This window comes from Schistocerca americana, chromosome 1 (genome assembly GCF_021461395.2).
Source record: "Schistocerca americana isolate TAMUIC-IGC-003095 chromosome 1, iqSchAmer2.1, whole genome shotgun sequence".
Lineage (NCBI taxonomy): Eukaryota > Metazoa > Arthropoda > Insecta > Orthoptera > Acrididae > Schistocerca > Schistocerca americana.
In genome coordinates, this window is record NC_060119.1 from 463862957 (window position 1) to 463935045 (window position 72089).

The 72089-nt window shown below is 42.6% G+C and overlaps 2 protein-coding genes across 2 annotated transcripts in view; both read left to right on the plus strand.

Annotated features, from left to right (window-relative positions):
• The first annotated feature begins 3514 nt into the window (after positions 1–3514).
• LOC124623826 lies at positions 3515–29543 on the plus strand. The gene is made up of 2 exons (XM_047149066.1): positions 3515–3809; positions 29227–29543. The coding sequence occupies exons 1-2, from the start codon at positions 3557–3559 to the stop codon at positions 29427–29429; spliced, it is 456 nt and encodes a 151-aa protein (XP_047005022.1). The 5' UTR covers positions 3515–3556; the 3' UTR covers positions 29430–29543.
• Positions 29544–65341: 35798 nt separating this feature from the next.
• The window catches only part of LOC124562209, a 12562-nt gene continuing 5814 nt past the window's right edge, over positions 65342–72089 (plus strand). Inside the window, exon 1 of the mRNA XM_047130942.1 lies at positions 65342–65712. Coding sequence (XP_046986898.1) covers positions 65464–65712 — 249 coding nt within the window. The 5' untranslated portion in view covers positions 65342–65463. The remainder of the gene's footprint in view (positions 65713–72089) is intronic.

Here is a 72089-nt window from a genome sequence, read left to right on the forward strand (position 1 = left end):
GATGGTTTACGCACAGTTTGTGGTGTGCAGTAGATACGTAACTAGTTTAGTGTTAGGATACGACAACTGGCAACGTGTAAGATGTAGATATGATAGCCTCCGCTGCTGCTATGTCTCTAAACAATGCGAGCAATATAACACTGTCAATGGGGAAGACGCAGCAGACAAATTTCAACTACATACGAGGCCAAATGAATCACGAAAGCAGAAATAGGGAGGATATAAGAAGCAACCTAGTGCAGACAAAGAGAAAATCTGTCGCTAAAATATTTCTACAACAGTAAACACAGGGCATAATTTGAGGAAGAAAGTTCTGAAATCTGACTGTGGAAAAACCAGTAAAGAACTGAAAATAAACGTAAAACATTGAACATAGCTGCTAAGGTTCAGTGACCGTGTCAGTATTATACTGTAACAAATAAGCCCTCGGTCACAAATATTAAGTCAAAATTGACCTGGTTTCGACGCTACTATGAGCGTCGTCTTCAGAATTAGACTAACTGTACTAAAACATTAGGTATATAGTACATTAATAAAATTAAAGTTTGTACTGACTCGAAACGATATGTGACTTGTAAGTACTGCATCGTTTCGAGTCAGTACAAACTTTAATTTTATTAATGTACTATATACCTAATGTTTTAGTACAGTTAGTCTAATTCTGAAGACGACGCTCGTAGTAGCGTCGAAACCAGGTCAATTTGACTTAATATTTGTGCCCGAGGGCTTATTTGTTACAATATGAAAATAAACGTTTGAGATGGATGTTAGAGAATGAATCTGAAAATTAAGGGCACTGGTGAGACAAGGAACGTGGTTCTGCGCAGAATCGACGAAGAGGAGGAGGAGGAGATGAGCGAGGAGTAGGGGATGAGTGTTTAATGTGCCAACAGCAGAGAGTTCATTCGAGACAGAGCAGAAGGTCGGGTTATGGGAGGATAGGGCAGGAAATCGGCCCTGTTCTTTCAAAGTAGATTTTCCCGAAGTGGTTTAGGGAAATCATGGAAATCCTAAATCAGGATGGCTGGAAGTGGGTTTGAACAGTTGCGTCCTAAATTCGAGTCCTGTGTTCTAATCACTGCGCCACTTCGTTCAGAGAATAGAGCACGATAGGAATATATGGAAAACAGAGACTAGACGGGGCAGAATGGTAGGACGTGTCACAGAATAGTATCGGCGATACTAGAGAGAGCCACAAAGGGCCAGACCTGTAGAAGAAAACAGATACAGGAATATATCCACTAAATAAACTGCCAGACAAAGAAGTGAAGCATCCAGAACACTGTCGGATGTCAATGTAAGTTAGTTCATGTACACACGTCATTAGTGGATATGTAAATGATCAGAGTTGCATTTCTCTGTGACAAGTAGAACGACCATAAGAGAGCGTTAATGTTGTTCGTGTTTTTTTTTGTGACCAAGCCTGGTAGGGTATACAAGGATCGTGAACAGCGTACGTTTTGAGTGACCCCTATGAAGAATGCGGAGATGCTACACACTCGTGTGAGACAGCCTTATGAGCACCTGACAGTGTGTGAAAGGAGCATCTCCACAGATATTCATTTGGTCCATTGGCCGACCTCTGCAATATCCAGGTCTGTAGTCCATTCAGATGTGACAGTTTTCCAATGTTGAACAGCATAGGAAAGTATGACAGGCATACCCGTCTTGAAGGTTCTGATCGACCAGGTCTCACCAGCACAAGTAAGGGTCGCCGTATTGTGCACCAGGAACATCGCAACTCCGTCACATCTGCGGCTGCCAACCGAGAACAAGTGATGGACTCTCTGCAGCATTCTGAGTCATCGCGCACAAACAGTTGGAGATGCAGTAGTGGTCTAGGATATCACGATCTAACACGTAGGCTGCTATTGACACCACATGACAGGCGGCTGCGTTTAGATTGGTGCCGTGACCAGGAAGTATGGACTGCTGATGAATGGTGTCGTACTGTTTTCAGCGATGTTCACTGTTCTGCACTAGCCTAGTCGACTATCGTCGAGGACTATGGTGGTGACCTGGAGAGAGCCCCCATGTTTTGGAGGGGCACAACCGTGTTAGTCCTGGCGCCGTGGAGGCAAAAGCGATGGGGTATGACTTCAGGTCACTGTTATTAGTGACTGAGGGAACTCTGACAGCACTACAGTACCTCACGAACACTATGCGGCGTATTGTTTCACCTCTCATGCGATGGTACTGTGGTGAGGATTATCAACACAACAATGCTAGTCCACACATCGTGCATATATGTATCAACCGACAACGTGATGCTGAGGTATCCCCCTCCCCTTTTTTGTACATCACTTTATTTGTCAGGCACGGTAACTGAGGGCGCGGGGTGCAACTCTGAGGTGAACAGGTTGGCACGGGAAAAGACATCGAAGTGGACCAAATCAAACCAAACTCTGATGAAAAAACTAATTCTGAAGTGGAGGAAGCTCTACAGACGTAATTTTCTCATTTGAGAACCTTTTCTTCATTGTTCTCGTAAAGAAAATCATCACTTTCTATCCGTAGTATGAGAACCGTTCGACCGACCGTGGGGGGGGGGGGGGGGGGGGAGGGAGCTGGGGGGCGGGGGGGTCTGCTTTATATGGTCTTCATGCAGCTAATTGGGGACAAATTCTACTGACAACTGCGAGGCAATCACTGCGCCGTACACAGGCTAATATCACGTGGACCAATAAGAAAAGCGTTTTATACAGAGATGAACCGCAACAAATACGCGGTATATAAGTTGCACGTGTTGCTGGGGGCGACCTGATATTTGGTGATAAATAAGAATTCTTTAGCCAAGAGCGCCTACTGAAATATTTTTATTTCCTCAGTGACCGGTTTCTACACAGTCTGGCTGTCGCCTTCATATCTTCAGGAAATAATATTACTGTGCATGAATCGCATAACGATAAGAAGAGTGCACTCCATTCACGTATTTGGCATACCAATGTGGCACCCTTGTCTTAAAAATGGGATGTGGTCTCGTTATGGTTGTACGATTCAGGCACAGTAATATTATTTGCAGAAGATCTGAAGATGTCAGCTACGCTGTCGAAACCGGTCATTGTGTAAATAAACATATTTCAACGCTCGATCTTGACTGCAAAAATTTTTATTTATCACCAGATATGCGAAACTGTGACGGAAGAAGAAAACGGGATATCTGGGTGGCTGAACGGAAACCTCAAACCGTCCTCCCCAAACCATGTCCATTGTGTTATCACTTTTTCCTCTCCCTCAATGTAGCGTACAGGCATGCGTCGATTAAAAATTATTTCTACCTGGAAGTCACGTGGATGTCCTGTTTCAAGAAAGGGGAAAACTACAGCAATTTTAAAACTTTGACAACAAGAAGCTGGTAAGAGCTAATTACTGTCTATTGTATTCCACTTGTGCAGCCTTGAAGCGAACTCGCGAACAGCATGTACTTCCCGGTAGCGATAACGCGTCCGGTTAGCACTGCAGTGCTGCTATAAGAGCCCGCGTATAGCTTTAGCTTTACTACACAGTCGCTCAGCCTTCGAGAGTAGACAGTGTGCATTATCAGCAACGCAGAGAGATGCCGCGCCCGCTGCTGCTCCTCGCAGGCGCCTGCCTGCTGGTGCTGTGCGCGCATCGCGTCGCCGCTCAGGAGGGGCCCGACTCGCCCCTACCAGGGGAACGCGAGTATGGCTGGGATGACGACTTGCCGGGGGCGGCTTCCGGCGGAGGCCTGGAGGTGTACAACGCCACCGAGACCTCCGGCCCCGTAAACGTGGACAGCGCAGATGGCTCGACAACCGACGAATCGAACTGCACGCAAACTGAAGAGGGTACGATGCCTTATTCCTCATAAAATATTATGATTAAAATGCATCTACAGCCTCTTATACACGTCATATGTTTGTGTAAATAATTTAAAAGTCACTGTAAGAACTGAGCTTCTTTAGTTCACAAACGTCTTGACCGCATTTGGTAGTTTCATGACAGTCGGACAGTTAACCGGTTTCGCCTCTAACGAATCTTTTTTTTTTTAAATATTTGTTAATTACATCACACCTTACGCAGAATCACAACTGGAAATAAGGGAACTAATGTTCCGGCAAACGCCGAGCACCCTATTAGTTCCTCCCACACACGTCTCTCGAAGTGACCACGACGAGAAAATCATAGATGTTATATGTCATAGAGACCATTCATTTCAAGCATTGCGAATGTAGTGGCATAGATAATGATACCAGAAATACTCTCTGAAGCATATAGTAAGGTGGCGTGCGAACGTATCGTATAAGTACATAGCGTGGATACACCTGCGTATTCTTGTTTCCAAACACTCTGAATCACCTGAAGTGTTCTTTGTTTCTCTCCACCTCTTGATGGACAAATATTGGTGCCCAGTGCGAGAGAAATGTCTATAAATCGTTCCACGTCCATGCGAACCCACTGAACACAAAGATTAGCATACTCTGATTTTCGGTCCAGTGTCCTCGTAACCACAAGCGCAGAGGTATTTAAACCATTACATAGTAATTTCACAAGCAGTACCAAATTTTCTTCACGCATCAATAGGCACACTCGGTAGGGATGCATCCTTCCTAGGGTACATTAAGCATTGTGACCACAGCGGCGTTTTTAAAGGAAGTGGACTTCGTACATGTTCTGGGCTCGACCAAAGAGACTACGGTTCTACACTGCCATGGCAGTGACACAAATCGAACAATCCTATACCACGTTTCATTTAATCGGAACACATGAGTTTGCTATAGGATAGTAGTCGATAATGAGACCAACTGAAATGGTTCCAACATATAATTTGTCACAAGCAGAAATCCATGATTATAATGGATGAGCCACAGTTACAATATCTTGTACAGTGCCGGAAAAAATGCAATAGCCTCAAGGAGGTTGATCATTGTAGGAAACGATGATAACAAATTCAGACCAAATGAAACGCGTGTCACCGTAAAGGTGCCCAAACAATAGCGTCACCCGGCCAGGGTGGCCGAGGGGTTCTAGGCGCTACAGTCTGGTTGATTCAAATGGTTCAAATGGCTCTGAGCGCTATGGGACAACTTCTGAGGTCATCAGTCCCCTAGAACTTAGAACTACTTAAACCTAACTAACCTAAGGACATCACACACATCCATACTCGAGGCAGGATTCGAACCTGCGACCGTAGCTACAGTCTGGAACGGCGCGACCGTTACGGTCGAGGTTCGAACCCTGCCTCGGGTATGGATGTGTGTGATGTCCTTAGGTTAGTTAGGTTTAAGTAGTTCTAAGTTCTAGGGGACTGATGACCTCAGCAGTTAAGTCCCATAGCCCTCACAGCCCAAACAATCGCGTCAATACACAGTCTCTTCCCCCAACCGTCCACCCCTTTCAGACGGTGACGCAGGCGAGTATTTTCACATGAAAACAATCGTAAATGTGCCATGTGGCATATTGTGATATATTGTCCCAGGTACCCTGTATCTTTTGTTGTAATTTGGAAGGATTCTTGCAGGCTTCACCATGTCCCATACACGTCCAATTTGCGAAAGATGTGATCTTGCCGACCAGGGCAGTTATTGTACTTGGTGAAGAGTACTTTACGTCCCAGCAGCCGTATGTGGAGTTGCACTGTCCTGCTGAAAAAGCACATCACCTTCCTCCCGAAGAGATGACAGTGCACGGGGATAACAGCCAACAAAAATTAGCGGGCACTGGTTGCTTCACTCTATGCATGCACCAAATGCGATCGTGAGTAGTAACTGATGGAATCCCATACGCTGAAGCCTGGGAAGGGACCTGAGTACAACGGGCGAATGAACTTCGTAACAGGTTTTCACAGTACACGCACGCGTCAATCACTCACAAACAGACAGAACCTACTCTCATCACTGAAACAACTGAGCGCCATTACACTCTCCACTCGATTCTTTCACGACGTCAGAGTAGCCATGCTTGGCCATGTCGTGATGGCAGTGGTAGCCTTGCAGAGTCATAAGCATTCTTAGTCTTGCTGCAAGCGGATAGTTCCAAATGGTCCTAAGTGACACGTCACTTTCAACATGTGCCCTCATTTCTTCCCTGGATTATATCTGCTCGGCCATTGTTGCTCTCACAACGTGTCGACTTTGATATGCGTCCATACTATGAAGACGTCCGGAACCCGATCTACAGGTCTGGAAATATTTGACAGAAAGCAGTGGCTCACTAACGAAACACTGCGCCCAGCATGTATAGCAACCCGTCGATACGTCCATCCAGCTTCCCGCAGGCCAACAATGCAATCGTGATCAAATGTCTGAAGTTGTGCGACATAGTGCATACCCATCGGCGGGGCATGGTTGTACCATAGAATGATTGTTGTGCACACTGTTCACCTCTAAACTCAGAACTGTTACCGCTTGCAGAATCGAAACAAAGGGTGCAACGACCGGCCTCCAGAGCGCCATCTGAACGCCGATGACCATGACGAATGGGTCGCTAACAGTACAGCCCCTCAGTATGCACATTCTATACCCTGGTTACACTGAGCACAGTCTTTGCGGGTGTGGAATGCTTTTCCCGGCAGTGTATGTTGGGCTATTCTTGGAAAGCACTACAGCAGGTGTCCTGCGTGCTATGGATTCGGCAGGTCCTCGGTAGATTTTCAGAGTTATGGCCATCAGATATCTACCCCCATTTACGCAATACCTGTGGATTACGGAAGGTATTTTATAGGCGTATAGCTGGCACCCCGTAGTGTTCCAGATGTGTTCTACCGGTTTCATATCAGCTAAATTTGGTGGCTAACACGTCGAACGGACTTCACTGTCATGTTCCACAAACCACCGTAAGCCTTCTCGCTTACAGCTGGAAGATGTCATCGCATTTATGGAAAACTTCGAGCGCGAAGGGATGCAGGTGGTTCGCAGTAATGTTCACTAGTCCACAGCTGCCACTATGACGTCAGGTACTACCACAGGTCTCATGGAAGCCAATACGATAGTCTTTCATAGCACAAAATGCCCCAAACAGCCTGTCAGAGCCTGCTTCGAGTAGTTGTTCGCCTGAATGACGGCGTATCTGGACAAGAACATCGAACTGGTGTAACAAAAAACGTAATCATCCGACCAGGCTACACGTTTCCGTTGATTAACGGCCTAACGTCGATGATCCCGTACCCACTGTTATCGAGATCGAAGATGTTATTAAGTCAACATGGAAACACCTAAGGGTGGTCTGTTGCGGAGCCTCTTATCCAAAAACGTGAACTGTATGCCATGTTCCAAAACATTCGTTCCTGGCCTAGCATTGTCTGTAGTCAGAACTTCCGAGCGGGTAAGCCTCCCACCTCCACGTTCTGTGATGCGGTGCGGACGTACAACACCTCGTCAGCGACTCGTAGTTTCACCGTCCTTTAACCACTTTCCATATATGTTCACGACAGTAGCACAAAGACAGCCGACCAGCTTCTCGATTTCCGAGATTCTCGTTCCTGGCACCTGGCGGGCTGGCGCGTGCTCTAAAGTTGCTTCTGTCAGTGCATATCGCAATCTGCGTCTCGCTTCGTCGCTACAATACTTCCCTGTTCACCTCTGCTCAGATTACATACTTCTCTTACGGAAAATGTACACATTTTTTTACAGCGTCATCAGACAGTAATCAATCTCTCAGTGGGCAGTTTTGCCTAATCAAGGTACACTGGAGCGCCAAATAAACTGGTGTAGGCATTCATATTCAAATACAGATGCATGTAACAGGCAGAATACGGCGCTACGGTCGGCAACGCCTATATAACATATTGTGAATTGGCAGGAGCCAATTCACGGGGTTTGGAGGAAGCCGAAAGGCACGCGTTTAACTCACGCAGGCTGGCGTGAGGTCTGGAACAGGTAAAGTAATTATACTATCAAGAAAAGTACGTAGCTGCTGGAATACTTAACTTTAATCCATAATTCTGACTGTACATGCATCACAATATAAATAGCAATTGATAATGGCGCCTTGCTAGGTCGTAGCAAATGACGTAGCTGATGGCTATGCTAACTATCGTCTCGGCAAATGAGAGCGTAATTTATCAGTCTAGACCTGCCGTGTGGCGGCGCTCGGTCTGCAATCACTGACAGTGGCGACACGCGGGTCCGACGTATACCAACGGACCGCGGCCGATTTAAAGGCTACCACCTAGCAAGTGTGGTGTCTGGCGGTGACACCACATTCCTCCCCCGCAAATCGGCGGACGGTTGTGGCATAAGGCTTCCGCCCGCCGTGGAGAGGACCCCATGTTGACGTATGCGACGAGGTGGGGAGCCTAACAACAGGCGAGGCTGTGCCACCCGCACCCTGCCATTCGGTCTGAGGGGAGCTAGGAAACGCCTGAAAACCTAGTCCAGGGTGCACGCCAACATGCGGTGTATGCGCCCATAAAGAGACAGGAGGGGCCGAAGGGTCGACCTCCATCTGGTCGGGGCACCCGACGGGCGAAGACGCCATGTGGTCCGGAACGGGCAAGGAGGACAGCTGGTCACGGGAAGCGATCGGCGGCGCGTGACCCAGGGAGGCGCCCGGCGGTTGCAGCGACGCGTCCACTGCGGGCGTCGCCGGCGGGAGAACAGGCGGCGGCGGCGGCGGCGCGTTGCCATGGGGCAAAATGGAAGGCAGCGTCGGTAACACCTGGGGATGAGGCGAGCCAGTAGATGGGTCCCCAGGGCGCTGACCGGACGGCACCGTCGCTGAAAGCAGACGGGGAGCGGCAGAACCCGTGTGACGACAGAGGCGCAGCTGATTGAGATGCCGACGCACCTCACCAGAGGCCCCCAAAACCAGATACATAGCGCGGCCGAGGCAGCGAAGAATGCGCCCTGCGAGCCAACACCGTGAACCTCGATAGTTACGATAGTATGCAACGTCGCCTGGGGCAAAAGCAGGTGTCTGCCGCTGCACAGGAACCTGATGCGGCGGATGTAGCAAAGACATCAAGGTTCGATGAGGGCGACCGTGGAGCAACTCAGCCGGCGAGCGACCATCTCAGGGCTCAGAGCGATACGAGGACAAAAAGAGCAATAACGCGTCCTCCCGAGAATGCGACTCTTTCAGCTTCAACATCTGTGACTTGAAAGTCCTGACCAATCGTTCAGTGCCACCGTTTGACTGTGGCGCGGACGTCAGATGTTGAATACCATTGGCCTTGCAGAATGACTGAAATTCTGCGGACATGAATTGTGGGCCATTGTCGGAAACAATAGTCTGTGGAAGACCTTCAATGCAAATGATAGCGGATAACGCTTGGATGGCGGCAGATGACGTCGTGGAAGACATCCGGACAACAAAAGGAAAATTACTGAATGAATCTACCACAACCAACCATCGAGCATTCCAGAATGGACCAGCAAAATCGATGTGTAAGCGTTGCCAAGGGGAAGTGGCTTTCGGCCATGCAAAGAATTTCCGCGGTGGTGTGGATTGTTGTTCGGCACACGCCATGCCAGAAGAGCACATATTCGTAATCGCAGCATCGATTCCGAACCAACGAGCAAGTTGTTTCGTTCTCACTATACCCCAACGTCCTTGGTGGAGAAGCCGTAAGACAGAGGACTGTAACGAATGTGGGACCACGACCCTTGACTGATCATTATCATAGGGCAACAGCAAAACACCACGTTGAACAAAAAGTCTCTCCTTGTGAGTAAAAAATCGGCGAACCAACGGATCCTCGATACGTGACTTTGACAAGGGCCATTACGTAGCAACAAAACGCAAAACGGGAGCAAGGACAGGGTCAGCAGCTGTGGCTGTAGCTACACGACGAAAATCAATCGGAAACGATTCGACCACGTCATCGGTTTCCACATCAATGAACATGCAAGCAAGTTCGGAAGAATCGAATGCTCTATCCTCAGCAACCGGCAAACGGAACAACGCATCGGCGTTTCCGTGCTTAGCAGTGGACCGATACAAGATATCGTAGCGGTACTGCGAGAAGAAAATTGACCAGTGAATGAATTTCTGCGCTGTACGTGGAGGTACAGGCTTGTTCGGATGAAAAAGCGATGGCAAAGGTTTGTGGTCTGTGATGATGGTAAAGTGACGACCATACAAGAAATTAGGAAACTTAGTAACACCAAATACGAGAGCCAAAGTTTCTTTCTCGATCTGTGAATGATTTCTTTGCGCAGACGAGAGCAATTTGGACGCAAAGGCAATAGGGCGATCGTGCGATCCATCTTTGTGCGCAAGCACAGCACCGATACCGAAATCCGATGCATCCACCATCAACAAAAGGGGCTTCCGGGGATCGAATGGCGTAAGGCAAGTATTGGAAATCAACGCCGATTTCAAATGGCGAAAGGCGCGTTCGCATTCCGTCGTCCAGACGAAAGGAACACCTTTACGGCGTAAGCGATGAAGCGGAGCTGAAATGGAAGAGGCGTGGCGCACATATTTATGATAATAATTTATTTTTCCCAGCACACTCTGTAGCTGCTTCAAATTCTGCGGCGAAGGCAAGTATCGTATGGCACGGAGGTGCTCGGGACTGGGATGTATGCCTTGGGCATTGAGTACATGGCCCAGATAGGGTAAGTCGCGAGCAAAAACCACACATTTGTCCTTTCGCAAGCGAAGACCATTTTGTCGCAAGACCTGAAATAATGTTCTGAGATTGGCTAAATGTTCTTCTTCTGTCTTCCGGTGATCACAGTATCGTCCAGATAGTTTGCTGCAGTAGGGACCGACGCACAAACAGTTTGTAAATATTGCTGAAACAATGCAGGGGCGGATGCACACCTGAATGGCAGTTTTTTGAATCGGTACAAACCAAGATGCGTGTTAACCACCAAAACGCGCTGGGATTCTTCGTCCACCGGTATTTGCAAGTACGCATCGGCTAGGTCCAACTTCGAAAAATATTTACCTGGGCACAGTTTGTCAAAAAGATCTTCCGGGTGGGGTAAAGGAAAAGTTGCAATCACTAGTTGTGGATTCACTGTTGCCTTGAAGTCCACACAAAGTCTCAATTTTCCGGAAGGCTTTTGCAAAATTACTAAGGGTGATGCCCAGAGAGAAGCCTGCACCCGTTCAATTACACCTTGTGATTCCAAGTCGTGTAATGTTCTTGCGACCTCATCACACAATGCGTGGGGAACATTGCGCGCCCTGAAAAATTTCGGTTGCGCGTTTACTTTCAGTTCCAAATGTGCTTTATAGTTCTTTAGTGCAACCAAGGCCCGGTGCAAAAATGTCTGCAAACTCTTCACATAGACGAGAAACACTGTCTGAAGGCACAGTCTGGTTCACTGATAGGACCTGATTGACTATAGACAAGTTAAACAACTGAAATAAATCCAAACCAAACAAGTCCATTGCAGAAGAAGAACGAAGGACATACAATGACACAAGTTTTGTTTGTCCCTTGTGTGTGGCAAGAAGGCTGCCCTGTCCTAACACAGGGATAGCTTGTCCTGAATAACTACTTAACTTAACATTTGCGGCACGCAACGGAGGTGTGCCCAACTGTTTGTACATGTCATGATTGATCAGTGAAACTGCAGCTCCGGTATCTAGCTGGAACGGTATCACTTTGCCATGAATATCCAAGTCTATAAAAAGTTTATTGTCCTGTTGACGACAAGAGCGACTGTCTCTTGCAACGTGAACTAACACTGGTACAGAATCACTTGCGACTTGACGTGATTTCCGGCGACATCGACGCACACTATTTGTGGGATGAACACAGTCACTGTTAGAGAGAGTGGCACTGGGCGGAGTGGAATGAACTACATGAATGTCCATGGGCGAAGTTTCACGAGCCTGAGTATTCTTGGTTCGATTCCGATTCCGGCGCGAAGCAAAGGGCCTGGAATGGTTGTGAGTGTTCGATCTGAGCTTTTTCTGGCAAACACTTTGAACATGTCCTTTTTTATTACAGAAAAAGTAAATAGCTTGGCGTGATGGGCAACTCTCACGTGAATGTCTAGTAGCACACCGTGGGCATGATTTCACTGCATTTGCTGGCTTGCGCGGCACTCGTGGCGGAGAGCTTGGCGGCAGCTGTGCGGACAGGCGCGAGGGCAGTTTACTGTTCCGTGCAGCTCGCCCGGTGGGCCGGTTAATGTGACACACTGCTGGTGAAGTTTCAAATGATTCCTGAGCAAAGTCAAGTGTGTCCAGCCGATCCAATATGTCTATCACTTGTTGAAGGGAGGGACTGACTAGTTTCAAAATCTGTTCTCTTATACGAACATCAGAAACGCTCTGTGCAATTGCATCACGCACCATAGGATCTGAATAAGGGAGTCCACATTCACACTCAAAAGCACAATCCCTAGTAAGGCCTTGCAAAGTTGCAACCCACTTCCTATTAGTCTGACCGGCCGTACGTATTGTACGAAAGAACGTATACCGTTTGGCAACTACATTGACAGATTCTTTGAAATATGCATCTAATGCCGACAAAATTTCTTCGTAGGACAGAGTTGCTATGTCGCATCGGGGAAATAATTTCACTATCACACGGTGCGTCTTGACGCCTACGGCGGAAAGGAGAAAAGGCTGCCGCTCATTACCTTGAATTCTGTAGGCGGCGAGATGGAATCCAAATTGGCGTGACCACTCCGTCCAGCTTTCCAGTGCCGCATCAAAAGGACGAAAAGGTGGTGCAACAGCGTGTTGTGGCTGTGGTAGCGGTGGAGCGGCTGCCGCATCGTTTTGCATTGCACATTGACCCTGGACGAGCTGTCCAGGGGCATCCAATAAGGCCTGCGTCTGCTGATTCTGCAAGCGATAAAATTCGGACAGTACATCTGGAGATTGTGGCGAAGCCATGACACAAATAAATCAATATAGGTACGAACGCAGAATTCTCGTCGCCATATGTTGTGAATTGGTAGGAGCCAATTCACGGGGTGTGGAGGAAGCCGAGAGGCATGCGTTTAACTCACGCAGGCTGGCGTGAGGTCTGGAACAGGTAAAGTAATTATACTATCAAGAAAAGTACGTAGCTGCTGGAATACTTAACTTTAATCCATAATTGGTGAACATCAGTCTGACTGTACATGCATCACAATATAAATAGCAATTGATAATGGCGCCTTGCTAGGTCGTAGCAAATGACGTAGCTGAAGGCTATGCTAACTATCGCCTCGGCAAATGAGAGCGTAATTTATCAGTGAACCATCTCTAGCAAAGTCGGCTGTACAACTGGGGCGAGTGCTAGGAAGTCTCTCTAGACCTGCCGTGTGGCGGCGCTCGGTCTGCAATCACTGACAGTGACGACACGCGGGTCCGACGTATACCAACGGACCGCGGCCGATTTAAAGGCTACCACCTAGCAAGTGTGGTGTCTGGCGGTGACACCACATAACACTACAAGTGTCTGGAGCAGTTGTTAGATCAGTTACCGGTGCTACAATGACAGGTTATCAAGATTTAAGTGAGTTTGAACGTGGTGTTATAGTCGGCGCAGGAGCGATGGGACACAGCATATTTGAGGCAGCGATGAAGTGGAGATCTTCCCTTACGACCATTTCAGGAGTGTACCGTGAATACCAGGAATCTGGTAAAATGTCAAATCTCCGACATCACTGTGGCCGGAAAAAAATTCTGCTAGAACGGGACCAACGACGACTGAAGAGAATCGCTCAATGTAACAGCAGTGCGACCCTTCCGCATGTTGGTGCAAATTTCAATGCTGGGCCATCAACAAGTGTCAGTGGGAGAACCATTCAACGAAACATCATGATGTGGGCTTTCGGAGCCCAAGACCAACTCGTGTACCATTGATGACTGCACGACACAAAGTTTTTCGCCTCGCCTGGACCCGTCAACACCGGCATTAGACTGTCGATGACTGGAGACATATTGCCTGGCCGGACGAATCACATTTCAAATTGTTTCGAGCGGATGGAGTGTGAGCGGGTGGAGACAAGCTCATGAATCCATGGACCCTCCATGTCAACAGAGGACTGTTCAAGCTGGTGGAGGCTCTGTAATGGTGTGGGGAGTGTGTAGTTTGAGCATATGAGACCCCTGATACGTCTAGATACGACTCTGATACGTACGTAAACATCCTGTCTGGTCACCTGCATCCACTCATGTCGGTAGTGCATTCCGACGGACTTGAGCAATTCCGGCAAAGCAATTAGACTCCCCACTCGTCCAGAATTGCTAGAGTGGCTCCAGGAACACTCTTCTGAGTTTAAACACTTCCAATGGACACAAAAATCCCCAGACATGAACATTATTCAGCATATCTGGGATGCCTTGCAACGTGCTGTTCAGAAAAGATCTGCACCCCCTCCCTACAGTTTCGTATTTATGGACAGCCCTGCAAGATTCATGGTGTCTGTTCCCTCCAGCACTACTTCAAACAAGTCGAGTCCATGCCACGTCGTGTTGCGGCACTTCTGCCTACTCGCGGGAGCCCTACATGATATACTAAGCACGTGTACCAGTTTCTTTGGCTCTTCAGTGTATATAAATACCGTAGTTCAAGGCCATCATTTATGTGACTTTCATAGGCACAGTATATCGAATGGAGTGTCCTGTTTAGGATTAGTCTCCTTATAACTTAGTATCCTACTTCTATGGGAGTTGTGTATCCAATACAATATAGAAAAGTGTGTTGTTTTAGTGACATGCATGAACTAGATCTTTCGGCAATGAATATAGAGTTCAGATACAATTGTTTTCGTTAATTTTCTCATAAGATCCTAAGTATTATGTTCATAGCACCCAGTCAATTTTAAAATGATGAAATATGCCTGCATGATACTTTATCTCAGGACCTAAGACTTTGGGTTCAGTATAGTGTGAACGAAACCACTCGACGAGACATATGTGCAGTGATGTATTTGGTTGATCGTAATTTTATGAAATGAGTATTGAAGAACTACCTTGAGCATCTAGTTAAAGCGCCTTTTTCCTTGATTAGTTATTCATCTGCAGAGTGTATATGTTCTAATTTCGACAGATAACTTCCTGTGGACATTTAGATTTGAATTTCTGTTAATGTTTCAGCTAATGTTTAAATCTTTTAACCGGCAGAAAGCGGCAACCGTCGACTGACAATTACTAGAGTGAAACAGTGTAGCATAAATGGTAGAGAATCCTACTGACAGTTCACAGATCCAGTAGGGAGTAAGATGTAGTAAACACAACCTAGTATATGAATAAGAAATAGGAAACTTGTAAGAGAAAATGAAAAATGGGTAAGTAGAAAATTTCCTCACAACAACAAAGAACTGAAGTGCTAGCAAACAAGTGTCACTAAAGAAAGCCAGGATATTGCCGTAGGGAAGATAGCTCTACTCCAATTACAGTACTTATGTCTTGTGATTATAGTAAAAACTCATAGCTTCTAAATAACAATGGTGAAAAACGTGTTCTAGTATTAAAGTCATATTATTAGTCAAAAGCAAATAATATTTAATGAATGTGTGATTGTAGATCTAACTTCTATTGGTCTTTTTCCCAAATGGTGTCAATATTCGTAAACTAAGGAACACAGCACAAAGCAGCAGCAAGACACACAATGAAACTAACAGGGTTCGGTGGCTGTAAGCAGCCAGTTCTTTCAGCAATAGAGTAAAAGTAGTGTCAAGCCGCAGCATGGTATTCTGGGTGAATGCGAAAATTTTTAATTTCCCCCAGCAAGTGGTGAAGCCAGAGCAGAAGTCAAGGCAGGTTAGTATGCAATATCTAGACTGGAATGACAACACGGATAAACAGCCAGTACTGTATGCAGCGTGGGCACACGACGAACTAATTGCCACATCCAACTGAGTTGTAGGACCAAGGTGTCAATGCAGCAGAGAAGGGAGCATAATCTCATTCCTGTTGATTACCTGCAGTGATGCAACAATGCGAAAATACCTTGCGAGAATGGCCTTCAGCACACAGGCGCTTCAGAAGTAAACTACATGCCATTAAAATTGCTACACCACGAAGATGACGTGCTACAGACGCGAAATTTAACCGATAGGAAGAAGACGTTGTGACATGCAAATGATTAGCTTTCCAGAGCATTCACACAAGGTTGGCGCCGGTGGCGGCACCTACAACGTGCTGACATGAGGAAAGTTTCCAACCGATTTCTCATACACAAACAGCAGTTGACCGGCATTGCCTAGTGAAACGCTGTTGTGATGCCTCGTGTAAGGAGGACTCTGATAAAGGTCGGATTGTAGCCTATCGCGATGGAATCGGTGGGTTCAGGAGGGTAATACGGAACGCCGTGCCGGATCCCAACGGCCTCGTATCACTACCAGTCAAGACGACAGGCATCTTATCCGCATGGCTGCAACGGATCGTGCAGCCACGTCTCGATCCCTGAGTCAACAGATGGGGACGTTTGCAAGACAACAACTATCTGCGCGAACAGTTCGACGACGTTTGCAGCAGCATGGACTATCAGCTCGGAGACCATGGCTGCGGTTACCCTTGACGCTGCATCACAGACAGGAGCGCCTGCGATGGTGTACTTAACGACGAACCTGGGTGCACGAATGGCAAAATGTCATTTTTACGGATGAATCCAGGTTCTGTTTACAGTATCATGATGGTCGCATCCGTGTTTGGCGACATCGCGGTGAACGCACATTGGAAGCGTGTATTCGTCATCGCCACACTGGCGTATCACCCGGCGTGATGGTATAGTGTTCCATTGGTTACACGTTTCGGTCACCTCTTGTTCGCATTGACGGCACTTTGAACAGTGGACGCTACATTTCAGATGTGTTACGACTGGTGGCTCTACCCTTCATTCGATCCCTGCGAAACCCTACATTTCAGCAGGATAATACTCGACCGCAAGTTGCAGGTCCTGGATAGAGAACATTTTTCTGGATACAGAAAATGTTCGACTGCTGCCCTGGCCAGCACATTCTCCATATCTCTCACCAATTGAAAACGTCTTGTTAATGGTGGCCGAGCAACTGGCTCGTCACAATACGCCAGTCACTACTCTTGATGAACTGTGGTATCGTATTTAAGCTGCATGGGCAGCTGTACCTGTACACGCCATCCAAGCTTTGTTTGACTCAATGCGCAGACGTATCAAGGCCGTTATTACGGCCAGAGGTGGTTGCTCTGGGTACTGATTTCTCAGGATCTATGCACTCGAACTGCGTGAAAATGTAATCACATGTCAGTTCTAGTATAATATATCTGTCCAATGAATACCCGTTTATCATCTGCATTTCTTCTTGGTGAGGCTGAGTGAACTGGGGCATATTCCGTCGTTCTTGCCACACGATTATGACATCGGTTTAGACCGACTGGTACAAACACCATGTCTTCCACAGTTAGCTCTCAGCTAACCAATCCCAAGGTGGGACCTGTGAAGCTCATTCGTGGCCTGCCTAGATGACTACGTTCTATGATGCAACGGCTCCCCTGACCTGATGGACATCACTGCCGTGGGCTGTTTCCTCCTCGCTTCCACCTCCGTTGATGAGATCATTCGGCTGCGTCCCTCACCAGGCTCCTTAGGCGCCTAGCTGATAGTAATTGGTGAGTGGTTTAGCTACCATCAACCATCAAACCGGGGGGGGGGGGGGGGGGGGAACGCTGTAGTTGCCGCTCCGGGAATATATGTGGTGTAGATATTGGCAGGACTGGCCATTCTCACGCTGAGGGTCCACGATATAACACTTCACAACTGTGGTCACCTCGTGCAGAGGAGTTGGCTGCCTTTCTGGTGCACGGTCTACGTCATCAACGAGAATACCCTGATAACGTGCTGGACGCCAGAGCCAGTGCGGGGAACACTGACCAAGCTGCTGCAGCTGAGCATGCATCGCCCTCGCCATGGCAGCCAAGACTGTGAGATGGACTGAAATCAGCGCCCCTCAGCTCACTCAGCTGCTGGCATCTATGAAGGAAGACAACTGTGTATCACGAACATAATAAATACCTATTTTCATAACACCGTCTCATCAGCACGTTTCTGCATTCTATAGATCGTCACCACTGCACTTTCTTTCACACTGTCCTGGTAACATGGAGGCTAGAGCTCCGGCTCTCTACAATACTACAAAGAACCACATGAGCCGACTATCAATTAGAAAAACGTCTAAGAATACAGTCCTTACTTCTGGAATTCACACTCTTAAAAACAAAATAAACGGATTCAGTTTACCTGCAATAGCAAGAGTAAAATTTGAATCAATCTCTACAGTTTCCATTTATCTGGTGCAAAAAAAGTTATACTGCGTTTTTAACGAAAATGTATGCATTACTGCAACTGCAGACAACTAGAATAATTACATTAGAACATTCGTACATGAAACGATTCATTTTAGCAAAAAAACCTCAGTTCTAAAAAAGTACAGAAACCTATGATTTAGAGATACTGGAATGGTTACCAGAAACTTTTCAACATAACCACCTTTTTTTACCATCTGAATTTTGAATTCCTTCGTAACAAAATTCTGGAATTCTCATGAGGCACAAGATGTATAACATGGAGAATTTGGATAAAATAAGGTTTGTTAGAGAAGTCAATGGGAACAGCCACGTACACAAAATATAGTACCGTTCAGCACCTGTTTGTGAGAACATTCACCCAAATCCGTTAAGAAGTAATTTCAGTGACTAATACTGTTTGACGTCCTCAATCAAATTTATAGAACAAATAAAATATCTAGTTTTCTTATATAATTTAAATGACTGACGACACATCGATAATTATTTAAAACTCATAGCAGATTTAAATTGTGTTTTGGACCAAGAGGCGAACCTGGAACCTTACCTTAAAAAAGCTATCCATGCACGACTCCCATCTCAAACTCGCAGCTTCACTTCCATACTTCACAGAAACCCTCTTGCGTATCTCGCTGGTCTAGCACTCCTCAAAGAAAGGATAGTACGATGAAATGGCCTTGCTACAGCCTAGGGCATTATTTCCAGGTTAAATTTTTCTGTCTGCAGCAGTGTGTACACTGTTTTGAAACTTCCAGCGGATTAAAACTGAGTTCCGAATCGGAAGGTAGGATACAGATCAGCGGAATTTAAGTAGTAAGGCCGAATCACGAGTCGTGCCTGAATAGTTCAGCCATTATGAGCATTGTCCACAAAAGGCAAGGCTCCACGTTCGAGACCCCGCCTGGCACACAGTTTTAATCTGTCAGAATGATTCAAAACAGAGTGCAATTCGCCCACCGTAAAAGATTCATCCTAGAGCAACAATTATTGTTCATACAATTTTAACTCTTTGAAAAGAACAAGCTTTGAAAACAAATGCCTCATTTGCTTTGTTCTCTCAGTTGCAGCTTACATGGTGTATAAGTAATTAAACCAAACAGTAAAATGTTGCTTCAAAATATTTCATCTGCGACACATAATGTGATTCTACATCTAGTTCTACAACTGTAAAAATATGAAACTGAACAGGATGTCTATTAACAATGAAAACTTTTCTACTTGCAATTTAAGCATAAATTTTTACCTGAGCTTCTCGAGTAAACTCCAGTTATTTCGGAAAGTCTACTCCCCTAGTCTACAGCACTTAACAGCATACACTCACAATTTGAGTGAACAGCTTTGTCATTCACATTGTGAGTCCACTTTCCTCTGAAACTGCAGATATGCTCAAAGCCTTTTGTACATTTGTAGATTATTTTCTTAGATATCAATTTCTCTACAATAGTTTTGGTGGGCAGCGACAGTATGCTAAAATCGTTATGTCACTACAACCATAATTACTCACTTTTGTTATTTGGATGTTGCGTCATTGATAACCGAAATGCGAATGAAAATTCATTGTAATGATTTCGCTGGCGGCAGTGGAAAACCTATGGTCAACCACGTACATCTCAATTGCGTTCACCTCATTTCTTTTAGTAAAGGCAGACTTCGTTCCCTTTTCTAGTACTATTTTTTCTGTGTCATCAGCCTTCTAACTGGTTTGGTGGGAGCTGTCACGAGTTCCTCTCCTGCGCCAACCTTTTCATCCCAAAGTAGCACTTCCACCCTACGGCCCCTCAATTATTTGCAGGGTGTATCCCAATCTCTGTCTTCCTCTGCAGTTTTTACCCGCTAATCCTCCTTTTAATACCATGGAGGTTGTTTCCTTTTATCATAACAGATGTCCCATCATTCTGTCACTTATTAAAGTCTTTCCCTGAATTCCTTTCCTCCTGTGGCGAACCTCTTCATTCGTTACCTTATCAGTCAACCTATTTTCAGCACTCTTCTGTAGCACTGCATCTCAAATGCTTCATTTCTCTTCTCTTCCAGTTTACACTACCATAAAATTATGTGCTACATACCTACGTTCTCAGTACGTTCTTCCTCAAATTAACGCCAGTATTTGATACCAGCAGACTTCTGTTGCCCGGCAATACCCTTTTTACCAGTGCTCGTCTGCTTTGTCTGTCATGAGTTACTTTGTTGCCAGTGTAGTAGAATTCCTCAACTTCTATTACTTCGTGTTCCCCAGTTCAAATGGTCCTTACTTCTGGTCTTCTCATTTCTGCTACTTCTCATTATTTTCGTCTTTCTTCGATTTACTCATAGTCCATGTTCTGTTCTTCCATTCAACAGGTTCTGTAATTCGTCTTCACTTTCACAGAGGACAGCAAGTGTCATCAGTGAATTTTATCATTGACAGCCTTTCATCTTGAATTTTAATCCTACTCTTTAACCTTTCTTTTACTTCGTTCATTGTCTTGTAGCTTATAAGTATTTATCTCAGAATTTCGAACTTAGTTACTCTATTCCAACAATTTTTCCGGGTCGACAAATCCTGTGAACGAGTCTTGACTTTTCCTCAGTCCTGCTTCTGTTATCAACCGCAACGTCAGAACTGTCTCTCTGGTGCCTTCATCTTTCTTAAAGCTAAACTGGTCGTCATCTAACAGAGCATCAGCTCTCTTTGCCATTCTTCTTTATGTTATTCTTATCAGCAACTTGGGTGCATGCAGATGATTGTGCTAATAATCTCGCACTATTCGGCTCTTGCTACCCTCTTAACTGTGTGGGTGATGCTTTTCCGTAAGCCTAATAGTATTCTGCCAGTCTCATACATTCTACACACCAACTAAAATCCTGGTGGAACGTTATCTATATGTTATCTGGCCCCTCAGCCTTATTTTATCTTAAGTCTCCTAAGTCTCTTTTAAGTTATAACTCTAACACTAGATCCCCTACCTCCTCTATATCAATCACGTCATTATACAATTCCTACCACAGGGACTGTCATTGTACTCTTAATGTTACTGCCCTTTCTTTTAATTTCGCCGAAGGTCTATTTGACTTTTCTGAGTCAGTCCATCAGTCCTTTCTTTTGCTATTTCTTCACATTTTTCATGCAATCGTTTCTCCTTAGCTTCTCCTTAGCTTCCCTGCACTTCCTGTTTATTTCATTCCTAAGTGACTTCTATTTCTGCGTTACTGAATTTCCCTGCACATTATTGTACTTTCTTTCTTCTTCGATCAACTGAAATATTTCTTTGTTAGCCATGGTTTCTTGGCAAATACCTTCTTTTTACCTATGTTCTTCTTGAGAACTTCTGTGGTTGCCATTTTTAGAGGTGTTCAGTCCTCTTGAACTGAACTGCCTACTTAGCTATTCATTATCGCAGTATCTATATGCCAGAGAACTTGAAGCGTATATCTTCATTTGTTAATAATTCCGTATCCCCCTTCTTTTCGCATTGATACGTTCTGGCCAGTCTCTTAAACTGCAGTCGATTTGCTCCCGGGTATGCCTTTCAACGCAATATCTGATTTCTGAATCTCTGCCTGAGCTTCCCGTATCTCGTATCTCCTGGCCTTTTCCAATTATACTTCCTCCTCTTGTGATTCTTGAACAGAGAATTCGCTGTTGCTAGCTGAAGAACTCAGCCTCTTTCTCCTCTCTTATTCCTACTACCAAGCCCATATTCTTCCATAGCCCTTTCATTACTCCCTCCCCCACAACCACACTGCAATCGCCCATGACTATTAGATTTTCATCTTCCTTCACCCGTTCAATATCGTCATACACTCTCTCAATCTCTTCATCTTCTGCTTGCGACGACGGCATGTGTACCTGAACTAATGATGTCGAATGTTGGTTTTCTCTAAATTCTGACGAATGTTCATACTAACTCAGTCTCTTTACTACCTTCTTATTCATAGCGAATCCTACTCCCTTTATACCTCTTTCTGATGCTGTTGATTTTACCCTATACTCAACTGAGTAGAAATCTTTGTATTCTCCGCATTTCACTTCACTGAACTTTATTTGTATCTATAGTGAGCCTTTGTGTTTCCGTTTTCAGATTTTTTTAGATTCCCCGCCACGTTCAGACTTCTGACATTCCACGCCCCGATTTGTAGACTGTTACCCTTTTGTTGCGTATTCAATATTTTCCCATTGTCACCTCCCTTGGCAGTCCTCTCCTGGAGATCCTAATGGTGGACATGTCCGGAAACTTTTGGTAATGAAGAGAGCGTCATGACATTTTTCAGTTACAGGCCACATAAGTTGTGGATACACATTATGTGCCTTTAATGCATTGGCTTCTACATCGTCATGCCATTGATCGCTGCTAATTATTCCGCCTTTTTGGGGAAATTTCTCATCCCAAGGAGAAGAGAATGCCTCGAACCTCTGTGTGCTCCTCCGCCCTCTTTGACAAGATTATTGGCAGAACGAGGGTGAATTTTTATGCCGGAAGTCTTCGGTCTCCATTGCTGATAATTTTTACTCAAAATTTAATCAGTGGCGAGGTTCTAAAATGGGACCCAGGACGTTCTGATAACTAGTCAAAGACGCTACTTCATTTTTGTCATCATGGCTCTCGTCGTTTGGTCTGGGTACACGTCACATAACACCCCTTCAAGTTCATGGTTGAATACTTCGCTCAATTTTTTTGTTACAAAGAGCAGACAGCTCTCAGACCAAACACGCTGAGCTACTATGCCAGCATCTCCTAGACCATAAGTGAATCCTTCCTGATGTGTGACACGAATTCGGTAGATCAAAACATAATTCAATACACTTTAGGATATTTTCAGTTCAACTCATCCCTCAGATCTCTTATCCTTACCAACTAATACTGGGTCGATAACTGAATGCCATACTGTTACTGTTGCTGCAGCATCTTTCTGTTGTTTATTTTCCTACAGTATACACTGGTCCCTTAATTTTTTGAACTTTCTGCAACTCCAATAAACATCTCCTATAAATTTAATGTTCCGTGAAAAAAGTAACAGCGTTATTGTTATTTCTGTTTAGGTACTCGAATACTCGTTTATTTGTGAATTTCATCAGTTGTTCAGGAACTAGACTAGTATTTGGTTTGTGAATATCAGCAACATCACAAAAGCTGCAAGTTCTCTTATTTTCGTCTGAAGTATGAGCAAACCAACACTGTTTATTTCATCTAATAAATCTAACAACTAGTATTTGAAACATTTTTTATTGATCTTTGTCTCAACATAAGTCAGAACCACAACATTAAGACCATTTTTTTCAAATTTTCTCCAAAACTATCGAATTAAATAGGTACCGAAAGAACGAGCATATACTTGCATCAGATAATAACCAATAAATATTTTTTGTTTGTATTTAATGCCATAACCATTAAAACAAGTACTTTACAAGTGTTATCAATGTTACTACTGTGTATCCATGAACTTAATGAACATATCCTCACATCTGATTGGGTTTCCATAATGAAGTATTTTTTCTTCACTTTTAATCAAACACCTGTGTACCAAGTACAGTTCATGTGCAAGACTCAAAACATTCTCATACGTGAATCTGGTATTCCAGTGCAGTAATTTTGCCCAATGCCAAAGAGACCTTGGATGTGGACTCTTAGACAAGCTTGCGAGGTAATGAAAAGTTCGGTTAGAACAAATGTAGAATCAGAGGAAAATTCCTGCCAGTTCTTTATTCTGAATTTAACTCCTCTTCACCTGAAGATCCAATAGTTCTTTCACAACTACACCCCAGAGAGCTCCTAGATTTAGGAGGTACATTCTCAAATCGTTTAACTGCTAACGGATATTTCTAAAGTTTCTCATCTGTATATGAGCCTCTTAATTTGAAAGCTTATACTATTTTTAAAGATAATATTTTTTTTTACAATTGTGCTTCATTTCGTAAGATATGAAAAAACAACACGGATGGTCACATCTACCACTAGACTCAACATTGTCTACAACTGATGAAAATTAATCTAATAACTGTAAAACGAATGAAGATATGATGGTATAAACTGTAAGGAAATTAGTGTGAATAAGTTCATTTTCCTGCAGTTAGGTACTTCAATGCATTCTACAAAAATGAGTCATTTGTAATTTTCACATACCATGGCTGAGGAATTGGTCTAAAGGCTGCTGGCTAAAGGATAGTATAGTCTATTTTTCGAAAAACGAAAGAAAATAATGGTACTGCACAACTCTTTGTCTGTATATAAACTGTCATACATACCTGTATCACATATAACAAACACATAAAGCACAAGTATAGATGTTTTATAACAAGGCATGTAAGCACACTCATAATCAAAGGCACAATATTACAAGAATTAGACGCATTAAAATCTATGCTCAGCCTGAAAATGAAACTTAATGAAACAGCCTGACATTAAGTTCGTTAATTGGTGAAACGAATGATGGATTCAGCTGATAATGATCTGGTCTGTTCTGTCATTGTGAATCTCTAACTGAATCAAAAAACTTGAGGAGTCATGTAACGGTTATACAGTGGCGTGGAACCTGTACTGTTTCTCCCGGTCGGACTTGGGTTTCAAAAAAAATGTAAACTAAATATTACGACAAATTTGATAAAGAATCGAAAAGTACGCCAAAGAAGAAGACATAGAACTACAACGGACATATTATTCCATGGACTCTTGCGCTTCTATGCATGAGCTATCTTTCCTTTTTCATTCGCTTATCTTATCTGCTTGGATTCGGACCTAAGGGGACGTTCTTGTGTAAAGCTCATCTTGCTGTACCAGCTGATAATGTAAGTTGTACTTAAAACCCGAAAAATATAATGGTTATTTTGTCAAAAGAATTTGTTTATGTGATCAATCTATTGTAAATCTGATACCTTTATTGTCTTAAGTAGGTATAGGCTTTAACAAAGAATTTTCATTGTTAGGCTCCATCTTAGAAAAATCTTTAACATTTCTTTTTAGCTCATCTACGAGACGTGCCGTCAGTTAGGACAATTAACTTTATTTCATATCCCACGAGACCGGATGCAGCTACTAATAACTTAACAATTTTACTTACAGATTTTCTATATGTATCACGAGATAACATCCCAGGCAGAAAAGGTCTGGTCACAGGATTCCAGTTCCATTATAGGATTTCATTTGTAGATGCTACTCTTTTATATTGGGGAATCGAGACGAAGCCACGATGTATCGACGATTACGTGACCACCCTGAGAACTGAGCTAGTTTACTGAGTGCTTATACATGTCAGTCTAAATCAAACAATATATTACACTGTTAATAATATGCCTACGTTAGTTGTTTCTCTTTTATGCTGAGCCATTGCATTAATGTGTGTTTCTTTTTTATATAATTCACAGCTCATATTTTATTTTAATACATTACACTAACAGTCACAAAACAAATAAAAAAAATATATTTTATTACATTACAAACCCTGAATGAAGTGGTGCCAGGAGACAGTCAACTAATATCGCATAAAACATGAAGTGTACTACCCTTCTGAAAATACCTGTACATTTAGCTTATTTAGAGCAAGGTCAATTTACAGGTTCACCAAGCTGAGCAGTAAAGACAGCATATATAACACACAAGCGACTGGTCAGTTTATATTGTGTCTTCTTTTTAGGATAATAAGTTCTCAGGTGCATGACCAAGAAGCCACACCAAGGGTTGTTCCAGTGCTGCTGACGATAACAGTGCGGAAGCTCTTTCCAGAACTGATCAATAGCCATAGACATATCATAAGTGTTCAAATGGTTCAAATGGCTCTGAGCACTATGGGACTTAACATCTATGGTCATCAGTCCCCTAGAACTTAGAACTACTTATACCTAACTAACCTAAGGACATCACAAAACACCCAGTCATCACTATTGATATGGAACCTAAGACATGTTGATACCATAGGAACACAGGTCGAGAAACTCATAATTTTTGTTCTACAAGAACAATAATCTGAAACAAGGATTTAAACTCTTCGACATGTACTGAACGAAAGAGATATGATTCTTACTATCATTACAGTGATTATAACATGTGTAAAAGAAGCAACTAATACGATATCAGTTCTGAATATGTGTAACATATCACAAGGTATTAATGGAAAAAGAGTCACCAGGTGTTGACTGTGATACAAAAATATTGTACATTTCGTGTTTACTGCTGGGAATTATTATGCCCTGAACAATTGATTTAAGTGTGCTAATTAACTGATTCATATTAAACTATTATACTCTTTTATATACAAGCAGTTGTAGAGTTGATATCATCACTTTTATGTTAAACTTTCTATAGTGATGAACTGATTCATATCCAGGTATGGATTCCTATCCAAGTCGTTTTCTAGCCAAAGCACTCTACACATCCTAGTACCTTACAGTGAACACCCTGTACGTCCAAAATTATTGATTCAATGTTTGTATGATCAAATTCGTTCTCACCATGTGCTCTATGACGTCCAACAGGTCTTACAACGATGTGTATTATCCCTTCATATGTGTTGTTGTTGTTGTGATCTTCAGTCCTGAGACTGGTTTGATGCAGCTCTCCATGTTACTCAATCCTGTGCAAGTTTCTTCATCTCCCAGTACTTACTGCAACCTACATCCTTCTGAATCTGCTTAGTGTATTCATCTCTTGGTCTCCCTCTACGATTTTTACCCTCCACGCTGCCCTCCAGTGCTAAATTTGTGATCTCTTGATGCCTCAGAACATGTCCTACCAACCGGTCCCTTCTTCTTGTCAAGTTGTGCCACAAACTACTCTTCTCCTCAATTCTATTCAGTACCTCCTCATTAGTTATGTGATCTACCCATCTAATCTCCAGCATTCTCCTGTAGCACCACATTTCGAGAGCTTGTATTCTCTTCTTGTCCAAACTATGTATCGTACATGTTTCACTTCCATACATGGCTACACTCCATACAAATACTTTCAGAAACGACTTCCTGACACTTAAATCTACACTCCATGTTAACAAATTCCTCTTCTTCAGAAACGCTTTCCTTGCCATTGCCAGTCTACATTTTATATCCTCTCTACTTCGACAATCATCATCTATTTTGCTCCCCAAATAGCAAAACTTATTTACTAGTTTAAGTGTCTCATTTCCTAATCTAATTCACGCAGCATCACTCGGCTTAATTCGACTACATTCCATTATCCTCGTTTTGCTTTTGTTGGTGTTCACCTTATACCCTCCTTTCAAGACACTGTCGATTCCGTTCAACTGCTCTTCCAAGTCCTTTGCTGTCTCTGACAGAACTGCAATGTCATCGGCGAACCTCGACGTTTCTATTTCTCCATGGATTTTAATACCTACTCCGAATTTTTCTTTTGTTTCCTCTACTGCTTGCTCAATATACAGATTGAATAACTTCGGGGAGAGGCTACAATCCTGTCTCACTCCCTTCCCAACCACTGCTACCCTTTCATGTCCCTCGACTCTTATGATTGTCATCTGCTTTCTGTATATATTGTAAATAGCCTTTCGCTCCCTGTATTTTACCCCTGCCACCTTCAGATTTTGAAAGAGAGTATTCCAGTCAGCATTGTCAAAAGCTGTCTCTAAGTCTACAAACGTAGGTTTGCCTTTCCTTAATCTTTCTTCTAAGATAAGTCGTAGGGTCAGTATTGCCTCACGTGTCCCAACATTTCTACGGAATCCAAACTGATCTTCCCCGAGGTCGGCTTCTACCAGTTTTTCCATTCGTCTGTAAAGAATACGCGTTAATATTTTACAGCTGTGACTTATTAAAGTGATAGTACGGTAATTTTCACATCTGTCAACACCTGCTTTCTTTGAGATTGTAATATTATATTCTTCTTGAAGTGTGAGGGTATTTCACCTGCCTCATACGTCTACCTCACCAGATGGTAAAGTTTTGTCATGACTGGCTCTCCCAAGGCCATCAGTAGTTCCAATGGAATGTTGTCTACTCCCGGGGCCTTGTTTCGACACAGGTCTTTCAGTGCTCTGTCAAACTCTTCACGCAGTATCGTATCTCCCATTTCATCTTCGTCTACATCCTCTTCCATTTGAATAATATTGTCCTCAAGTACATCACCCTTGTATAGTCCCTATATATACTCCTTCCACCTTTCTGCTTTCCCTTGTTTTCTTAGAACTGGGTTTCCATCTGAGCTCTTGATATTCATGCAAGTGGTTCTCATTTCTCCCAAAGTCTCTTTAATTTTCTTGTAGGCAGTATCTATCTTACCCCTGGTGAGATAAGCCTCTACACACTTACATTTGTCCTCTAGCCATCCCTGCTTAGCCATTTTGCACTTCCTGTCGATATCATTTTTGAGACGTTTGTATTCCTTTTTGCCTGCTTCATTTACTACCTTTTCTTATTTTCTCCTTTCATCAATTAAATTCAATATTTCTTCTGTTACCCAAGGATGTCTACTAGCCCTCGTCTTTTTACTTACTAGACCCTCTGCTGCCTTCACTACTTCATCTCTCAAAGCTATCCATTCTTCTTCTACTGTACTTCTTTTTCCCATTCTTGTCAATTGTTCCCTTATGCTCTCCCTGAAAGTCTGTACAACCTCTGGTTTAGTCAGTTTATCCAGGTCCCATGACCTTAAATTCCCACCATTTTGCAGTTTCTTCCGTTTTAATCTACAGTTCGTAAACAACAGGTTGTGGGCACAGTCCACATCCGCCCCTGGAAATGTCTTATAATTTAAAACCTGGTTCCTAAATCTCTGTCTTGCCATTATATAATCAATCTGATTCCTTCTAGTATCTCCTGGATTCATCCATGTATACAGCCTTCTTTCATGATTCTTGAACCAAGTGTTGGCTATGATTAAGTTATGCTCTGTGCAAAATTCAAACAGGCGGCTTCATTTCTTACCCCCAATCCATATTCACCTAGTATGTTTCCTTCTCTCCCTTTTCCTCCTCTCGAATTCCACTCACCCTTCATATGCTAGCCATAAAATCACATATAAATTACCTAGTTATATACTCTGCAAGGATGAATTGTTGAATTGTTCATAACATTATTCAATGAAGTATTAATTTCTATTGGTCATTGTTCTAATTTTGTGCTGAGTGAAATTACAGAACTTCATTTGCCCTTTTTAGCATCCCGGAAAGGAACAGCTGCACATGCAGGCTCCAGGCACAGAACCCTTGCCAGGACGACAGCTCATGCCAGAACCGCCAAGTCCAGGACGGCTTCCAACGCCAGCAGGGCAGGCAGATCGCGGACTGCGGCCAGAGCCCGGACAGCTGGCAAGGAGGCCGGCAGAGCAGTGGCGAAGGCTGCCAGGGCGCACAGCAAGTGACAGCTGCTGCGTCGGTACACAACCAGTGGACACAGTGCAGCACAGCGATTAATCTAGCACCGTCTATACTACCATTGTAAGAAGTAAATAGATCATGTTTATTGCATATTCCAATTTGATTTGTTATTACTTTTTACAGAAATTAATTCGCAATAAGGCTATCAATGTGATGTGCACCACCATAGAATGGTCACATTCAACCCAAACAACAGTCTACAAGAAAGAGAAGTAATCTTTATTATGAGTTAGTAGGAAAAGATACACTACTGGCCATTAAAATTGCTATACCACGAAGATGAGGTGCTACAGACGCTAAATTTAACCGACAGGAAGAAGATGTTGTGATATGCAAATGATTAGCTTTTCAGAGCATTCACACAAGCCTGGCGCCGGTGGGCATGAGGAAAGTTTCCAACCGATTTCTCACACACAAACAACAGTTGACCTGCGTTGCCCGGTGAAACGTTTTTGTGATGCCTCGTGTAAGGAGGAGAAATGCGTACCATCACATTTCCGACTTTGATAAAGGTCGGATTGTAGCCTATCCCGATTACGGTTTATCGTATCGTGACATTGCTGTTTGCGCTGGTCGAGATGCAATGACTGTTAGCAGAGTGTGGAATCGGTGGGTTCATGAGGGTAATACGGGACGCCCAACGTCTCGTATTACTAGCAGTAGGGATGAGAGGCATCTTATCCGCATGGCTGTAACGGATCGTTCAGCCACGGCTCGATCCCTGAGTCAACAGATGGGGACGTTTAAAAGACAACGACCAGCTGCACGAACAGTTCGACGACGTTTGCAGCTGCGTGGACTACCAGCTCGGAGACCATGGTTGCGGTTACCCTTGACGCTACATCACACAGACAGGAGCGCCTGCGATGGTGCACTCAACGACCAACCTGGGTTCACCAACGGTAAAACTTCATTGTTTCGGATCAATCCCAGTTCTGTGTACAGCATCATGATGGTCACATCCGTGTTTCGCGACATCGCGGTGAACGCACATTGGAAGCGTGTATTCGTCATCGCCATACTGGAGTATCCACCCGGTGTGATGGTATGGGGTGACGTTGGTTAAACGTCTCGGTCACCTCTTGTTCGCATTGACGGCACTTTGAACAATGGACGTTACATTTCAAATTTGTTACGACCCGTGACTCTACCCTTCATTCGATCCCTGCGAAACCCTACATTCCAGTAGGATAATGCACGATCGCATGTTGCAGGTCCTGTACGGGTCTTTCTGGATACAGAAAATGTTCGACTGCTGCTCTGGTCAGCACATTCTCCAGATCTCTCGCTAATTGAAAACGTCTGTTCAATGGTGGCCGAGCATCTGGCTCGTCACAGTACGCCAGTCACTACTCTTGATGAACTGTGGTATCATTTTGAAGCTGCATGGGCAGCTGTACCTGTAGACACCATCCAAGCTCTGTTTGACTCAATGCCCAGGTGTATCAAGGCCGTTATTACGGCCAGAGGTGGTTGTTCTGGGTACTGATTTCTCAGGATCTATGCACCCAAATTGCATGAAAATGTAATCACATGTCAGTTCTAGTATAATATATTTGTCCAATGAATACCCGTTTATCATCTGGATTTCTTCTTGATGTACCAATTTTAATAGCCAGTAGTTGGTTGGTTGGTTTGGGGGATTAAAGGGACCAGACTGCCATGGTCATCGGTCCCAATAGCCAGTAGTGTATTTCCTAATCAGGCAGGCAAACTCAGTTTCAAATTTATGGGGAGATATTCTTCTGTGATTAGTAGTGACATTATTAGAAACTTCACCCCATGACATTTCTAACCTTTTGTGGATTATTTTCCTTTTATTTTCCCATGATCAATAACTACACGTCATTCCTTATATCCTTACCAAGAGGAGTGGTTGACTACATCAGTAAATCTGATTGACATTGGTAAATGAAATTAAGTAATTCGACAAATCGCACCTAGGTGAGTATAATCAGTTTGACCCTTGGATAAAACGAAGTGGGGGTGAATAAATTATCCACTACCAGAATTGCCACAGGTAACAAATAACGAAGTAAAACTTAAGATGTGTTTTGTGGCACACAGGCTGTTATTCTGTAAATTCGTATTACTGTGGCGAAAGGATGACCGTTTCTACAAATAGCGATGTTCCCTATGCTTTGGGTCGATGAAAAATTAGTCTGAACACACATTGAATCATGTTACAAAACCAACGTGTGGATTTTATCGACAACATGTGATGCAGGCCATTCCAAGACTCTGGTCCTGGAGTTCACTTGTGCTATGTGCAATATGTAAATACCAATAAGTCAAAACTATGAACGGTTATGGCAAGATTTGTTTCGTAAACACATTAGGAAAAGTAGAATTCCAGACTACAGATCCAACGGTCTTCGATTCGATCCCTACTCAGGCCTGAGATTTTATTCCGTCACTTACCACTTGTTTCACCTCTGGCAGTGTTTGTTGATGTCAAAAATACCGAGCTGCGACGTAGTTCGGAATCCACGCTAGACTATAGGTGCCCCTACGACTGGCTGGGTGAGTCAGTTCAGATGTAGGAGGAAGGCAACGGCGTACCACCTCCAACAGGACCGTGTCTAGTAAAGCTCTGCGGTGTCCTAAACAAGCTTCGGATTGATGCCTGCTTTATTATTTAAACACTGTAAACAAGCACAGTAACAACGCATAGCAACAACGTTTTTGCACTGTTGCCAACCTACATTTGCATTCCATTCACAGAAATAAAAGTACTGCAAGTCTACAAGTCCTTCCACTACATCAGATCACTCTGAACTGTCTTATGGCGTCTCTCTAAAATCTGTTTAAAGATGTGCTTCCCCGTACATTATAGTAGAATTCTACTGCCTGGGGATCAGTGCTACTTTAATTTATATTAATATTAAATTTAAAAAAATTCTTTGCTTTTTCGAAATTCATAGTAATACGGGAGTAAGCTCACTTCAGTCCACTAATCTTCTACAACGAGATCTGCCATTTTCGCAAAATAAATGTACTTTAAGCGGAAGTTCGTATGACTGAGAAATGAAGTGTAAAGTGTCTCATCTTAAAGAAACTTTTGTGCTGATTCATCTATATCTACATCTACATCATTACTCTGCAATTCACAATTATGTGCCTGGCAGAGGGTCCATCGAACCACCTTCAAACTATTTCTCTACCGTTGTACTCTCGAACAGAACGCGGGAAAAATGAACCCTTTAATTTTTCTGTGTGAGATCTGTTTTCCCTTACTTTATTATGATGAATATTCCTACCTATGTAAACAGGCGCTAACAAAATATTTTCTCACTCTGAGGAGAAAGCCGGTAATTGAAATTTCATGAGAAGGTCCTGTCGTAACGAAAAACGCCTTCGTTTTAATGGTTGCCACCCCAGTTCACGTATCATGTCCGTGACGCTCTATCCCCTACAAAACGAAATGCCCTTCTTTGAACTTTTTCGATGTCCACCATCGATCCTATCTGCTGCGGATCCAACGCCTCACAGCAATACTACAGAAGAGGACGTACAAACAAAATACAGGCAGTCTCTTTAGTAGGCCTGTTACATTTATTAATGTTCTGCCAATAATCGTAGTCTTTGGTTTGATTTACCCACAACATTATCTATGTGATCGTTCCAGCTTAAGTTATTCGTAAATATAATCCCTAAGCATCCAGTTGAATTTACAACCTTTAGATTAGTGTGATGTAACGTGTAACCGAAACTGAGCAGATTCCTTTGGTACTCATATGGACGACTTCACACTTTACATTATTTAGCCTCAACTGGCACTTTTCGCACCGTACAGCTATCTTGTCTAAATCATTTTGCGATTTGTTTTAGTCATCTGATGACTTTATAAAACGTTAAAGGACTGCATCATCTGCATAGAATCTATTATGGCTAGTCATATTGTCCGCTAAAAACTAGACGTAGATCAGGAAAAGCATGGGGCCTATAACACTTTCTTGGGGAACACCAGATTTTACTTCTCTTTAGCTCGAGGAGTTTCCGTCAATTACCACGAACTGTGCCCTTTCTTACAGGAAATTGTGAATCCAGTCGCACAACTGAGACGATACTACACAGCCACGCAATTTGATGAGAAGTCGCTCGTGAGGTACGGTGGCAAAAACCTTCAGGGCGTCTGTCAATAGCACTCTTTACTTCGTGAGAATAAAGAGCTAATTGTGTTTCACAGTAACAATATTTTCTGAATGCGTGTTGGCTGTTTGTCAACATATCGTTTCTTTCGAGATAACTCATAATGTTTGAACACAGTGTATGTCCAAAATCCTACTGCAGTTAGGAGACCTAAGTCAGTTGCAAAGTCTAACAAAAAGGTGGAGGTTCTGCAGCTAGGTAGTTCACATGGTAGAAGTGTAGGACAGCAGTTGCAGGAAGTGTTGAGGAGTGAGTACCAGGTCACCAGCTTTGTGAAGCCTAGTGCAGGGTTGGCTCACGTGACTGACAGCATAGGGGAGTTATGTAGGAATTTTACGAAGGAGGATCGGATAGTGATGGTGACTGGAGCAGGGAATAGTCTTGATAGGGACGGGGAATATGATGCAGGTTGTGACTGGTAAAGAAAGCTACTCAAACTGGTGGCACTAATGTGCATTTTGTGCAACTGTTCCAGCGTCATGATCAGCTTCATCTTAACGCGGATGTTAGGTGCTACAACATGGGGCTGGAGAAGGCACTGATGGCAGGGGGCATGGTAGTTGTGCCAGTTAGTCTATCAGTAGATCGGGGTTCAATAGGCATGGCCTGCCCCTCAATAGGTATGGGAAGGGGAGGATGGCGAAGCTTTTAGGTGATAGTGTAGTGGGTGGTGGTGGGATCACTCATGGAAAAATTCCTTTACTACTTGATGTTAGAGCTGCATCTTTTTTAGCTGATAGGTATACCTGCTTAAATAAAGACCTTTTAATGAAGGAATCACCTTCAGAGAACATCATGTTTCCAAGTAGAGAAGGAATTAGCACATTTCATCAAAATATAAGAGATATTAAAGTTAGTGAACTGCTTACAGATGTTGACTGTGAAGTTATTAGTATTTCGGAGCACCACTTAAATAATTTGACAATTCAGAGGCTTCTTTTACCAGGATACAGATTAGCTGGCTCTTTTCAAGGAGTTCCTTGCGGCGTGGGGGTGTGGCCATGTACGTAAAAAACAGTATTCCATTTGAGTCCATAGACATATCGCGACACTACACTGAACAGATATTTGAACGTCGTGCAAGATAGTTGAATTTAGTGAAACTAAACTTGTAATTGTTGTTGTTTATAGGTCCCCCAAATCGGACTTCAGTTAATTTCCGCTCAAGCTAGAGAGGGTTCTTGATTGACTTTATAGGAAGAACCGGAAATAAATTACATGTGGTCACTTCAATATTAATTTTGTATATGATTGTGCGAGAAAAAGGATATTGGTAGATCTCCCAAATTCATATGATCTGATGCAGACTGTGTTTTTTCCAACTAGAGTAAGGGGGAACAGTAGCACAGCCATAGACAACATTTTCATTCATTCTTCGTTACTGTTAGTCAAAGGGTGAATGGCCTTTCAGACCATGATGCACAAATTTTAACACTAAAAGGCTTTTGCACTCAAATAAAGTCATATATAATTACAAACTACGTAGGAAAATTAATCCAACGGCTATAGAGAGTATTTTAAAACTCGTCGAGGAACAAGAGTGGCAGGATGTTTATAGTGCCGATAACACAGATGACAAATATAATGCTTTCGTTGACACATTTATCATGCTCTTTGAGAGCTGATTTTCATATGAACGTTCTAAACGGTGTAGTACCAGTAAAAAGCAGCCTAGGTGGCTGACTAGGTAAAATAAAGCGGGAATTACTTCAGTAGAAATAGTCACAATAAAGCTACAGTAGCCCATTACAAACAGTACGGTAAGGTGCTTAAAGATGTTGTTAGGAGGGCATAGAGGATGTGGTATGCAAACAGAATAGGTAATTCACAGGATAAAATTAAAACCATGTGGTCAGTTGTGAAGGAAGTGTATGGTCACAAGCACAAGGTCGACGATGTAAAGTTATATCACAGTAAAAATATTTCCGTTGCTGGTAAATCAGATATATGTACAGTATTTAATGATCATTTTCTGAGCATTGTTGGTGAATTAAATAAAAGTTTAGTTACTACAGGGAATCATATAAATGTCTTGGCAAATGCCTTTCCGAGACTGATGTCCTAAATACTCCTCTGTGACACAGACAAGGGGGAGATTGAGGCAATAATTAAATCACTGAAGACTAAGGACTCTCATGGATATGATAGAGTAGCTAGCAGAACATTTAAGTACTGTGCTGCACATGTTAGCTCTGTACTTAGCCATACTCCTTTAGGAATGATCAGTTTCCTGAACCATTAAAGTACACAGTAGTAAAGCCGCTTTATAAAAAGGGAGAAAGGGATAAAGTAGACAATTTTAGTCCTATTTCTATGCCATCAGTGTTTGCTAAAGTTAATGAAAAGGCTCTATATGTAAGGATAATTGATCATTTTATATCACATAATTTGCTATCAAATGTACAGTTCGGCCTTAGAAGTCGTTTAAAAACTGAAAATGCTATATTCTCTTTTTCTTTGTGAGGCAAAAGGTTTCGAACGATAGGCATATTTTTTCATTTGACTAAGGAGCTTGATTCTGTTGATCACAAAATATTGCTCCAAAAGTTGGACCATTATTGAATGTGGCGAGTAGCTCGCAATTGGTTCACCTCTTACTTTAACAAGAGACAGCAAAAGGAAGTTATTCACAGTGTTCAGAATGGCTGTAATGTAGGGTCTAAGTGGGTATGGTTTAATGGGGGGTGCCCTAGGGATCAGTGTGGAGGCCACTCCTGTTCCTTATTTATATAAATGATATGCCCTCTAGTATTATAGGTAATCGTAAAATATTTCTGTTTGCTGAAGGTTGGTAGTAAAGGATATTGTGTGTAACATTGGCTCCGTTTCAAATAGTGCAGTTCATGGCTTGTAGAAAATAAACTAACGCTAAATCAAAGTAAGACGCAGTTTTTACAATTTGTAGCACACAATTCAACAAAACCCGACGTTTTAATTTAACAGAATCGGCATATGATTAGTGAAACTGAACAGTTCAAATTTCTGGGTGTTCAGATAGATAGTAAACTCTTTTTTAAAGACCACGTTCAGGACCTTGTTCAAAGACTTTCTGCTGCTATTTTTACTGTTAGAATGGTACCTGAAGTAAGTGATTGTTTGACAGGAAAATTAGTCTACTTTGCTTATTCACATTCGCTTATGTCGTGTGGTATTATATTTTGGGGTAACTTTTCCCATTCTAAAAGGATATTTTTGACTGAGAAACTGGCGGTTTGGGCAATAAGTGGTGTAAGTTCGCGAACCTCTTGTCGACCACTGTTCACGAGTCTGTGTATTTTGACACTGACTTCTCAATATATATATATTCTTTACTGTCGTATCTTATTCCCAAGAATAATCAGTTGTCAATAAGTTAATAGTCGGCAGAAATCCATCCAGCATTTGGATCGGACTTCCTTAACTCTTGTGCAGAAAGGTGTGCAGTATACTGCTGCAACCATTGACAATAAGCTAACACAAGAATTCGAAAATGTTAGCAGCAATCGACGAGCCTTCAAATCGAAACTGAAGAGTTTCCTCATGGGTAAATCCTTCTATTCTGTTAAGGAATTCCTTGAAAGATTAAGCTGATTCTTATGTTACATTGCTGATTGAGTGTACTTAAACTTACGGCTTGATTTTTTTTTGGGTTCATAAACACTTTATTTTTATCGGTTATTACTTTTATGTTGTAATTTCATGTACTGACACGTTCCATGACCTTGGTGATTTGCTCCGCAATTTGGTCATACGGAACTTGACGTGTAAGGAAAAAAATATAAATAAATCGACGTTTGCTATATGTTTCTGTAATATAATGGATTATTCCTAATTCCTTTCTTGGGTATTGGTGTGACTCGTGAAACTTTCCAGTCTTAAGGTATGGATTCTTCAACGAGCGATTGTGTATAATTCCTAAATTTGGCGCTATGTATCAGCATACTCTGAGAGAAACCTGACTGATATACAATCAAGGTTGGAGGGCTTACCTTTATTATTCAAAATTGGTCTTAGATCTTACAAGCCTGCAATATTTTTGTAGTTATGGAGATAGTTATACTATGATTCATATTTCTATAATATTAATTCAACTGATGCCATTAGCCAAGAGTTGTATGTGCAAAAAATGATCTTTCGTCCTCCAGAATCACTTAAATGAACGTTAGTTTTCAAAATGGTCATTTAATTGAATTTTAATGTTGCATCACAACTTTCTTTGTTAAGATATGACACAATTTTGGAGGTATCTCAATGACTAGGCCCCCTCACGAAATTTATTATCTTATTAATGTCTCTAGTTCTTATAGACACTACGTGGCAGCAAAATGTAGTGTGATGAATTCTGTTCGTTTCAATATTTTAAATATGGAGTTCCTACATGATTCTTTAAATATAAGTTAGGAAGTGTTTTATGGTACCTATGATGTTATCCATCAATCAGCAATGGTGTGCTGTTGTTGATATACATGTCTTATTAATAAAAAAATGGAATTTGCGTGGTATCAAGTTAGTTTGAAGTCAAAGAGACTTTTATTCGGTGTTGCGATTGATTTTCTTTCAATATTAAATAATTGATATTGAAATTATCATACTCTTATGAATTTTTTCATCCATTCCTCTTTGTATTAATACCATTTTAAATTCCCTGTCATCTGCTGATTACTGAGCTGCTTTAATATCAAGCAGAGGTAATTTAGACAGGACATCAGCCGCCATATTTTCTGACTCATAAATATATTACGGTTCATGAAAGGAGAAAATACAAAAATGCAGTAAGTGAAGCAGGCAAAAAGGAATACAAACGTCTCAAAAATGAAATCGACAGGAAGTGCAAAATGGCTAAGCAGGGATGGCTAGAGGACAAATGTAAGGATGTAGAGGCTTATCTCATGAGGGGTAAGATAGATACTGCCTACAGGAAAATTAAAGAGAGAAAAGAGAATCACTTGCATGAATATGAAGAGCTCAGATGGAAACCCAGTTCTAAGCAAAGAAGGGAAAGCAGAAAGGTGTAAGGAGTATATAGAGGTTCTATATAGGGGGGATGTTCTGAAGGACAATATTATTGAAATGGAAGAGGAGGTAGATGAAGATGAAATGGGAGGTATGATACTGCGTGATGAGTTTGACAGAGCACTGAAAGACCTGAGTCGAAACAAGGCCCCAGGAGCAGACAACATTCCATTAGAACTACTGATGGTCTTGGGAGAGCCAGTCCTGACATCTGGTGATCAAGATGTATGAGTCAGGCGAAATACCCTCAGACTTCAAGAAGAATATAATAATTACAATCCCGAAGAAAGCATGTGTCGATAGATGTGAAAATTACCGAACTATCAGTGTAATAAGTCACAGCTGCAAAATACTAACGCGAATTCTTTACAGGCGAATGGAAAAACTAGTAGAAGCCGACCTCGCCGAAGATCAGTTTGGATTCCGTAGAAATGTTGGAACACGTGAGGCAATACTGACCCTACGACTTATCTTAGAAGAAAGATTAAGGAAAGGCAAACCTACGTCTCTAGCATTTGTAGACTTAAAGACAGCTTTTGAGAATGTTGACTGGAATACTCTCTTTCAAATTCTGAAGGTGGCAGGGGTAAAATACAGGGAGCGAAAGGCTATTTACAATTTGCGCAGAAAGCAGATGGCAATCATAAGAGTCGAGGGACATGAAAGGAAAGCAGTGGTTGGGAAGGGAGTGAGACGGGGTTGTAGCCTCTCCCCGATGCTATTCAATCTGTTTATTGAGCAAGCAGTAAAGGAAACAAACGAAAAGTTCGGAGTGGGTATTAAAATCCATGGAGAAATAAAAACGTCGAGGTTCGCCGATGACATTGCAATTCTGTCAGAGACAGCAAAGGACTTGGAAGAACAGTTGAACGGAGTGGACAGTGTCTTGAAAGGAGGGTATAAGATGAACATCAACAAAAGTAAAACAAGGATAATGGAATGTAGCCGAATTAAGTCTGGTGATGCTGAGGGAATTAGATTAGGAAATGAGACACTTAAAGTAGTAAATGAAATTTGCTATTTGGGGAGCAAAATAGATGATGATTGTCGAAGTAGAGAGGATATAAAATGTAGACTGGCAATGGCAAGGAAAGTGTTTCTGAAGAAGAGAAATTTGTTAACATCGAGAATAGATTTAAGTGTCAGGAAGTCGTTTCTGAAAGTACTTGTATGGAGTGTAGCCATGTATGGAAGTGAAACATGGACGATAAATAGTTTAGACAGGAAGAGAATAGAAGCTTTCGAAATGTGGTGCTACAGAAGAATGCTGAAGATTAGATGGGTAGATCACATAACTAATGAGGAGGTATTGAATAGAATTGAGGAGAAGAGTAGTTTGTGGCACAACTTGACCAGAAGAAGGGATCGGTTGGTAGGACATGTTCTGAGGCATCAAGGGATCACCAATTTAGTAGTGGAGGGCAGCGTGGAGGGTAAAAATCGTGGAGGGAGACCAAGAGATGAATACACTAAGCAGATTCAGAAGGATGTAGGCTGCAGTAGGTACTGGAAGATGAAGAAGCTCGCACAGGGTAGAGTAGCATAGAGATCTGCATCAAACCAGTCTCAGGACTGAAGACCACAGCAACAACAACAAAGTCTTGCCTAAAGGGAGTCCATGTTGTCAATCGGCTATGATTGAGTTGACACTCTTGTAAGTAGCTTAATGCTTTATGATCTGTATATATAATTATATGATGCCCTATCAAGTAAAATTTAAATTTGGTGAATTCTCAGTAGAATTCCAGAATGAGATTTTCGCTCTGCAGCGGGGTGTGCGCTGATATGAAACTTCCTCTCAGATTAAAACTGTGTGCCGGACCGAGACTTGAACTCGGGACCGCGGGCACTTGCCCGTGAAAGCCAAAGGTCCCGAATTCGGGTCTCGGTGCCTCACACAGTTTTAATCTCAGTAGAATGCTGTCATTTCAGTCACTTTTCATGCCTTAGCAGCTGCCTGCTTCCAATAGTCTATATTCATCATTTGCCTATTCAACTGAGTGGTGCCTCACGGCTGCTCTAGCACCTGGTGGCCGGCAACCACTTCGACACCTGTTAAGTGGTGTTGCCAGCCCCCCCCCCCCCCCCCCCCATGGCTAGAGCAGTCGCAAAGCACCTTTCAGCTGAATGGGCGCTGAAGTCTCTATAGTGGCACATTTTAACGCGCTCAACAAAGGTGCGTATGGCGTACCAAGGGTTCTACCAAACTGGGGGAGAGGGGCGAATTAGACGGGCCTTTTATTCACGCACATGTGAAAGTTACATCACTCTGTGATCACGACACCTGCAGAGGGCGAAACAAGAGGGATGAAAAAAAAACAAACAAACATTAAATCCATTTGCTGCCTCAGATCAGATTCAGATTTCGTCGAATGGATTTGAACAGTCACTAGTGGCTCCACTCTCTATACTAAGGCAGGAATTGCGGACACACTTCATCCAAACGGGTCAGATCACGCCAAAGGGTTTGCAGCCCCACGATGTCGTTGGGGTAGGATTCAATCGTCGAGAGGTGTGGGGGTGTCAACAGTTGAATGTAGTCAAGAATGTCGTACTGTTGCTGAAGCACATGTGAGCGTTTCAGCGTGAAATGTGTTGGTAAAGACCCAAGGGAAGGTGTGGTTTCCCTGATGTCCTTTATACCATCCCCTCAGGCTTTTTCTTATCGATTCTGAGTCGAAGTGTGCCTGAAATATTTTCCTTTGTCACCTGTAAGAAAACCGCATGATTTTAGTGCTTGGTGACGCGGTTCTGACCTCCATCACACAGACAACTAAAGAATGGGTGAAATGTGCATAAGAGGGGTGTTACAGTATATTCAAGAGAGAATTAGTACATTACTGCACTTACCTGGGGAAGGAATATTGTAAGAACTAGCGACCATGCAGGACTTTTCCTAACAAAAATCTTGAAGAGTCTCTGAAAATAACAATAATTATTATTATTTTGGTATCTCCAGCAAAAGAGATCCGCTGGAGGAAGAATTCTTCTTATTTCAGCGATGTCCATCCCAGGACTCCATAGCTGAGGCGATCGACGATTTAGTATTGATGGTTCTGCACAATCTCAAAGAAAAGTGGGAGGAAATGGCAGCAGATCCTTAACCGTTGTAGCGACAATAAATCCATGTCCGGGCAACTGAATGTTACTTTTGAGAAAAGACGGCAATGTCACTCGTCGCTGGTTTTGATCCGTGTTATTATAATTTCGATGCAGGCTCTTGAAATTGTTATGGCCGCAGGATATATATCTTGCGTGTAAAATTTAAACATATATAAAGTCCAATGTCAAGTGTTGGGGTTTTAAAAAACTGAATTTCCGTTTCCTGTTTTGTTATTTTTGACGATGATTATAATCGCCGTTTATTCATCAAAAGATGAGCTCTTTCGATTTACAATGGTTTTTAATCCTTCCGTCTTTTCTAGATAGGCACCCAACATTAAAGTCACGATTGTGACAGCAATGACAGACTATATCTTTCATACAACAAAAGACACCTCTGTCCTCTTCTGCTAGGAAGGCAAAACAAAAAAATTTGAAATTACATCCAAGTCAGCTAACGAAGCCAGAGATACAATGTACAAGAGTCTCTTTTTAGCATCACTGCTGCAACTCGCTGCCGCTATATCTTTGAGTGTGATTATTACCGTCGTAGTTTTTCACATATAAATCAATGTACAGCTTTTTTTTAATCTGTCCAGATCGGACGTAAACAAACAATTATGCATTACATTTCAAAACATATGCGAAGTAAACATTTGGCCACCACCAGCTTTTAACAAAAGTATAAGAAAAAAAAAGGAAGCCGGCCGGAGTGGCCGTGCGGTTCTAGGCGCTGCAGTCTGGAGCTGAGCGACCGCTACGGTCGCAGGTTCGAATCCTGCCTCAGGCATGGATGTGTGTGACGTCCTTAGGTTAGTTAGGTTTAATTACTTCTAAGTTCTAAGCGACTGATGACCTCAGAAGTTAAATCGCATAGTGTTCAGAGCCAAGCCAAAAAAAAAAAAAAGAAATTCCTCCGTTTTGACACTTTCGCAAACGCTTCGTAAGACAAAGAATACACTGAAATATCAAATTCTCTCGACGTGATACTACAATGTGACGACCATCTCATCGTGTGAGCCGGGCGGAGTGGCCGCGTTGTCTAGGGCGCCATGTCACGGATTGCGCGGCTCCTCCTGCCGGGGGTTCGAGTCCTCCCTTGGGCTTGGGGTATGTGTTGTTCCTAGCATGTTAGCTTAAGCAGTGAGTAAGTCTAGGGACCGGTGACCTCAGCAGTTTGGTCCCTTGGGAATTCACAAACATTTAAAGATTTTTCATCGTGTGACACGTCCGCCATGGCGGTGGACAAAATTGTGATAAAATTTGTTGCCAATGTGACATAATTAAGCCAACTTATACCCCACATGAACGGCTGAGCTGTGACCTGTTTTTCCCAAGTGTCTTCATCTTGTTGTTTACAGCATCGCCGAGCGTGAGGGTGGCGTCGCAGTGCACCACGCTTTTGCACCAGAGATAGGTCGTAGAAAATTTGAGCCAAATTTCAAATTTAAGTGTCGAAGTGGGAGACAAATAAGACGTTTCGAAAACTGATAGGTTTATTTTTTGCGCAATGCAGAAGAATTCATTTCAGTACGTAAACAAAAGTACTATGTCGTTAATTTCACATTTCCGAAATAAATTTTGAGCTCACAGATAAGCTTAAATAGTGTTTCATTCTTGGCATTAGCTTTGTGCGAGAGGTCGACAGGAGACTGCTTAACGCCTGTCACCTCCTTAACAGTGCCGTAAGACGGTGGATAAGACTGAAAGAAGTAAAGACATGTAAGCCACTAGCCGAGGTACACGGCTTCGCTCAGGGAGCTAAGAGATTTTGTGGTGGGTGGAATAAAAGGATACACTTTAAAGCGTAAGAGGTAGATAAAATTTATTGAAAACATATTCTAAATATTTAAAATACTTGTTAAAATATAAGTGGTAAAAATTTTTATTACAAACATATTCTAACTAGCTATGAGGTTTGCCCAGAAAGTAATGCACCGCATTTTTTTATTTAACAGTTCTTTATTAAACATAATGAGAAGTACTCGCACGAAAGAATGGTGTTTCATCTACACATCCAATTTTTTTCACATAATCTTCATCCCGTTCTATGGGTTTCCTCCAGAGCGAAACATGGGCGTGTATGTTCTGTCGGCACCAGTCCATGTCCTGGTGGCGGAGCCAGTGCTTCACTGTGTGAATCACCTCCTCATCGTCCTCAAAATCTCTTCCACGAATGGCATCCTTTAATGGCCCAATCAAGTGGAAGTTCGAGGGGCTAGGTCAGGGCTGTAGGGTGGACGGGGTAACACCGTTCAACCCTGTTTTGTTAGATTTTCTCCGCTCAGGGACTGGGTGTTGTGTTGTCCTAATCATCATCATTTCATCCCCATCGACGCGCAGGTCGCCGAAGTGGCGTCAAATCGAAAGACCTGCACCAGGCGAACGGTCTACCCAACGGGAGACCCTAGCCACACGACATTTCCATTTCCATGTGTTCAACAGTCCTCGGACTTGTGTGGGACCGAGAGTTATCGTGTTGCAGCATAACTTCTCCTGGGTAGCGGTGGCGCCGAAGTTGCCAGAAGCGCATCTTGAGTCTTGTTAATGTGCTGACATATGCTTCTGAATTAATGGTACCACCTCTTGGCGCCACATCAATGAGAATCACACCTTCACAGTCCCAGAAGACGGTGATCATGGCTTTACCGGCGGAAGCAGTTGCTTTGAATTATTTCTTCTGTGGGGTCGTTTTGTTTCGGGCTCAAAGTGCTGAACCCAGGTTTCATTACGTGTCTCAACCAGGGACAAAAAGGCCTCCCTGTCAGCTTCAAAACGTTGCAACAAATCAAGACAAGCGTTTTTTTATTTTTATTTATTTATTTATTTATTTTTTTTTTTTTTTGCGCGATTTATGATCCACCGTTAGACAGCGCGGGACCCATCTTGCACACACTATTGAATATCCAAGAGTGCGGATAATAGCATCCAATCTTCCTTTGCTGATTGACTGATACAGTGTCAACTGCCGACTGGTAATGCGTCTGTCCAAGTCAACATCAGTTCGCTGCAACATACTGCAGCAAATCGTGGAGCTCCACCGAACCTCCTGCTGATGACCTAACCCTCTGTGCCCAGCGACTAACTGCACTTCTTTCGACAGCAGATGCTCCACAGACTTTGCACAAGCATTTGTGAATATTCCCCACTGTTTCTTTCTCTGCAGTGAAAAAGTCAATGACTGCACGTTGCTTGTAACGTACATCACCTACAGACGCCATATTGAAACTGTCCTGCAGCTACGCTCTCAGTTGGAAGTGACGGAAACTTGGAGCGCTCACTCAGGAGACTTCAATTAATACTTAAGTGACGTTTCCAATTCGTAGTATCATTTTAGGGTGAGAAAAAAATGCGTTGCATTACTTTCTGGACAATGTCATACAGTACTTGTTTATAAACAACACTTTTCATTTTGTTATCCGGAATATATATGTATAAATTTTTCAAACTTCCAAGTCAAGAGCAAGCTACGTATAGTTAACCGTCAGAAAAGCAGAAGTCTTTGAGGTCGATGCCGCAGTATTTTCAAGTTTGTCCTTCCGCGTTGTTAACTGTAAAACCGTAGGCTAATTTTACTGGAAATTTGAGTCTTTTAAACTGAATTGGCTGTTCAGTAGAGTTTAGTGGTATGCTGGGGATACATAGTATGCGAATTTTCCAGTCATAAGTTCGGCTTCGACGATGTTATTCGACAGCTGTTTGACTATCAGCCTTATTCCATTACATAGGTTTGTGAGTTGAGATTTCTGAGCAGTTTGACCGGAGATACAATTTTAAGTCGAAGGCAGTCTGATGGCATTTCTGATACTTGCAAAGATTTTAGAAATTCTGTTTGGAAGTTCACCATTTCTTTAACGCTTACCATCGTGTCGATCGATTTGTATATTCTCTCTTCACCGGGAATTTTCTTTTGAATATTAAAGTTGATATCGTCAACAATATTATTTTTGGTTTCCAAAATTGCCCATTCAAGAAGCCAGTCCGGATTGATATAGTTGTACGGACAAATATGATCAATGAGTTCGTTTTCAACAGTGACTACGTTGCAGAAATCACTGTTTGCTTAATGAGGGCGGTCGTCTGCACAGTGGGATATGTGCCTTCGCCTATCTGTAAATGTTGCTGAGCAAAATGTGCTGTTGTTTCCTATTTCAATAGTTTAACTCTCATATTTTTTGTTAGTCGCAGTATTTGCATGTGTGGCCAGAGGTGTGGTGTTTTAACGCATACACTAATTTCGTCTGCTGGTGTTGACCTGGAGATAACTGGAATTGTTTGTCGAAAATCTCCTGAGAGCATGAGTGGAACACCTCCCATCACCTCAGAGTTTCCTCGCAAGTCTTGTAATGTTCTGTCCACGGCTTCGAGTGATCTTTTTATACTCCATTGCGCATTCGTCCCATAAGATAATTTTAACTTCCTTTAGTAGTTCATTCCGTCCGGATGCTCCTTAAGTTTTTCGTACCGGATATTGTTCTTCTTCTGTATTCAACGGTTGTTGTTGGGCGGCTTGTTGCAGTACGTCCTTCTTCCGTAAGTGTGGCAGCAATGCCGGATGACACCAGTCCAAGTGCGATGTGTGTTTTAGCATGTATTTCCGCCAGCAATAGATTTATTAGAAACATATTCCCGGTGTCGCCTGGTGCGTCCAAGTAAATAATTTAGTCAGTGTTGTTGTCGATCCGGTCCATGATAACGATGTAAATTTCCTTTTGACTGTCATTGAGGAGTGGTTCGTTGTGAGCAGTATATTGAAGTAGTTCGTTGATGTTGTAGCTTTTTTCCTTTGTAAATTTGAAGTTTAGCACACTGATAGCATCTCTTCATGGGGCTTGCATCCCAAATTGTACGAAGGTCTGGTTGTTTATTGATAAACATTTATCTATTAGGCGAATGACTGTTGCATTGAAAATGTTGTCATTGAATTCGATGGTCAGTTCAGGATGAGCTTGTCAGTTTGGTACAGTATGTCATCACTCATACTCTATCTGAAATAGTCCCATAGCTATTTCGGATTGTAGAATTATGACCAATGAGTCTCTCAATTGCCCAGCTGAAGCTGTAAGTGAGCCCTCTTGAAGTGTTAACTTCCAGTCATTGTCGTTTTCCAGTAATGCTAAGCGATGGCATGGTTTTCTGTACGTCTGGCGTAGGTAACCATCAACATTCTTCCGATCTTTGAAACTTGTTGGCTCCATATTTCGTGTAGCAACAACCGGAGATAGAAACATTCGGCGTTGTTCGGATGTACGGTGTATATTCGACCTAGAGTGCCATTTTGATGATTCCTGGATGATCGTCTACGGGAATTCCTTGTTTTCGTCGTTGCAAGGTTTTTCTTGTTGTGTAATAGCTAGGGACGCCGACGCATAGTAATGTTTTCGCGAATGGATCCGCTTAGCACAATGTTATGTTCTGAGGTGGTTCGCTTGCGATTTTCTGGCGGTGTGTTTTGTGATGTAATCTCTCTGCCCACTCGCCAAACGTAGTGGAAGATGTTGTATAGTTGGTTACGTTGCGCGTATGGGGAAAACAGAAAATCGGCCACGCTGCTTCGTTACTGTTGTTGTATCTTCACATTTGGCATATGAGGATCCTGTCTGTTTTGTTGTTCGCTGTCTTTGGTTATTTGAAATACTGCCTTTGTTTACATACTTACAGAGATATTTGATGGATTTCACTGAATTGCAGTATTCTACGTTTATGTGTACTTGGAACATTGGAAAGTAGTGTTTTATATGGTACTACCCATTGATTATCTACTCGTATTTCCATTTCGCGGCATCCTCGTATCTGTATTTGCTCTGAAACCACCGTTTTGGGGTGATCGTATTCTGTGTTTGAGGTAGTCATCAACTCCGGTTTGTGTGTCGTCCAATTATGGTTTTGGGTATTCTTTGTACATTTTCAATCACTTATACGTGAGGAGTTGGGGTTTAATGCCCCGTATTTTCCTTGACTCATGTTTTTCACTATTGCGTCGTACAGTTCCGGATCCTCTTGTGGATTGGGAAATTCAGCTTGGATGATTTTGTCGATATCAGTGGAATGAATTCTGCCGTGTAGACGTATGAGATTATGTGAGTCAGGCAGTCCTCATTTTTGCCATTCGATTGTGTACTCCAGAGTGTAACGGTTCCAAACATGTGGTTTTTTTGTGATGACTTCAATAAATCTCATTTGCTTTTGTTGGAAAACTTGGGCTATTATGTCATGTCGATTCATAGGGGGATTGTCCGTATCTTGCTCTTTAATTTCTGAACACGGCGAGTTGCATGTGAATGATAATGAAGAGGTCATTTCGTCCATATTTTCGTATGTAGGTCATGGCATCTGTTCGTGTATATGGCTTGGACTTCCTACGTATGATGAGGTTAAGATCATCATTGTTCCAATGTCGTCAGAATTTCCGTTATTTAAGATTGTGTCTCGAAGGTGGATGTATTCTTCCGTGCTTGATGTCTTCTGATTCTGTCTTATGTAAAGTATCCGTTCCGCTTTTGTTTTTGCATACATATCTACTAGCAATTGTTGGAATAAACGGTGAGGGTTGAGATTGTGATTGTATGTTTCATTGTCTCTGATCATTAAGCGGTAAGCATCGAACTCCGAGGAAATGACTTTTCTGTTTTTTCCTACTCTTGTTTCAGGTTGGATTTGTTTTACATTAAAATGATATCCGTCCTCTCCGTGCAAAAATACTAAAGGGTATTGGAGGGCGTCATATTGTCGGCGTTTCTTTGCAATGCGTTTTACTCCTCCTCTTCTTCGTTGTACAATAATGTCATGGCTTATGTTTTCATTGTCCATAATTCCGATGACGACTTCGTCTATCTGAAGTACATTAAATCGACGTAATGTTGTCCAGGTGGTCTTTGTCGGCTCGAATTATAACGTTATAATTACCAGAAATCATTCGGTCTAATGCTTTTTTGATTATGTGAATCAGTTGATTGTATTTGTGAAGATGTTCTGTAAATTTTGACTACTTCTCGTCTCAATACACTGATATTTGTGCATCAATCAATTTTTGTTTTTTCATTTCCGATGACATGTATTTGCATAAATTTATTGTCTTTATTATGTCGTGATACGTAATGATCCCATGTTGATAGATTTGACCTCAGATGGAAAAAAACAAAATCGATTTCATCTGCATTAGTGTTGAGCGAAGTGACACCGAAAGAAGTCATTTGGAAGCTTTGTACGCTTTTATATTTCTACGAAAGAGTTTTGATTCTGGAGATTCCCCGGTCAAGTAATGAAAAAATTCCTGCAGGCATGCTTCCAGCGGTGGTAATAGAATTTTTCCATTCATGCAAGAGAATCCTGGTGTCTCTCTACTGAACTTTTTGCGTTTCAGAATTGGCAGATGTTATCCATTTTTCCGATTACGAAGTGTTTGTGTTTGTTATATTCTTTCGTTGGGCCATAGTGGAATGGTTCATTCGTTAGGTTGTATGTTAATTGAGATCGCCCGCGCTTCTTGTAGGGTGATATTTTCATGGGTGGCTTGAATTCCTAGTCTTTTATTACAAGAGTGTGTCGCTATTCTTGATTCTTCAATCCGTTCATTTCGTTGTTCCTCGGTTGTTCTGTTTCCCACTGTGCTCATTGTCATTCGTTGCGAACTTAAACATCTTTCGCGCTCTTCATCTGTTTCGCTGTTCTGTTTGTTTTCGCCGTTTTTCTTCAGAACTGGAAAGATCTCCTCCGCTTTTACGTTTGGTCATTGTCTAAAATATGAATCAAATCAATTTTTAATTAACCATCACACTAAGTACATTTTACACACTTTCACACTTTATTTGCGATTTATATTCAGTCATTGTCTCACTGTTTGTTTTTGTTCACTCACTGCACTAGTTTTCCGGTACCTCCCTTCGTCGCTGATAATAAACTAACGTTCAAACTTACGACGGGTCTTGCTTTATATATCCCTACCAACGGCGAATTCCAGAACATACCAAAAAGGCTTCGAATGGTCCATAATGTTCCATAACATTCGAAGGTATTCTGTAGTGTTCAACAATGATCCGGGATGTTCCGGAATGTTCCCGAACGTTTAGAATCTTCCCGAATGTTCCAAACTATTCCCGAACATGGTGGAACATTTTAGAATGTTGTGAAATGCTCTCGAATATTCTCTAACATTCTGGAATGTTCTCGAATACTCTCGGATTTTCTGGAATTTTCTAGAAATTTCTAGATGGCGAAACTTCCTAATTTCTTCAAAAGCATGCCTTTCAGGTAAAAACGGGAACGTTTTTCATTGACGGGGGTTGGAGGGCTACCATACCATATAACTCGCTTGATCGTACCGGGACTCGTTTCTGACTTTTAGCGCTACTCACGTTGTACACATATTTTTATGATATACGTTGGTTAAGTCTACCGGGCAGCGCTGCAGTGCTTACTGCTTTCATTTTTATTATAATGTCCAAATATCTAGGCAACACATGTATATTACTTTCACGAAAAATATTTTTTCCCTTTATGATGCTCCTGTTTTCCATTCTAGTTCCTCGACTCTTTTTGTATCTTTTGCATATATACTTGTCACAACCGATTTGCGCTGACAGCGCTGCAATGCCCATAGTGTTCATATGTAATAATTACATAATTATGGATCTAAATATTGTCATTATTTTCTGCCTGTTAGTCAATGCCGCCGCAACTGTAGTTGTTCACACTACGTTCCACTTGTAGTATGTTAAGAATTGTACTTTTCTTGTTACTCTGTATTACGCTTTTTGTCTGTACGCCGTGATTGCTTTTGCTACCATTTATATTCGATTGAATGTACCGTTTTCTTTTTATTGCTTTTATGAAATATATGTAGTTTGCACTTTAGTAATATACTGGGCCTCATCAACGTCGTCTGGTGTTGAAACTTTGCATCTTAGTATGGCAACCATCAATCTTCAGTCAGTCTGCCTGTGATTGTTACTACTATAATATGCAACGTTTGTACCTATGTGCAGCATGATGTACCAGGTTGTGTGTCTTCTAATGGTGTGTATATTTTTTGTGTGTCCGATTATCTTGGCTGTGTAACTAATTTTTGTTTTATGTATAGCTATGGAACATAACTTGTTTCCTACATCTGATGATGACAACGTCCGAAAAGCTTAATATTTGAATAATGAAGTCAGATACATCCAGTCAATAATTTTTTCCTCCGCATTTTGCCGACTGCCCACACTGAGGTGGCAAAAGTCAAGGTATACCTTCTAATATCATGCCGGACCTCCTTCTTCCCGGCGTAGTACAGTAATTCAAAGTGTCGTGGACACAACAAGTCGTAGGATGTCCCCTGGAGAAACAATGAGCCACGCTGCCTCTATTATCGTCCGTAATTGCGAAAGTGTTGCCGGTGCAGGATTTTACACGAACTGACCTCTCCATTATGTCCAATAATTGCTCGATGGGTTTCACGGCGGGCGATCTGGGTGGCCATATCATTTGCTCGAACTGTGTAGAATGTTCTTCAGAACAATCGCGAACAATTGTGGATCGATGACACGGCTCATTGTCCACCATAAAAATATCGTCCTTGTTTGGAAAAATGAAGTCCATTAAGTGCTCCAAATGGTTTGAAAGAAGCCGAAGATAACCGAGGACCTAGTCTATTCCACGTACACACAGTCCACACCATTGTGGAGCTACCAGCAGTTTCCATAGTGCCTTGGGGACAAACTGGGTGCATGGTTTCGTGGGGTATGCACTACACTCGAATCCTCCCACCAGCTGTTACCAACTGAAATCGGGACTCGCCTAACCAGGCCAGTCGTCTACGTTCCAACCGACATGGTCACGATGCCAGGAGAGACGCTGCAGACGATGTCGTGCTGTTAACAAAGGCACTAGCGTCGGTCGTTTGCTGTCATAGCTCATTAACGCCACATTTCGCCACCATATCCTAACGAATACGTTCCTACATGTTCTAGATTGATTCCTGCGCTTATATCAAGTAGTGTTGCTTGTCTGTTAGCACTGACAACTCTAAGAAAACGCCGCTGCTCTCGGTCTTTAAGTGAAGGTTGTCGACCACTGTGGTGTCCATGTTGGGATGTAACACCTGAAATTTGTTATTCTCGGCACACTCTTGACACCGTGGATCTCGGAATATTGAATTCACTAACGATTTCCAAAATGGAATGTCCCATGCCTCTAGCTCCAACTACCATTCCGTGTTCAAAGTCTGTTTATTCCCGTCATGCGGCCATAATAACATTGGAAACCTCTTTAAACGAATCATCTGAGTACAAATGACAGCTCTGCCAATACACTATACGCGATACTACCGCCATTTGTATATTTGTACTGTACTGTAGTCTTCTTGAGAAAACTAATTTACTTGCCATGATCAACGTAAACACAGTTACTGGATTACTAGTTTCGGCAGTATGCATTGCCATGTTCCCATCCATCGCGAAGTGGTAATTACATCCTACAAACCACATTACAAATCACATTAGGACTATACTATTTGCCTAGAAAAGTCGCGGTATTACAATTACATGCCAGGTATACTATCGTAACGTAAATACAGCTTGAAGCACAGATGGCACGAACAAGTCAGTTACATGCAGAGTTACTCTGTCGCAGCCCACATGGTATTACACCATGAAAAGGCCAGACGTTGTATCCCTCTAAATTGTTGGTTTCATTCCTACTTCAATTTGTACATACAGGGTGTACATAAAGTCAGGGAACACTTTCCATTATTTATGCACAAAAACTAAACATTGTACAGATGTCATACATATTGAATTTTGAAGAGAAACTCTGAAAGTTTTTTGTACAAGCATTTGATATACACGACGCACCGATTTCTAAGGACTCCCTATGAATGACTCTCGTAGTCGCTCCACATTCTCTTCACTCACACTGGGACGTCCTCTTCTCTTTGCTGGGCACAAACATGCCGTCGTAACGAATTTGTTGTGCCGGTGGTAAATGGCCTTCATTGTTGGTGGCTTCTTACCGTACTTGGCTCTAAACATCCGTTGAATAACTGAAGCACACTTGTTTTTGTCGAGCTCCAACGCACAGAAAGCTCGCTCCGCACCTGAACTCGCCATGTTTGCGACTAGCGCTGACTATCGGCAAATTAGCGAACTACGCTGTGGCGTTCTACATGAAAAAAAAGAAAAACTTTCAGCGTTTCTCTTCAGAATGACGTACGTATGGTATCTGTACAATGTTTGGTTCCTGTACAATAAATAACTGAAAGTGTTCTCGTACTTTATGTACACCCTGTACATTATGATAGCACACCTGCCATGTCATTGTATTGCCTCGACATTCTTAAACATGTTGTATAGCTAATTTGACAGAGTAGTTTAATCACATTATGATGTAACTGTGCCTGCCTGATTTTACATATCTGAAGATGGCAATGATATTGTCATAACTAGTAATCCAGTAATTGTGTTAACATAGCGATCTTGGTAAATACGTGTTCACAAGAAGACTGTAGTACAAGTGTATAGACCTTCTCCTGTATTGAATGATCATGTCTCGTAACACTAGTTTAAGAAATCATAATTACAAAATACTGACAAGAATTATTTACAGAAGAATGTGAAAACTGGCACAAGCCGACATCGAGGAAGATCATTTTGGATTCCGGAGAATTGTAGGAACACGTAGGCAGTACTTATCGTACGACTTATCTTAGAAGAAAGGTTAAAAAAAAGGGAAAGCTAGGCTGATAATATTTGTGGACTTAGAGAAAGCTATTGACGCTGATGACTGGAATCCACTATTTGGAAATACGAAGGTAGCAGGAGTAAAATACAGGGAGCGGAAAGTTGTATACAGTTTTTACAGAAACCAGACGGCAGTTATAAGAGTCGAAGGACGTAAAAGGTAAGCAGTGGTTAAGAAAGGAGTGAGAGAGGGTTGTAGCCTATCCACGATGTTGATCTGTACACTGAGCAAGCGGTAAAGGAAACCAAGGAAAAATTGAAAAAGAAGTTCAAATTCGGGGAGAATAAATAAAAAGTTCGGACTTGGTAGAGTAATTGAAGAAAATGGATAGTGTCTTGACGATGTAACACGAAAATTAACAATAGTGAAACAAGGATAATGGGAATTAAATCAGAGTAGGCTGAGGGAATTCAACTAGGAAATGAGACACTAGAAGCAGTAGATGAGTTTTGCTGTTTGGGCAGTAAAATAACCGATGATGGCCGGAGAAGAGAGAATATAAAATGTAGACTGGCAACAGCAAGAAAGTGTCCCTAAAGAAGAGAAATTTTGTTAACATCGGATACAAATTAAGTGTTTGTGAGGTCTTTTATGAAGGCATCTTGTCTGGGGCTTAGCCTTCTACGGAAATGAAGCGTGGACGATAAGCAGTTCACGAAAGAAGTGTTATGGTGCTACTGAATAATTCTAAACTTTACATGGGTAGAGTTAGCTAGTTAGTTACATACAGGTCGCATAGCTAAAGAGGAAATACTGAATAGAATTAGGGGGAAAAGAAATGCGCGGCATAACTTGACTAAGAGAAGGGATAATTGTTGGGACACATTCTGAGATATCACCGAATCACCACTTTAGTTTTGGACTGAATCAAGTAGTGGAGGAGGGTAGGGATCAACATCGTAGAGGGAGATCTGGGTATTATTACAGTAAGCAGTTTAAAACGTATTGAAGTTCCAGCAGTTACAGGAGATTAAGAGGCTTGTACAGGATAGAGCGGCGTGGGGAGCTGCATCAAACCAGTCTTCGAGCTGAAGACCTCAAAGTAATAACGACAAAAACGTACAACTTGTCCCAGTAGCAGTACACTGGGAAGAGAGGAGAGGGTTATCGCAAAAGATCATTCCTATAATCCGCAGCAAAATTATAAATATTTCAGTCTGTATGATTGTAGAATACTATATATATTCAGACACATATGAATTATAGGAGATTTTTACTGTATTCTGTCTTACTCTTTTAAAATGTTACATGTAATTTGTACAGTAGAGATGACAAAATTTTTAAGGTTCACGCCAACTGAGAAAAATTGAATGGTAAGATAGCATATACAACAGCACATAGATAACTGTTTGGAAAACTCATGATGTTTCTCCACTACATCTTACTTTTCGTTCCAAAGGCGTCGTCTGCATGACTTACAGAGAGTGGGACGTCGTTTTGCTGCAGTTACTGGGTTAAATCGTTGGACTAGTCTTTTCACAGATTTCTGGTAGTGAAGATTAAATTTTTTCCACTATTCCTCAGCCTTCAAGAACTGCTGCACTTTTGGATACATTTTGTCGCATGTAACTGAAGATCTAGTTGATACCAAAGATGTTCAATGGTGTTCACGTTGGAGCATTTAACAGACTATAGCTGTGTTGAACAGAACTGCTGACATTTTTAACAATAACGGGAATACCATATATCGATATTTTAAAAAGATCATCATCCGCTCTCGATATATCGATTAAAGTATCCACATATCGTTATGTTGGGGGAAAAAGCATCGATGTACCTGCGTATAAAAGTATCGGCTCCACATGATAAATACACTGCCGGTTTTAGAGCTGTGTATTTAAGTATTGATTCATTATTAGATGTTCTGTAAATCAACAAGCTAGCGGCCTGCCTATCCCCTTAGAACAAGGATTGCAAGGAAAACGATGCCCGATCCCGCTTGGCGATAACCAAGTTTCAATTGCATGTAAGCGGTACAATAAAAGGTGTCCGCTGGGTCCATCGTTCGGTTTCGTCTCATATCGGATTTGTCCGGAACACTTCATGTCGACCTCCCCGTTTTTTCATTTCTGCAAACCCCAGCGACCTAGCAGTTGTAGTGCCAAAACTGCGTGGTGAAGTTAATCACTGCAGTTTCTGTTGGTAGCGTCGAGCGCCGATTGCATCAGCATTTTCCCTCACACGTCTCCACCCACCGCAGTGACCAGTCTTGTCATTTAGATTTCTCTTCGTCATTTTCAGCAACTGTATTTGAAGAATGTCGATGTGAAGAATTAGCACACTACTTGCGTTAAAAACGGTTTTTTGTTTTTCTTTTTAACGCAACTGTTGTGCTGTTTCCTCAAAACGGAAATCCAGTTATTCCATTCATACCGCCACCCTCACTGCAATCGGTGTTCTTCTTTTGTGCCACACATGCTTGCCTCACACAGTTGGACGTCATAAAAGCTAAATAAAGTGGTAAGACTCCTTCACAAAGTGAAAGTAAAATTATGCCCTTCCATAATTTCAAAACAACAACTTCAAATATTTTCCGAAAATTGTGAAACATATATAATATAAAACAAAAATATCGGCACCCGAAATGCCATTTTGATATCGATATATCGTGGGGAAAATGTCGCCGATATATATTGACACTTACTGATAAAAACTACGATATATCGCTGTTTATCAACAGCCCTAGTACTGCTACGATCGTCACCAAAAATCTGGACCTATAATGAGATACATTTTTTTAAAGCTGTCAATGTTGTGAGCGAGGGAGATGAGGAACAGCGCAACACACATTTGTCGGCGGATGGTTCATTGTTGCGTTTTGGGAGGAATTTTGCACAATGGCCGCTTCGTGAGACAGGAAGTTAGAACGAGGTCGTTAATTTCTAACTCGGCGAAGAAGACGGAGATATCAGTTTGCAAAAAGAGACATAATGTCTAATGGGATACCGCAATCACTGGTTATACAACGTTATTTATTATCCGTCTCGATTGAAAAAATGTTTATTCACATGACCGGTTTCGGTTCCTCTAGAACCATCTTCTGATCTGCAATTTCGGTTACAGGAGTGTGTGGAAGGGTTACTCCTATGACCAACATTGCAGATCTGAAGATGGTTCTAGAGGAACCGAAACCGGTCATGTGAATAAACATTTTTTCAATCAATACGGATTATAAGTAACGGAGATATCAGTCTCAGGCCTTTGTGAAAAATCCATCTTACTAAGAAATTCAACAGGGACAAATTCTTCTTTCGTTTTTCTGGGAGAAGCGTGCCTACGATACCAGTTGGTTTGACAACACTTGACGAGCCAATGAAGAATACTTCCTGCAGCCACCCGCCGAAGAAAGGCCAACGGTTATCGCGGACGAACAAGAGATCACTTCTAGACGGGCATTGTTAAGAGAGAGACGCGTCGTGCGTCCACCTCCGTAAGGTATGAACCTCTGCTTCTGATGAGCGTCTGCTTCTGACGCCATGTCCTTGTGCCATTGAGGTCAATGTACCTGCAAAAAAAGCCATGCTGCAGTTTGGAGCTAAACTCACCGTGTGTAGCAACACCTCAGCACACCTGTTCTTCTCATTGCTCCCCAACTCAGCGAAGTAATGTACTTTATTCTCACCATAGCTTGTGCACTGAAAGTCAATATACTACGTTTTTATCAGGATTGCTGTTTATAAATCCTTTTGCATGACCAGTCCAAATAATAGGTTGTGTGTTGTTACCTCTACCCATCTGCACATAACTCTGATCCACAGTCACATTATTATCCAGACCTGCATGTAGGTCTGAACCGTTGCCCTTTGACCCAGAGCATTTCTGTTTAGATCAATGTGCACGGTTACTCTTTCGGAAGAATCGTAGACTAACATTAAACTGAGGATCGTATTTTATTCTCCTTTGTTTGATATTACCCAGCTTTTGAAGGAACATCTAATTCCAAATTACTGTCATAGTGAGGGTAGTAAGTTAACGTCTAAAATATTTTCTTTAACGCCGTCGTTTGCTGTCAGTTAACGAGAACTTCCAGCTCTGATTACGAGACAAAAACCATTCTATTATACTATCTCCATTAATTTAACTGTCACCGAGATAATGGAAAATAGTTGATCGCACTTCATTTTCTCCGGTTATAAGCCTAGTAATAGCGCCACCTTGAAGCAACGTTTCCACAAGTTTTGTATTCGTCGTCCTCAGATTCGGCGGCTTAGTCAAAAATAACGACGAAAGAATTTCTCGAAACGTTGCTTTAAGACGATCTTGTTACTCGACTGGTACCCAGAGATTTCGTAAGTGAAATTCGTAGAGAAATTCTGAATTGTCATAAAGGTAAAAACCGTTCGCAAGGAACTCACCATGTCAACACATATCGCTCAGAGTGACTGACCAGGTACCGTACATTTATAAAATTTTCTTCCATTATTACAGACACAAATGGGTTGTTTCCGCCAGTTGCATAGATGTCATTCATTCGTTCTTCTGGGCCAACGACCTTCTGTAGCCTTTCAAAGCTTTCTTCTATCAATCGAGATGATCCATACAGTGCCAGGGACGAAATGCTAGAACTTGTGTGTCCCTGTAATCATGTTCTGTTCAAAGTGGCTCACTCCTCAATGGGCAGTCGCAATGTCAGACAACGTGTTGCCACTTTGTGCTTGCAGTTACGTACACCGACTGACGTCACAAACAAGGCGACAAGGAGATTGTCCTGGTCATTTTATCAACAGATCACTTTCACATAATATTCCCAAACAATTTAAGTCTTCCATTAGACTTTCCTATTCATTTCGCATACTCCTCTTATTTCGTTGTTGTATTGAATCTGGCTATTTAAACGACTGCAGAAATTATACAGTAAACTTTTAATCAGGTTGTTTCCATTGTTCATGGGTACTGTAGTGCATTTATCTACATTTACATACTACCCAACTCGTTATGCATTTGCTAACAATCACTCAGTGACGTTTCTCTCTTGTATACAAGTGAGTCATCAACATACAATCTCGGACAACTGACTACCTTCTCTGATAAATTATTTACCTACACTATGTGCTCTAAAGTATTGCGGAATGATTATACTCACTGTTGCGAGAGTTAAACATGTATGTTTCGGTCCGAGAAGAAAAAAAAGCCACGCTGAAATATATATACATCTCCCTCCCAATATTTTAGGAAGAGACTCAGACATTTCTTATCATTCCGTAGAAGAATGAGACTGAGTTAATTTTCTTGTCGAAATCTGTGTCATTAATTCTACCACATCAGAAGGCTCGGCTGACTTATCGGTCCTCTGAAGTAATATACACTATATGATCAAAAGTATCCTGTTACCTGCCTGAAAATGACTTACAAGTTAATGGCGCCCTCCATCGGTAATGCTAGAATTCAATATGGTGTTGGCCGACACTTAGCTTTGACGACAGCTTCCACTCTCGCAAGCATACGCTCAGTCAGATGCTGGAAGGTTTCTTGGGGAATGGCAGCCCATTTTCACGGTGTGCCGCACTGAGGAGAGGTATCGATGTCGGTCGGTGAGGCCTGGAACGAAGTCGGCTTTCCAAAACATCCAAAAGGTGTGCTATAGGATTCAGGTCAGGACTGTGTGCAGGCCAGTCCATTACAGGGATGTTATTGTCGTAACCACTCCGCCCCAGGCCGTGCATTATGAACAGGTGCTTAATCGTGTTGAAAGATGCAATCGCTATCTCCGAACTGCTCTTCAACAGTGGGAAGCAATAAGGTGCTTAAAACATCAGTGTAGGCCTGTGATGTGTTAGTGCCACGCAAAACAAGGGGTGCAAGCCCCTCCATGAAAAACATGACCACACCATGAAACGTCCCCTTAGAAAAATTATTTAATTACTGTGCTGATAAACCTCTACGTTATTTGATTTTCAAACAGTTGAGCAGAACTGAACGCACTCAGACACTAAACTGACACACAATATTTTTAGCGCAACGGAATCTGACTTTCAATAATCCCTACAAAAGAATGGCCCTGACTAACATTAACCTATACGTTTCACAAATCACTTACCTCACAAAAATCTTGGTTACTCGAACTACTGCAATACAGCTAGCCACTACTGCCAGCTAAATAAAAGATTCAAACTACTGAAGGCACTAACTACAGATAGGCATAGTTAGCAAATGAAAGATTTTAATAGAGAACAAACAATGTATTTACCTTAATAGTCATCAAAAGTCATAATATATATAGCAGTTCATGACATCCAGTCCTACAAATGTACTCTCTCTGATGGACACACGTCCAGATCATCCGCTCTCAAAATTCCTCCATCTCTCTCCCCACATCCACCACTGCTGGCGGCTCACCTCCAACTGCACTACGCTACGCGCTGTTAACAGCCAACAGCCCAACACTACAATGGCAGACAACAATGCAAACTAGCCACAGACTTCACACAGCACAGCCAGTGGTTTTCATACAGAGCGCTACGTGGCGTTACCAATAAGAAAACCTAAATAGCCTACTTGCAACCATAACACCACAGCTTCCGAATTTTAATGTAGGCACTACACGTGTTAGCAGATGACGTTCATCGGGAATTCACCATACCGACACCCTACCATCGGATCGCCACATGGTGTACCGTGATTCGTCACCCCACACAACGCTTTTCCACTGTTCAATCGTCCAATGTTTACGCTCCTTATTCCAAGAGAGGCGTCGTTCAGCATTTACCGGCGTGATGTGTGGCTTATCAGCAGCCGCTCGACCATGAAATCCAAGGTTTTTCACCTCTCACTCAACTGTCATAGTACTTACAGTGGATCCTGATGCAGTCTGGAATTCCTTTGAGATCGTCTGGATAGACGTCTGCCTATTACACATTGCGACCCTCTTCAAACGTCGGCGATCTCTGTCAGCCAACAGACGAGGTCGGCCTGTACGCTTTTGTGCTTTATGTGTCCCTTCACTATCCACTTCACTATCACATCGGAAATAGTGGATCTAGGGATGTTTAGTAGTGTGTAAATCTCGCGTACAGACATATGACACAAGTGACACCCAATCATCTGACCACGTTCGAAGTCCGTGAGTTCCGAGGAGCGACCCATTTTGCTCTCTCACGATGTCTAATGACTGCTGAGGTCGCTGGTATGGAGTACCTGCCAGCAGATGGCAGCACAATGCACCTAATATGAGAAACATATGTTTTTGGGGATGTCCGGATACTTTCGAACACATAGTGTAAATTGTGTTTGGTAGTGGTTCAATTATGGGTCTTTGGCAACCGTACTACCTTCGCTCATCTTGAGCGTTCGCTAACTAGTCTAAAATTCTTACTCAGTTGTCAGCTGGAGCAGATAGCCATGACTGACACGTGTCCTGAATTCTTTGACACCACGTTCAGTATCGAAAGCTTATTTGGCACTCTAGGAAGACAGCATCTTCTGTTCGCCTGTGTTTGTTGTTTGCTGGATAAAGAGAGAGAGAAAGGCGAGCAGTGTTTTCTGTGTCTGGGCTAACTGTTCGAGAGAAGCTGTTTCTTCTCAGCCTCAAAACTTCCGAACTTAAATTATGTTTCGAAACTTTGCAGGATTCAGATGCTAGTCGTTAGAAACAACAGGAGTGTCGAAACTTCCTGGCAGATTAAAACTGTGTGCGGGCCGAGACTCGAACTCGGGACCTTTGCCTTTCGCGGGCAAGTGCTCTGCCAACTGAGCTACTCAAGCACGACTCACACCCCTTCCTCACAGCTTCTGTAAAGTTTGGAAGGTAGAAGACGAAGTACTGGCCGAAATAAAGCTGTGAGGACGGAGCGTGAGTCGTGTTTCGGTAGCTCAGTTGGCAGAGCAATTGCCCGCGTAAGGCAAAGGTCCCGAGTTCGATTCTCGGTCCGGCACACAGTTTCAAACTGCCAGGAAGTTTCATATCAGCGCACACTCCGCTGCATAGTGAAAATCTCATTCTAGAAACAAGAGTGTGTTACACTCTTTTCCAGTCACTTGGGACTGTTCGCTGCCAGACAATTTCTTGATGAATGTGAGCTAGGAAAGAAGTCGTCTCCACAGCACATTCAGGAGTGGGGCACGGCGCTTTCTTCGCTCTGGGTACTTTCGGTAACTTCTTAATATGGTACCGCTTATTTAAATACACTATCCGATGAAAAGCATCCACACACCCATAAGTAATGCGAATCTGGCCATTAGATAAGACGAGAGATGAGCCTGCCAGTATAAAAGGAGACCGTTGTTGTCGGTAGAGAAGCAGTATTAGCAGAAAGGATCGTTCAAGCAAGTTCAGTGACTTCGAACGTGGACTAATCATTGGATGTCAGTGAAGTAACAAGTCCATCAAGAACATCTCAACCCTTCTAAAGCTGCACAAGTTGGTTGTTGGTGATGTGGGTATGAAGTGGTAACGCGAAGGAACAACTACAGCTAAAAAAATAAAAAATAAAAAAAATAAAAAATACTGTACTGACAGACAGGGACCGTCAAGCACTGCGGTGGGTGATCGTAAAAAATCGCGTGAAATCAGAGGAAGGAATCACTCGGGAGTTATAACGTGGTACCAGTAGACCAGCTAGCACAACGACCGTGCGTCGTGTGTTAAAAAAAATGGAGTACCATGGTCGAGAGTTCCCCATAAGCCACACCTGTCTGTAGTCAGTATTAGCCCAGGTGGAGTAAAGGGCGACGGCACTGGACGGTGAATGACTTGAGGCGAGTGATTTGCGGTGATGAATCACGCTTTACCCTTTGGCATTCTGATGGAAGAGTCTGGGTTTGGCGAATGCCTGGGGAAAGTTACTTGTAGTGCCAACAGTCAAATGTTGAGGGGGCAGTGATTCGATAATGGGGTGTCTTCCGTGGTGAGCGTGTTATTCCCTTAATGTGCTCTGAAGACAACGCTAAATTCGGAAGGATACGAACACATTTTACAACATTGTATACTGCGTGCAGTAGAGGCAAAGGTCGAAGTCTATGACTGTGTCAGAATGACAATTCACTCTTTCATAAATGAGCAACTGTGAGTCAATAGGTTGTGAAGAATAACATTCCTGAAATGGACCGGCCAACTCAGAGTCCCCATCTGAGCCCTACGGAACGCCTTCAGGATGAGTCAGAACGTCCACTTCGCTTCAGACCCCAGCGTCCAGCAGCACTGCCTTCTCCAGTTTCGGCTCTGGAGGAAGAATGGACTGCCATTCGTCCAGACATTCACACACCTCGTTTAAAGTGTCCCCAGCACAGTTCCAACCGTCGACTGATAGATGTCCTGATACTTTCGGTCAGATAGTGCATCTTCAATCTTCTATGTTCCGCAGCAGTCATCTGTGTCGACATCTACATCTACATTTATACTCCGCAAGCCACCCAATGGTGTGTGGCGGAGGGCACTTTACGTGCCACTGTCATTACCTCCCTTTCCTGTTCCAGTCACGCATGGTTCGCGGGAAGAGTCACTGCCGGAAAGCCTCCGTGCGCGCTCGAATCCCTCTAATTTTACATTCGTGATATCCTTGGGAGGTATAAGTAGGGGGAAGCGCCCGCATCTCGTGGTCGTGCGGTAGCGTTCTCGCTTCTCACGCCCGGGTTCCCGGGTTCGATTCCCGGCGGGGTCAGGGATTTTCTCTGCCTCGTGATGGCTGGGTGTTGTGTGCTGTCCTTAGGTTAGTTAGGTTTAAGTAGTTCTAAGTTCTAGGGGACTGATGACCATAGATGTTAAGTCCCATAGTGCTCAGAGCCATTTGAACCATTTTTTAGGGGGAAGCAATATATTCGATACCTCATCCAGAAACGCACCCTCTCGAAACCTGGACAGCAAGCTACACCGCGATGCAGAGCGCCTCTCTTGCAGAGTCTGCCACTTGAGTTTGCTAATCATATCCGTAACGCTATCACCCTTACGAAATAACCCTGTGACGAAACGCGCCGATCTTCTTTGGATCTTCTCTTTCCCCTCTGTCAACCCGACCTGGTACGGATCCCACACTGATGAGCAATACTCAAGTATAGGTCGAACGAGTGCTTTGGAAGCTACCTTCTTTGTTGGTGGACTACATTTTCTAAGGACTCTCCCAATGAATCTCAAACTGGTACCCGCCTTACCAACAATTAATTTTATATGATCATTCCACTTCAAATCGTTCCGTACGTATACTCCCAGATATTTTACAGAAGTAACTGCTACCAGTGTTTGTTACGCTATCATGTAATCATACAATAAAGGATCCTGTTTTCTATGTATTCGCAATACATTATATTAGTCTATGTTAAGGGTCAGTCGGCGGCACGGCAGGAGTACCTTGTAATGCTTTTTAAAAGCAGTTTTCTATACTAGTACTTATTTTGTTCAGGTAATAGTGTGATTCTTATGGATTTGGACGAACCGTTTTGATTCATTTCCCGATGTGGTATTAGGATCTCCAGAGATGCGTTTGTTAAAGGCATAACCGTGGAGACTGTTATGAGCTTCACAAGTACCCATTCACGTAGACGATCAATTCGCAGCTACGTTTTCACTGTTCATTCTAGTTTGAATGGATATTGCACAATCTCTGCATTCACAACATTTTGTGTGTGTTAACAAGTAAACAAACCTCATTTTTTGTATATGGACATGCCCGAAAGAACAGACACCATATCCATATAAGTATATAGTTCTGGCAATATTGGCCATGACCTTTCTCTTCTATGAGGATGCACACATATTACCCGAACTCTTACGGAACTTGGTAAAAATGTCTTCCACGAGTAATGAGTGTGTTGGGTAGGGACACTACGAATGTAGTGTGTGGACATATAAGATCAGAATGTGGGTCTCGCGGGAGGCGTGCGCGAGATAGTCCCTGCAGTCGCGCTGTAGTATGTGCGCTCGGTGGCTCAGATGGATAGCCGGCACGGCAGCTCAGCGTGTTCGGTCAGAAAGCTGCTCGCCCTCTGTAATAAAAAAAAAACTGAGTAAAGGAATCAACGATCAACTTCAACGGATGTCTTGTGACGTCCGCCCAGACCAAACGCAACGAACAATACCGAAAAACAAGAAAAAGATGGATATAGCGTCTGCCACGTAAGCAGGAGATCCCAGGTTCGAGTCCCGGTCGAGGCACACATTTTCACCTGTCCCCGTTGATATTTATCAGCGCCTGTCAGCAGCTGAAGGTATTAATATATACTTCTAATTTCATTTTTTTCAGTCTCTCATTACACTAATTGATTCCAATGAAGCCCGCCTAGATAGCCTATTCACTGTAACTAAATGTTACGTTACATGGACCAACTTAGCCACAGAATGAAGATGAGCAATATCAACCCATCTAGCTGGAAGGAACTTGTACAAGATCGTCATGTTTGGTGCTCAGTTGTTCTTTCGTTGGTTATACGCTTTGCGGAGAAACGTCGCACTGGAAAGACGAAATTCAATTTAATTTCATTTAATAACCAATTAGTAAACACTGCCGCGAACATCTTCTGCCAATTGGTGGACGGTATGTTGCCATACAAAACAATGTTCGTAAGATAAAAACTTGGCAAAAAATACGGAAATGATGCGTACTTGGAAGCGAGTAATAAACAACGATGAGGAAATGCTTCTTATACTTTGGCTGACGACAGTTGCACTCTGAAAGTATCACACAACTGACCTTATTAAAAAATGACTTCTGAATAGTGTAATGGTTAAATTTATCTGTGAGGGTGACTTTCGCGAAAAACTGCTTCTAACCTTGAACAAAGAGTTGACTGTGACTCACATCAGGTGGTTGCTTTGTAAGAAAGAACAATTCCCGTCAGCAGTGACAATACGAGATAGAGGAAAAAGCTTGCTTACGACTTAGCTTAGGAATTTCTGCGTCACCGCCGAAGTTGTCCTCGTGATAACGTTGCTGATTGCAATGCCTTCCTTACCACAAAAGGAACTGGTGTTCCACTGGCCTTAGTTCTATAGCTTCCTGTAGCATCGGTCTCAACCAAATACTGCCGAGATGGCATACTTTGATCGCAGGTGCCTGTCTGCTGATTTTATGCTCAACTAATGGTACTGCTCAAGACAGACAGGACGCCGAAACAGAGACAACGACTATGACTGGTGACCAAGATCAGACATCACCATTGGAGGGCAGCATTCCAGGAAGGCCAATTGATTTTGGCGGTCTTCTGTCGGGCTTGCCTATATTTGGAGGCGGCTTTGGACCACTGAGACCTATAGGTGGCGGCATGAGGCCATGGATGCCAATAGGCGGGTCAATGAACGGAGGCGGTGTTCTTCCAGGATGTCAACAAGCGAAACCACCAGCGGCGCAGATACTGCGGAAGCAGCGACAGCGTCAAGTATGTTTTCACAATAGCAGTTCTCTTCTCATTAAGTAATCTGACCGTGGATAACGATAAACCTCTGACTGGCAGTGAATGGGACAATAATGGACAGTCATTGTCAGACAATAGGTCGTCTAACGTTTTTTCGTTGAGTACGTTCGACATTTATATCCTTCACAGCTGCCTCCCGTTCCATAGAATTTATTCTCTGCCGTGGAAATTATTCTTAACAGACACTCTATCTTCGTGTCTCTTCTTCTTGTCCGTATTTACCACATATTCGTGTCCCGCTGATTCCGCGGAGAGCCTCATTCCTTATCTTATTAGTTCACTTAACTTTCAACATTCATCTGCATCGCCAATTCTCGAAAGCTTCGATTTCCTTCAGTTTCGGTTTTCCCACAGTCCATGTTTCACTACCATACAATGCTGTACGCCAGACGTATTTTCTTAGAAATTTCTTCCTAAAATTAAGGCCTACGTCTCGTAGCAGCAGACTGCTCTTGGCCAAGAATGCCGTTTTTGCAGTGCTAGTGTGCTTTTTGTGCCCTCATTCTGTCATGGGTTATTTTGTTGCCTAGGTGGCAGAATTCCTCTACTTCGTGATCAACCAAATGTTTCTTCAATTTACTCTCAGTCAATTTTCTGTGCTCATTATGCTGTTCATTCCATTCGACAGATCGTCACTCTCACTGAGGATAGCTATGTCGTCAGCAAATCTTATCACTGACATCCTTTCGTCTTGAATATTAATTCCAGTCCTGAACATATATTTTTTTCCTTTATTGTTTCTTCGGTGTATAAATTGAATGATAGGGGTAAAGGAGGACATTTCTGTCTTATACCCCTTTTAATCCGAACACTTCGTACTTCATCTTCCAATCTTATTATTTCCGCTTGTTTCTTGTATGGATTGCATATAATCCGTCTTTACCTATTTTCCTCGGAATTTCGAACATGTTGTACTATTTTACAGTGTTGAATGCTATTTTCGGCTCGACAAATCCTATAAACGTGTCTTGATTTTTCTCCAATCTTGATCCATTACCGACCGCAACGTCAGAACTGCCTATCTGGTGTCTTTACCTTTTCTAAAGCCCAAATGATGGTCATCTAACAGATTTTCAAATTTATTTTCCATTCTTCTGTATTATCTTGGGTGTTAAGAAACTCCTTCAGCTATATTGAGCTCTTGAGCACCTTGAGTACCTTGTAGGTACGGCAATCACAGCTGAGTATTTATGTTGGGTATTAATAAAACGCTTCAGCTGTATTTACTTCTTACTACTTGGATCACTGCCGGTTTCGTGACACTTATATTAGTCTTGTCAGCAAGATGGATGCTTGGGATGTTGACTGCACTATAATTCTCGCACATCTCGCTTCTTGCAGTTTTCGAAATGATGATATTTTTACGAAAGTCAGATGGTATATCGTCAGTCTCGCGCATTCCACGTACAAACGTGAATAGTTCTGTTGCCACGTCTCTTACTAATTTTAGATATTCCTATTGGATGTTACCTATTGGTTCTGTCTTATTTGATTTTAAGTCTTCCAAAACTCTGTTAACTCCTGATTCTAATATTGCATTCCCTGTCTTTTCCCTATCGACTGCTGCTTCTTCCTTTATCATGTCATCAGATGTGTCCTCTCCTTCATATAGGACTTCAATGTACTCTTTCGAAGCATCAACTCGCTCCGCTGCATTTAACATAGGAATTCCCATTGCAGTCTTAATGTTACATCCTTTGGTTTTAATTGCACTGAGGGCTGTTTTGATTTCTGTATACGCTGAGTCGGTCCTTTCTTTCTACGTATAACTAAATGCAAGATGTCGGAGGATGCTAAGTCAAGTAAACGAAAAATGATTGTTCCAACAATTCCTACTTTAGTTCCCTCAGTTTTCAGATTATGAAAGGACCTCCCCATGTCATGATGACAAATTATTTTTTTTCCTTTGCAATCCATTTTTTTCATTTAGTCTGTTCGCCGGTCACTGTTTCACCCATGGCCTCAGAAAACGTTAGCGTTTTTAGCGGACTCCGCGTTACTTTGGACCACGCTACAAGAATTTCAACCAGTTTTGTCGTTAACTGGTGTCCCCATATTTTGTCCATAGTTACTAATTGATGCATATATTTTTTCCTCCTTTGTTCCCTGAAATTACATTCCACACGTAAGTGTAAACAGCCCCTCATCTTTGGTCTTCAAGTATGTGAAATATCAGCGGTAACTAACAATAGATACAGTTAATCACAGTTATAACCCGTCGTGACTTTTGGGGCATCCTGTATAACACAGAAATTCGTTTCTGCATTTGCTTCCGTTCAACATAAGAAATGCGTCATTCATCTTGGAGTATGTTTTATTTATTTTTTTGTTCGTATCTGTATAATAACAACTGCGAGTGTTAAGGTCCCAGAATACTAATAATTAGTATCGCTTACTGAAGATTATAACGCCCAGTTAGTGTTAGGAACAGACAGCTGGTTGAAAGTGAACAGCAAAGCTGAAACTGGAAGTGAATAATAACGCTATCTTAAATTATGAGTCGAAAATTTGTCGCAAGGATAGGTTAATCGTCAATGGTGGTGGCTTATTTATGTACTAGAGAACTGGATAATATCTAGCGAGGATAGCAAGGATCAGAATATGAATTAATATGGGTGAAGTTAAGAATCAAAAGTCAGTCAAAAATTGGCAATCGGATGTTTTTATAAGTTAACTACGCCAGGAACTGTAGTGGCAGAGGGCTTCACAAAAAGCTTGCAGAATTTCGTCAATACGTTCCCTGATCCCGCTGTAATAATGGGGGTGGCTTCAACTTGCCAGGTATAGATTGGGAGAGTCATGCTATAAAAACTTGTGCCAGAGATAGGAATTCATGTGCCATTATTCTGAATATCTTGTCCGTTATCCAGCAGATACTCTACTTATGACGGTAACGTCTGAGGCCTCCTAGCAAAACACACATCTGTCCTCCTCGAATCAGTTAACGAAGAAGATAGTATGAGCGATCTTATGGCTGTGTGTAGCATACTATGATAACGGGTATTTGAAGAAATGTTAAGACAGGCAAGAAACTATTTTTGATTAACAAGTGTGAAGGGTGAGAAATGGAAGAGTATCTGAGTGGCTAACGTGAAATATTCAGCACTGAGGGTGAAGATGTGGAGCACAAATAGAAAAAAATTAAAAATCATCGTCCAAGCCTTAGACAAGTATTTTCCGCACAAGATCTTAAGGGATAAGAAAAACTCACCGTGGTTTAATAGCCGTGTCAAAAACTGCTACGTAAACAAAGACAGCTTCATCACAGATTCAAGAAAAGTCCAAACCTAGCTACAAACAAAAACTGAACGAAGTGAAAATGAACGTAAGGAGAGCAATGAGAGAAGCGTTCCATGAGTCTGAAAGTAAAATTTTGTCAAAGGATCTGACCAAAACCCTCAGAGGTTTTTGTCTTACGTAAAATCAGTAATCGGTTCGAAACAATCTATTCAGTCACTTGGTGACCATATTGGCAACGAAACGGAAAAATGACACACAGACCGATTTGCGTCTTCCGAAATGGTTTGACCGCGGAAAGTGGTAATACGATCCCTCGTTTCAATCACCGTACAAACTCTGAAATGGCAGATACGGCGATAACTGATCATAGAAAATCAACTACGATCGATTTTTAGTGAAAAGGCATCAGGACTAAATGAGATACCCGGAAGATTTCACTGAGATTATACGAAAGAAGTTGCTCCTCTGCTGCCAGCAGTTTATCGTACGTCGTTGGAGCAAGAAAGGGTACCTAGCCACTGCAAAAAACTGCGGACAATTCCCGTTTCTAAGAAGAATCGTAGGACAGATGAACATAGTTATAGACCTGTTTCGTTGACGTTAATCTGTTGTAGAATTATGGAACATGTTCTATGCTCACGTATGACGACGTTTTTGGAAAACGAGAATCTCCTCTGTAAATACCAACATGGATTCCGCAAACAGAGGTCATGCGAAACAGTTCGCTCTGTTCTTCCATGAGATCCACGGCGCTGTAATCATCGGCCACCAGATTGATGCAATGTCCTCGACTTTAGGAAGGCATTTACACTGCTGTCCATTAAAATTGCTACACCAAGAAGAAATTCAGATGAGAAACGGGTATTCATTGGACAAATACATTATACCAGAACTGACATGTGATTACATTTTCACGCTATTTGGGTGCATACTTCCTGAGAAATCAGTACCCAGAACAACCACCTCTGGCCGTAATAATAGCCCTGATACGCCTGGGCAGAGCTTGGATGGCGTGTACACGTACAGCTGCCCATGCAGTTTCAACACGATACCACAGTTCATCAAGAGTAGTGACTGGCGTATTGTGACGAGCCAGTTGCTCGGCCACCATTGACCAGACGTTTTCAGTTGGTGAGAGACCTGGAGAATGTGCTGGCCAGGGCAGCAGTCGAACATTTTCTGTATCCAGAAAGGCCAGTACAGGTCCTGCACTATGCGGGCGTACATTATCCTGCTGAAATGTAGGGTTTTGCAGGAATCGAATGAAGGGTTGAGCCACGGGTCGTAACACATTTGAAATGTAACGTCCACTGTTCAAATTGCCGTCAATGCGAACAAGAGGTGACCGAGACGTGTCACCAGTAGCACCCCATACCATCACGCTGTGTGATACGCCAGCATGGCGATGACGAATACACGCTTCCAATGTGTGTTTACCGCGATGTCGCCAAACACGGATGCGACCATCATGATGCTGTAAACAGAACCTGGATTCATCCGAAAAAATGACGCTTTGCCATTCGTGCACCCAGGTTAGTCGTTTAGTACACCACCGTAGGCGCTCCTGTCTGTGATACAGCGTTAAGGGTAACCGCAGCCATGATCACCGACCTGATAGTCCATGCTGCTGCAAACGTCGTCGAACTGTTCGTGCAGATGAACGTTGTCTTGCAAACGTTCCCATCTGTTGACTCAGGGATCGAGACGTTGGTGCACGATCCGTTACAGCCATGCGGATATGATGCCTGTCATCTTGACTGCTAGTGATACGAGGCCGTTGGGTTCCATCACGGCGTTCCGTATTACCCTCCTGAACCCACCGATTCCATATTCTGCTAACAGTCATTGGATCTCGACCAATGCGAGCAGCAATGTCGCGATACGATAAACCACAATCGCGATAGGCTACAATCCGACCTTTATCAAAGTCGGAAACATGATGGTACGCATTTCTCTTCCTTACACGAGGCATCACAACAACGTTTCACCAGGCAACGCCAGTCAACTGCTGTTTGTGTATGAGAAATCGGTTGGAAACTTTCCTCATGACAGCACGTTGTAGGTGTCACCACAGGCGCCAACCTTGTGTGAATGCTCTGAGAAGCTAATCATTTGCATATCACAGCATCTTCTTCCTGTCGGTTAAATTTCGCGCCTGTAGCACGTCATGTTCGTGGTGTAGCAATTTTAATGGCCAGTAGTGTAAAATCATCCCGCACTGCAGATTAGTCAAAATAATACGACCTTACCGACTGTTGGACGCGATTTGCGACTGTATTCAAGACGTCCTTGAAAAAGAACTCAACATGTCGCTCTTAACGGCACAAGATCGACAGATGTAATTTCGGGAGCACTACCAGGAAGTGTGATGAGGCTGTTACTGTTTACAGTGCATATAAATGATGTAGAAGAATGCTTCCGAAGCTAAGGCTATTCACGGACGATGCGGTTATCTGCAAGAAGGCAGCAACGCCAGAAGACAGTAAAGATTTGCAGAAGGACCCACTGAGAATTGATTAGCGGGACGGGGACTGGCAGCTGGCCCTTAACTTAAATAAATGTAACATATTGCGCATACATAGGAATAGAAATCGACTACCGTATAGCTATACTATTGATGACAAATTGCAGGAAACAGTAACTATTGTAAGTATTGTAAACTATCTAGAAGTATCTACCCGGATCGACCTTAAGTTGAATGACCACATAAAACAACTATTAGGAAAGGCAGATGAGAGACGGAGATTCATTGGGAAAATCTTAAGGAAATGTAGCTCATCCACGAAAGTAATGGTTTACAAGGTGCTTGTTCGACCGATTCTTGTGTATTGTTTGTCAATCAGGCACCCTTACCAGGTAGGACCGATAGAGTGATAGAGAAGATCAAACTAAGACCGGCGCGTTTCGGCAGGGGATCGTCTAGTCCAGGCGAGAGCGTTGCAGATGTGCTCAACAAACTCCATTAGGAGATACTAAAAGAGAGACGTTTTGCATCACGGAGCGGTTTAGCGTTGAAATTTCGAGAGAATACTGTCCAAGAAGAGTCGAACAACATATTACTTCCTTCCACATACTTCTCGCTAAATGATTACAAAGAGGAA

Excerpts from the sequence above, each read along its gene's own strand:
- LOC124623826 (XM_047149066.1), top strand. The coding sequence starts at position 3,557 with ATGCCGCGCCCGCTGCTGCTCCTCGCAGGCGCCTGCCTGCTGGTGCTG. Across the intron at positions 3,810-29,226 it reads CTGCACGCAAACTGAAGAGG|CATCCCGGAAAGGAACAGCT; the intron begins GTACGATGCCTT and ends TGCCCTTTTTAG.